This window comes from Nansenia antarctica, assembly GCF_963989245.1.
Source record: "Nansenia antarctica genome assembly, chromosome: 2".
NCBI lineage: Eukaryota > Metazoa > Chordata > Actinopteri > Argentiniformes > Microstomatidae > Nansenia > Nansenia antarctica.
The window spans coordinates 47,363,649-47,435,347 of record NC_137675.1 but is presented as its reverse complement, the minus strand read 5'-3'; the positions used below and the strand labels follow the sequence as shown (position 1 = coordinate 47,435,347).

At 46.6% G+C, this 71,699-nt stretch overlaps 1 protein-coding gene across 1 annotated transcript; it reads left to right on the top strand.

Moving 5' to 3' along the window:
• Nucleotides 1-38,262: 38,262 nt before the first annotated feature.
• LOC308150205 (thyroid peroxidase-like) lies at nt 38,263-62,073 on the top strand (the record flags this gene model as incomplete). Its single annotated transcript, XM_080523060.1, has 8 exons — nt 38,263-38,403; nt 39,577-39,783; nt 41,890-42,408; nt 44,123-44,381; nt 50,010-50,247; nt 52,557-52,765; nt 61,365-61,480; nt 61,591-62,073. The coding sequence occupies 8 exons, from the start codon at nt 38,263-38,265 to the stop codon at nt 62,071-62,073; spliced, it is 2,172 nt and encodes a 723-aa protein (XP_080379186.1).
• Nucleotides 62,074-71,699: the final 9,626 nt, after the last annotated feature.

Sequence of the window (71,699 nt, the reverse complement as noted above, 5' to 3'; positions counted from 1 at the left end):
TTTTGTTGTATTGTTCTTCCCATGATGGATGTATGTTTATCTTGTAGATAGTAATAGTTATTTGTCTGTATTATCTTGTAGATAGTACTAGTTTTTTTGTCTGTCTTACATGTAACGATGAATTGAGAATCAAGGACCCCAATTGAAATAAGCCAGTGGCTTTCTTGGGTTTTTATCCTGTTAGGTGACCTTGTATGTAATATGTACTTTCATGTACCTACTTCTGCAAATTCTTCTAATAAAGTTTTCAATCAATCAATCAAGTCAAGCTTCTCGCATATGAATGCAATAAAGACCAACACACGTGCCTCCCTCACAAGTGCGCACCTCCACCAGTGTCTGCGTATAATATTGCCCTCACTCCATATGAGCCTAACTTTGCAGTGCTTGCCAAGTCAAAGAAATGCCATTTCAGTCACTGATTAGAGCACTGGTTGATTTTTCTTCCTTTTGAGGGTTTGTTAAAGCAGACGTGAAATGCACTGATGATAGTAGGCTAGAGTAGAGCACCGATATCCAAGTGGGCCTAATGTAGGCTATTTTTTTTTTTTTTTTTTTTAAAGGGAGACATTTTATAAAATTAAAAAATGACTGGCACAACTTACTGATAATGCCATGACATGAGCACTTGATGTTTTTGTCTTTTATTTTGATTCGTTTTTTTTATGTTTTGAATTGAGTTGTAGCAGATGTCAAATGCACTGATTAGTAGAGAACAGGAAAAAAGTAATGCAATCTGGTTTGTTTTGTTTTATTGAGAATGAAGACTGTGTAGCCTACTTCTGAGTGATATACAGTAGTATGAATAAACACTTTTGATGCACAAACTGGATGGTGAGACTGGATAGTATCCTCTGTGTTGTTGTGTGCAGTGACTGGTGTACAGAATGCTCCGGTGACTCTGTCTGCAGCCTCTACCCCATTGACTGGTCAGCGAACCAAGTCTGCACCGGTGCAAACTGGCACCTTGACTGCAGTTGGAAAAGAGACTGGTACTAGTGTGTAAAGCCCAGTATGGTGGGGGTCTGTAGTGTGTACAGCCCAGTATGGTGGTGGTCTGTAGTGTGTACAGTCCAGTATGGTGGGGGTCTGTAGTGTGTACAGCCCAGTATGGTGGGGGTCTGTAGTGTGTAAAGCCCAGTATGGTGGGGGTCTGTAGTGTGTAAAGCCCAGTATGGTGGGGGTCTGTAGTGTGTAAAGCCCAGTATGGTGGGGGTCTGTAGTGTGTACAGCCCAGTATGGTGGAGGTCTGTAGTGTGTACAGCCCAGTATGGTGGGTCTGTAGTGTGTAAAGCCCAGTATGGTGGGTCTGTAGTGTGTAAAGCCCAGTATGGTGGGGGTCTGTAGTGTGTAAAGCCCAGTATGGTGAATCAAGAGGACAGAGGAAGAGTGGAGATGAAAGACAGTGAGATGGATGAGACCGTGGTCCCCGACACGCCGGATGCCAAGAGTCCCCCCGGGCCCAGCCCAGCCGGGGAGAGCGGGGTCCTGGACACCGACTCAGACTCTGACGTTGAGATAACTGGGTCCTTCATGAGGAAGAGCCTTGTGGTGGAGCTGGCTACAAAGCCTCTGCAGCCCACCTCCACTGGCCACACCTTCACGTTCCAGCCCCGCCCCTCTGCTTCGACTGCTAAGTTGGCATACCGCAGCCTCTTCCGTTCGAATGCCTCATTGATGGCCTCCTCCCATGGGACCGTCAGTTCTACGATGAAGACACGCCGGCAGGACTTGGACCAGAGGACTAGGTCTGGGCGCAGAAGAGAAGAGAGGAGAGAGAGAGAGCGTCCAGGGGGAGATTAAGTGATCGTGCTGTCAGACGAGGACGTGGAGGAGGGAGAGAAGGAGGGAGAGGAGAAGGAGAGAGAGAAGGAGGGAGAGGAGGAGGGGGCAGAGGGGGGGCCAGGAGTGTCAGCTGGTCTACGGGGCCCTGGGGGGCCTCTGTTGAAGGAGACCAGAGCCGCCAGCCAGCTGCCCACAAGCCTCCCTGGTGGAGCCGCCTGTAAGAGGAGCCTGGAGGAGGAGGAGGACGACAGCACCCAGGAGAGGAGGGCCAGCAAGAAGCCTGCCCTCCACCAAGACTCTGTGAACCTGAGGGACTTGCTGCTCGAGCATGATTGGCACTTTGAGGACACCTCAGAAGCTCTGCGCATCTCAGGACAGGACCAGCAGAGCTCCAACCCAGCTGGTGGGTGTGACGATCCACACTGGTACCACCAGTGGGCGCCATACATCTGTTGTCCTGTTGACCTTCTCTTTTGGTTCCAGATGGGCACAGGTGGGGGTGATCATCCTGATTGTCCCAGGAACTTTAAGAGGGGGTCAAATTGATGGACTCGCTCTCTTCCTGGTCGACCAGCAGCCTTTTTGGTTGTTGTTACTATTTGTTGTTACTATTTACTTTAACATTATTTCCATTTAACATATTATTCTTTAATAAATCTCCTATTATTGTTCTCCATGTGTCGTCTCCCTTTTTGTCACCTTGTCCTGAGCCAGGCAAGCGTAACAAATTGGGGGCTCGTCCGGGAGTGAATTTGGTGAGAGCAATATTCTCTCCCTTTTCATAGTTGATATTCGGGATTGGATTGTTGGATTTGTCCAACTCTATATTGGGAGACCCGCATGGTTATTGTTTATAGTTATTGGGTTTTGGTTGGATTGGATGTAATGTATTGTTTAGTATATTTGGTACGTTGGTTTGGGTGCTGGTGACGAGGGGGAGCTGGCCGTCCGACTGTGCTGACAAGGACGTAACTCTTGATATTGGCTGTGATCTTCGGCTGGAGTTTGGTGAGTGCTGTGTTCTATGCAAAGCAGAGAAGGATAGGTAGGGCGGGTGGTTTAGATACCATCAGAGCTATACGTGAACCCCCGTGCTAGGAGTAGAAGCGCTTAACGCTTGTTTATTGTTTTCGTTTGTTATTTTTGTTGTGTTGAACGCGGGGGCGCCACCAGGCATTTGCTTGGTGGAAGAGTTGCATGTGAACGCACTGAAGACTAGCTGAGTGGTTAGTCAGTCATTACTGAGTTAGATGCGGGGCAGCTCTTACGAAGTATGTTAGTTACTTTTCTGTTTTGTATGTGTGCACAGTTACTCGCTTTAAATGGGCTGAAGATTATGGCTGATATGGGAGTAGTTTATAGGAGGAGTTTGTAATAGGAGGGGAGATTCCCGTTTGTTAGGGTTGGTTAATATTGGTTATTTGATTATATTGAGTTATGGATATTTTTTAGGAGTTTGTGGCAGCTCCGTCGGTCGATGGATTGTTACAGTTAACGAAGGAACAACTGTGGAAGGTTGTGGAACATTATGAGGTTAAGCTTGAGGTGGTGAAAGGCCGAGCAAAGAAACAGGACGTAGTGGAGGCTTTACAGACTACGTTAATTAATAGGGGCATACTAAAGGGTAAATTGTCTGTCCCTAAAATATCCGTTGGGGTTGCATCTGGGTCCACTGAGTTAACATTTGATCAACAGAGGAATTGTTAGCATTACAGATGGAATCACAGACGCGAGAGCGTGAATTTCAGATGCAAGAGCGTGAATTTCAGACGCGAGAGCAGACGCGAGAGCGTGAGTTTCAGGCACAAGAGCGTGCGAGGGACAGGGAATTGGAGTTGGATAAATTGGCTCATGAACGGGAGCGCCTTAGGTTGATTACTGAGGGAAAGTTATCTGACGGTGGAGGTGGCGATTCGAGTAATTCTAAGAGGGATAATATGTCTGTCATGGTTAGACTGTTGCCAAAGTTTAATGAAAAAGATCCTGATGTATTCTTTTCACTGTTTGAGAGTGTTGCCGACGATAGGGACTGGTCTACTTCAGACCGCACCGCATTACTACAGAGTGTGCTTATTGGCCGAGCTCAGGAAGCTTATATTGCTCTTAATGGTAGAGAGAGGAAAGATTATGATACAGTTAAGGCCGCTATCCTTAGGGCATATGAACTTGTTCCTGAAGCTTACAGACAGCGGTTTAGACAATGGAAGAAACATGACAAACAAACTCATGTTGAGGTTGTAAGAGAACTAACCAGCCATTTCAATCGTTGGTGCGTGGCGGTAGAGGTGAATACTCTGGAGGATCTGTCAAATTTGATTATTTTGGAACAGTTTAAAACCATTGTCCCTGATCGCATTGCCACTTATGTAAATGAACACAAGGTGAAAACAGCAGATCAAGCCGCGGTGTTGGCAGATGAATTTGTACTGACTAATAAGAGTCAGTTTGGTGAACATCGTTTTCGTAGCGAGGGGAGCCGTAGACAAAATCCGACCGTGACTAACCTATTGGTAAATCGTGCTAAATTCCCAAACGGAGGTCCTGGCTATTCTGTCCCTTTTTCAAGGTCTGAGCATGGCGGTCAGAGTAGAGTAGATTCTAACTCGACATGCAATTATTGCCTTGGGAAGGGTCACTGGAAACAGGAGTGTCCTGTCCTAAAAGGAAAAAAAACCTACAGTGGGAAGGGGGGCTCTGTTAGACCGTCGGTTCTTGCAGCGCATGCTGGTGGGGTAGGAGGAAGAGTGTCTGGGGTTGCCGAGGGGTCTCCCTTTAAACCAGGGGTGATGGCATCCTCAGTATCCAGCCCACCTGCGGCTACTGAGTTGGCGGGGGCACTACAGGGCTCTGCCTCCATACAGATTAGCGAGGAGGATCCTGATTTTGGTCCGTTTATTACTACAGGTTTCGTTTCTCTGGTGGGTAGCCCACAGAAAGTGCCTGTCCAGATACTTCGTGAGTATGGTGGGGGTCTGTAGTGTGTAAAGCCCAGTATGGTGGGGGTCTGTAGTGTGTAAAGCCCAGTATGGTGGGGGTCTGTAGTGTGTACAGCCCAGTATGGTGGGGGTCTGTAGTGTGTACAGCCCAGTATGGTGGGGGTCTGTAGTGTGTAAAGCCCAGTATGGTGGGGGTCTGTAGTGTGTAAAGCCCAGTATGGTGGGTCTGTAGTGTGTACAGCCCAGTATGGTGGGGGTCTGTAGTGTGTACAGCCCAGTATGGTGGGGGTCTGTAGTGTGTACAGCCCAGTATGGTGGGGGTCTGTAGTGTGTAAAGCCCAGTATGGTGGGGGTCTGTAGTGTGTACAGCCCAGTATGGTGGGGGTCTGTAGTGTGTACAGCCCAGTATGGTGGGGGTCTGTAGTGTGTAAAGCCCAGTATGGTGGGGGTCTGTAGTGTGTACAGCCCAGTATGGTGGGTCTGTAGTGTGTAAAGCCCAGTATGGTGGGGGTCTGTAGTCTGTAAAGCCCAGTATGGTGGGGGTCTGTAGTGTGTACAGCCCAGTATGGTGGGTCTGTAGTGTGTAAAGCCCAGTATGGTGGGGGTCTGTAGTGTGTACAGCCCAGTATGGTGGGGGTCTGTAGTGTGTAAAGCCCAGTATGGTGGGGGTCTGTAGTGTGTAAAGCCCAGTATGGTGGGTCTGTAGTGTGTAAAGCCCAGTATGGTGGGGGTCTGTAGTGTGTAAAGCCCAGTATGGTGGGGGTCTGTAGTGTGTAAAGCCCAGTATGGTGGGGGTCTGTAGTGTGTACAGCCCGGTATGGTGGGGGTCTGTAGTGTGTAAAGCCCAGTATGGTGGGGGTCTGTAGTGTGTAAAGCCCAGTATGGTGGGGGTCTGTAGTCTGTAAAGCCCAGTATGGTGGGTCTGTAGTGTGTAAAGCCCAGTATGGTGGGGGTCTGTAGTGTGTAAAGCCCAGTATGGTGGGTCTGTAGTCTGTAAAGCCCAGTATGGTGGGGGTCTGTAGTCTATAAAGCCCAGTATGGTGGGTCTGTAGTGTGTAAAGCCCAGTATGGTGTAAAGCCCAGAGAGCGTCCAGGGGGAGATGAAGTGATCGTGCTGTCAGACGAGGACGTGGAGGAGGGAGAGAAGGAGGGAGAGGAGAAGGAGAGAGAGAAGGAGGGAGAGGAGGAGGGGGCAGAGGGGGGGCCAGGAGTGTCAGCTGGTCTACGGGGCCCTGGGGGGCCTCTGTTGAAGGAGACCAGAGCCGCCAGCCAGCCGCCCACAAGCCTCCCTGGTGGAGCCGCCTGTAAGAGGAGCCTGGAGGAGGAGGACGACAGCACCCAGGAGAGGAGGGCCAGCAAGAAGCCTGCCCTCCACCAAGACTCTGTGAACCTGAGGGACTTGCTGCTCCAGCATGATTGGCACTTTGAGGACACCTCAGAAGCTCTGCGCATCTCAGGACAGGACCAGCAGAGCTCCAACCCAGCTGGTGGGTGTGACGATCCACACTGGTACCACCAGTGGGCGCCATACATCTGTTGTCCTGTTGACCTTCTCTTTTGGTTCCAGATGGGCACAGGTGGGGGTGATCATCCTGATTGTCCCAGGAACTTTAAGAGGGGGTCAAATTGATGGACTCGCTCTCTTCCTGGTCGACCAGCAGCCTTTTTGGTTGTTGTTACTATTTGTTGTTACTATTTACTTTAACATTATTTCCATTTAACATATTATTCTTTAATAAATCTCCTATTATTGTTCTCCATGTGTCGTCTCCCTTTTTGTCACCTTGTCCTGAGCCAGGCAAGCGTAACAAATTGGGGGCTCGTCCGGGAGTGAATTTGGTGAGAGCAATATTCTCTCCCTTTTCATAGTTGATATTCGGGATTGGATTGTTGGATTTGTCCAACTCTATATTGGGAGACCCGCATGGTTATTGTTTATAGTTATTGGGTTTTGGTTGGATTGGATGTAATGTATTGTTTAGTATATTTGGTACGTTGGTTTGGGTGCTGGTGACGAGGGGGAGCTGGCCGTCCGACTGTGCTGACAAGGACGTAACTCTTGATATTGGCTGTGATCTTCGGCTGGAGTTTGGTGAGTGCTGTGTTCTATGCAAAGCAGAGAAGGATAGGTAGGGCGGGTGGTTTAGATACCATCAGAGCTATACGTGAACCCCCGTGCTAGGAGTAGAAGCGCTTAACGCTTGTTTATTGTTTTCGTTTGTTATTTTTGTTGTGTTGAACGCGGGGGCGCCACCAGGCATTTGCTTGGTGGAAGAGTTGCATGTGAACGCACTGAAGACTAGCTGAGTGGTTAGTCAGTCATTACTGAGTTAGATGCGGGGCAGCTCTTACGAAGTATGTTAGTTACTTTTCTGTTTTGTATGTGTGCACAGTTACTCGCTTTAAATGGGCTGAAGATTATGGCTGATATGGGAGTAGTTTATAGGAGGAGTTTGTAATAGGAGGGGAGATTCCCGTTTGTTAGGGTTGGTTAATATTGGTTATTTGATTATATTGAGTTATGGATATTTTTTAGGAGTTTGTGGCAGCTCCGTCGGTCGATGGATTGTTACAGTTAACGAAGGAACAACTGTGGAAGGTTGTGGAACATTATGAGGTTAAGCTTGAGGTGGTGAAAGGCCGAGCAAAGAAACAGGACGTAGTGGAGGCTTTACAGACTACGTTAATTAATAGGGGCATACTAAAGGGTAAATTGTCTGTCCCTAAAATATCCGTTGGGGTTGCATCTGGGTCCACTGAGTTAACATTTGATCAACAGAGGAATTGTTAGCATTACAGATGGAATCACAGACGCGAGAGCGTGAATTTCAGATGCAAGAGCGTGAATTTCAGACGCGAGAGCAGACACGAGAGCGTGAGTTTCAGGCACAAGAGCGTGCGAGGGACAGGGAATTGGAGTTGGATAAATTGGCTCATGAACGGGAGCGCCTTAGGTTGATTACTGAGGGAAAGTTATCTGACGGTGGAGGTGGCGATTCGAGTAATTCTAAGAGGGATAATATGTCTGTCATGGTTAGACTGTTGCCAAAGTTTAATGAAAAAGATCCTGATGTATTCTTTTCACTGTTTGAGAGTGTTGCCGACGATAGGGACTGGTCTACTTCAGACCGCACCGCATTACTACAGAGTGTGCTTATTGGCCGAGCTCAGGAAGCTTATATTGCTCTTAATGGTAGAGAGAGGAAAGATTATGATACAGTTAAGGCCGCTATCCTTAGGGCATATGAACTTGTTCCTGAAGCTTACAGACAGCGGTTTAGACAATGGAAGAAACATGACAAACAAACTCATGTTGAGGTTGTAAGAGAACTAACCAGCCATTTCAATCGTTGGTGCGTGGCGGTAGAGGTGAATACTCTGGAGGATCTGTCAAATTTGATTATTTTGGAACAGTTTAAAACCATTGTCCCTGATCGCATTGCCACTTATGTAAATGAACACAAGGTGAAAACAGCAGATCAAGCCGCGGTGTTGGCAGATGAATTTGTACTGACTAATAAGAGTCAGTTTGGTGAACATCGTTTTCGTAGCGAGGGGAGCCGTAGACAAAATCCGACCGTGACTAACCTATTGGTAAATCGTGCTAAATTCCCAAACGGAGGTCCTGGCTATTCTGTCCCTTTTTCAAGGTCGGAGCATGGCGGTCAGAGTAGAGTAGATTCTAACTCGACATGCAATTATTGCCTTGGGAAGGGTCACTGGAAACAGGAGTGTCCTGTCCTAAAAGGAAAAAAAACCTACAGTGGGAAGGGGGGCTCTGTTAGACCGTCGGTTCTTGCAGCGCATGCTGGTGGGGTAGGAGGAAGAGTGTCTGGGGTTGCCGAGGGGTCTCCCTTTAAACCAGGGGTGATGGCATCCTCAGTATCCAGCCCACCTGCGGCTACTGAGTTGGCGGGGGCACTACAGGGCTCTGCCTCCATACAGATTAGCGAGGAGGATCCTGATTTTGGTCCGTTTATTACTACAGGTTTCGTTTCTCTGGTGGGTAGCCCACAGAAAGTGCCTGTCCAGATACTTCGTGATACGGGGGCTTCAGAATCTTTTATATTGGAATCGGTTTTAACATTCTCTCAGGAGTCAAGTGTGGGGACCAGTGTTTTGATTAGAGGGATGGGGATGCAGACTTTGTCTGTCCCCTTGCATGAAATTGAGCTTTACTCTGATCTGGTCCAGGGAGTAGTAACTATTGGTGTTCGACCCTCTCTGCCTGTGGTGGGTGTGGCCGTCATCTTGGGAAATAACCTGGCTGGAGGAAGAGTGTGGAGTGATGTGCCCCCACCTCTGGTAGTTAGTTCTGGGTTTACACGACCAACAGGACCCGACCTTCGTGTGAAGGAGTTTCCTGAGGTTTTTACTGCCTGCGCCATGACTCGTGCTATGAGTTGCATGGACCCTAAAATTGATGATGGTAAAGAGTCTGATAAGTTCACTCCTGACAATTCTGTTTTTCAGTTACCAGATCTGCCGCCGTCTTTGTCTCGGAGTGAGTTGATTTTAGCCCAACAGGAGGATCCTGAGCTGAAGCTGCTGCTCAGTGGGATTCAGCCTAAGGATGAGCTGGAGAGCTCTGCAAGTGGTTATTTTCTCTTGGAGGATGTGTTGGTTCGTAAATGGCTTCCTCATAATGATTGTTCTGTGAGTGACCCGTTTTTCAAGTTGTGGTACCTACTAAGTTTAGGAATGTGGTGTTGGAGACAGCACATGATGACGTGGCTGGGCATATGGGGGTTAAGAAGACTTGTGATAGAGTACTACGGTATTTCTTTTGGCCTCGGTTGAAGAGGGATGTTTCTAAGTTTATTAAGACCTGTCATACCTGTCAACTGATGGGAAAACCTAATCAGACTATTAAACCTGTGCCTCTTTATCCTATTCCAGCTGTGAGTGAACCATTTGAGCACATCATCATCGATTGTGTTGGACCACTTCCTCCTTCTAAGTCTGGGTGTATTTATCTATTAACGGTAATGTGTCAAACCACTCGCTATCCGTCTGCGTACCCTCTTCGTACGATTACGACAAGATCAATAGTAAAGGCACTGACTCAGTTCATATCCATTTTTGGTATTCCTCGGGTCATACAGAGTGACCAAGGGACAAACTTTACATCGAAAATGTTTGCTGAAGTTTTGCGTCAGTTACGTGTTAAGCACAACACCGCCAGCGCGTATCATGCTCAGAGTCAGGGGGCCCTAGAGAGGTTTCATCAAACACTGAAGTCATTGTTGCGCTCTTATTGCATGGAGCTTAAGAGGGATTGGGAGGAGGGACTGCCTTGGCTCATGTTGGCAGCACGGGAGGTGGTGCAGGAGAGTACAGGGTTTAGTCCAAGTGATTTGGTGTTTGGGCACAAGGTGAGGGGCCCGCTGGCAGTGCTACAAGATGGTCTTAAGACCGCTGTTCCACCTACCAACCTGATAGATTATGTGCATGGTTTTCACCTGAGGTTACATCTGGCGGGAAAAATGGCGAGTGAGTATTTGACTGTGGCACAAAGTAAAATGAAAAGACTGTTTGAGCGCCGTACTGAACCACGAGTGTTCTGTCCTGGGGACCAAGTGTTGGCGTTATTGCCTATACCTGGTTCACCATTCCAGGCGAAATTTACTGGTCCCTACTCTGTTGTAAGACAGGTGTCCGAACAGAATTATTTGATCGATACTCCTAACCGTAGAAAGTCTACACAACTTTGTCACATAAATGTATTAAAATGTTATTATTCTCGTTCACCTAGGGCCGGAGAAGATGCGGTCTTGGAGGTGAAGCCGGTTGTGTTGACCACAGTGAATGGGGTGTCTCCATCTCCATCCACTCCTGTGGTGGCAGCAGGGTGGGAGGAGGATGTGAGTGGGCCTGGAGACGGTGTTTTGCGTCCTCGGCTCAAAAATTCTGAGACGTTGGCTGAATTATCAGTTCTGTTTGGTCATTTGACTGAGGAAAACAGTAGAGAGTTAGAGGGGTTGCTTGTTGCTTTTCCCTCATTGTTTTCAGATACCCCTTCTTGTACCCACTTAGTGCAGCACGACATAGACGTTGGAGAGGCGAAGCCGATTCGTCAACGGTTCTATCGAGTCCCTCTGGAGAAACGCCGCCGCATGGATACTGAGGTTCAGTATTTAATAAATAACGGGCTGGCTGTTCCTTCAAACTCCAGTTGGGCATCACCGTGTTTGTTGGTAGGAAAGCCAGACACGACAGATAGGTTCTGTACAGACTACCGAAAGGTTAATAATGTGACTAAACCTGACTCATTTCCTTTGCCCAGGATGGAGGACTGTGTGGATGAGGTGGGGTCTGCCAAATTTGTTAGCAAATTTGATTTGCTTAAGGGGTATTGGCAGGTCCCACTGACCCCTCGCGCCCGAGAAATATCTGCCTTCATTACACCGTCTGGGTTGTATTCGTACAACGTCATGAGTTTTGGTCTCCGTAATGCGCCGGCGACTTTTCAACGGCTGTGGCTGTGCGGTTTACCTTGATGACGTTGTGGTGTATAGCAACACGTGGGAGCAACATATAGAACGTATCCACTCACTGTTTGTACGACTCAGGGCTGCTAACCTTACTATCAACTTGGCAAAATGTGAGTTTGCAAGAGCTACTGTCACATATTTGGGTAAGGTAGTAGGGCAAGGGCAGGTCCGGCCAGTGAGGGCTAATGTCCGTGCTATTGATCAGTTTCCACCCCCCACCTCGAAGACGGAGCTTAGACGTTTTTTAGGGATGGTGGGTTATTACCGCAACTTCTGTTTAAATTTCTCAACTGTGGTCGTCCCTTTGACGAACTTATTAAGGTTGAAGGCCAAGTTTGAATGGTCTCCAGGTTGCCAGAAGGCTTTTGAACAGGTAAAAATGCTGTTAAGTACAGCTCCTGTCCTGGCAGCACCTCAATTGGATCACCCGTTCCAGTTGCAAGTGGATGCTAGTCATGTTGGGGCTGGAGGGGTTCTTTTGCAGACTGACGATCAGGGGGTAGATCGACCGGTCAGTTTCTTTTCTAGAAAGTTTAATTCGCACCAACTGAATTATTCTACGATAGAGAAAGAGGCATTGGCACTGGTTTGGGCTCTGCAGCATTTTGATGTTTATGTGGGAGGGGGGTCCCATCCAGTGGTCGTTTATTCAGATCATAACCCCCTGACCTTTTTGCATTCTTTGCAGAGTGCGAGCCAGCGCCTTGTGAGGTGGACGTTGTTTCTACAGCCATATAACATCACTATTAGGCACATACGAGGCGTGGATAATGTTATCTCCGATGCGTTGTCACGTGCTCCGGAGGGTCTGGGTGAATCCATGCTGCCGGTCTGAGTGTCTTGTCTTTAATCTCTCTTTCTCTTGCTCCTCCCTCCTTAAATAGAGCTTTTCCCGGTACCAGGAATTGCTGGAGGGTGGGTAGGTTGTAGGGGAGGTTGGGATTTGACGTTTAGGCTGTGTGGCAGAGATCACCGTTTTTTTTTGCCATAAACTATTGTTATTATTTGTGTTTTTGATAGAGTTATGCTGTTAATCCGGGAAACAAATTTGCAGAGACCTTTTTAGTAGGCCTCTGTTTTAAGGGGGGGGATGTGACGATCCACACTGGTACCACCAGTGGGCGCCATACATCTGTTGTCCTGTTGACCTTCTCTTTTGGTTCCAGATGGGCACAGGTGGGGGTGATCATCCTGATTGTCCCAGGAACTTTAAGAGGGGGTCAAATTGATGGACTCGCTCTCTTCCTGGTCAACCAGCAGCCTTTTTGGTTGTTGTTACTATTTGTTGTTACTATTTACTTTAACATTATTTCCATTTAACATATTATTCTTTAATAAATCTCCTATTATTGTTCTCCATGTGTCGTCTCCCTTTTTGTCACCTTGTCCTGAGCCAGGCAAGCGTAACAGTGGGGGTCTGTAGTGTGTACAGCCCAGTGATGCAGGAAATCTAAAGAGGCATCAGAGAACACAGCCCAGTATGGTGGGGGTCTGTAGTGTGTAAAGCCCAGTATGGTGGGGGTCTGTAGTGTGTAAAGTCCAGTATGGTGGGTCTGTAGTGTGTAAAGCCCAGTATGGTGGGGGTCTGTAGTGTGTACAGCCCAGTATGGTGGGTCTGTAGTGTGTAAAGCCCAGTATGGTGGGGGTCTGTAGTGTGTAAAGCCCAGTATGGTGGGGGTCTGTAGTGTGTAAAGCCCAGTATGGTGGGGGTCTGTAGTGTGTACAGCCCAGTATGGTGGGGGTCTGTAGTGTGTACAGCCCAGTATGGTGGGGGTCTGTAGTGTGTAAAGCCCAGTATGGTGGGGGTCTGTAGTGTGTAAAGCCCAGTATGGTGGGTCTGTAGTGTGTACAGCCCAGTATGGTGGGGGTCTGTAGTGTGTACAGCCCAGTATGGTGGGGGTCTGTAGTGTGTACAGCCCAGTATGGTGGGGGTCTGTAGTGTGTAAAGCCCAGTATGGTGGGGGTCTGTAGTGTGTACAGCCCAGTATGGTGGGGGTCTGTAGTGTGTACAGCCCAGTATGGTGGGGGTCTGTAGTGTGTAAAGCCCAGTATGGTGGGGGTCTGTAGTGTGTACAGCCCAGTATGGTGGGTCTGTAGTGTGTAAAGCCCAGTATGGTGGGGGTCTGTAGTCTGTAAAGCCCAGTATGGTGGGGGTCTGTAGTGTGTACAGCCCAGTATGGTGGGTCTGTAGTGTGTAAAGCCCAGTATGGTGGGGGTCTGTAGTGTGTAAAGCCCAGTATGGTGGGGGTCTGTAGTGTGTAAAGCCCAGTATGGTGGGGGTCTGTAGTGTGTAAAGCCCAGTATGGTGGGGGTCTGTAGTGTGTACAGCCCAGTATGGTGGGGGTCTGTAGTGTGTAAAGCCCAGTATGGTGGGGGTCTGTAGTGTGTAAAGCCCAGTATGGTGGAGGTCTGTAGTGTACAGCCCAGTATGGTGGGGGTCTGTAGTGTGTACAGCCCAGTATGGTGGGTCTGTAGTGTGTAAAGCCCAGTATGGTGGGGGTCTGTAGTGTGTACAGCCCAGTATGGTGGGGGTCTGTAGTGTGTAAAGCCCAGTATGGTGGGGGTCTGTAGTGTGTACAGCCCAGTATGGTGGGGGTCTGTAGTGTGTACAGCCCAGTATGGTGGGTCTGTAGCGTGTACAGCCCAGTATGGTGGGTCTGTAGTGTGTAAAGCCCAGTATGGTGGAGGTCTGTAGTGTGTACAGCCCAGTATGGTGGGGGTCTGTAGTGTGTAAAGCCCAGTATGGTGGGGCAGTAGTGTGTAAAGCCCAGTATGGTGGGGGTCTGTAGTGTGTAAAGCCCAGTATGGTGGGGGTCTGTAGTGTGTACAGCCCAGTATGGTGGGGGTCTGTAGTGTGTAAAGCCCAGTATGGTGGGGGTCTGTAGTGTGTAAAGCCCAGTATGGTGGGGGTCTGTAGTCTGTAAAGCCCAGTATGGTGGGGGTCTGTAGTGTGTACAGCCCAGTATGGTGGGGGTCTGTAGTGTGTAAAGCCCAGTATGGTGGGTCTGTAGTCTGTAAAGCCCAGTATGGTGGGGGTCTGTAGTCTGTAAAGCCCAGTATGGTGGGTCTGTAGTGTGTAAAGCCCAGTATGGTTGGGGTCTGTAGTGTGTAAAGCCCAGTATGGTGGGGGTCTGTAGTGTGTAAAGCCCAGTATGGTGGGGGTCTGTAGTCTGTAAAGCTCAGTATGGTGGGTCTGTAGTGTGTACAGCCCAGTATGGTGGGGGTCTGTAGTGTGTACAGCCCAGTATGGTGGGTCTGTAGTGTGTAAAGCCCAGTATGGTGGGGGTCTGTAGTGTGTACAGCCCAGTATGGTGTGGGTCTGTAGTGTGTAAAGCCCAGTATGGTGGGTCTGTAGTGTGTAAAGCCCAGTATGGTGGGTCTGTAGTGTGTACAGCCCAGTATGGTGGGTCTGTAGTGTGTAAAGCCCAGTATGGTGGGGGTCTGTAGTGTGTAAAGCCCAGTATGGTGGGGGTCTGTAGTGTGTAAAGCCCAGTATGGTGGGGGTCTGTAGTGTGTACAGCCCAGTATGGTGGGGGTCTGTAGTGTGTACAGCCCAGTATGGTGGGGGTCTGTAGTGTGTACAGCCCAGTATGGTGGGGGTCTGTAGTGTGTACAGCCCAGTATGGTGGGGGTCTGTAGTGTGTAAAGCCCAGTATGGTGGGGGTCTGTAGTGTGTAAAGCCCAGTATGGTGGGTCTGTAGTGTGTACAGCCCAGTATGGTGGAGGTCTGTAGTGTGTAAAGCCCAGTATGGTGGGGGTCTGTAATGTGTAAAGCCCAGTATGGTGGGTCTGTAGTGTGTACAGCCCAGTATGGTGGGGGTCTGTAGTGTGTAAAGCCCAGTATGGTGGGGGTCTGTAGTGTGTAAAGCCCAGTATGGTGGGTCTGTAGTGTGTAAAGCCCAGTATGGTGGGGGTCAGTAGTGTGTAAAGCCCAGTATGGTGGGGGTCTGTAGTGTGTAAAGCCCAGTATGGTGGGTCTGTAGTGTGTACAGCCCAGTATGGTGGAGGTCTGTAGTGTGTAAAGCCCAGTATGGTGGGGGTCTGTAGTGTGTAAAGCCCAGTATGGTGGGTCTGTAGTGTGTACAGCCCAGTATGGTGGGGGTCTGTAGTGTGTAAAGCCCAGTATGGTGGGGGTCTGTAGTGTGTACAGCCCAGTATGGTGGGGGTCTGTAGTGTGTACAGCCCAGTATGGTGGGGGTCTGTAGTGTGTAAAGCCCAGTATGGTGGGGGTCTGTAGTGTGTACAGCCCAGTATGGTGGGTCTGTAGTGTGTAAAGCCCAGTATGGTGGGGGTCTGTAGTCTGTAAAGCCCAGTATGGTGGGGGTCTGTAGTGTGTACAGCCCAGTATGGTGGGTCTGTAGTGTGTAAAGCCCAGTATGGTGGGGGTCTGTAGTGTGTAAAGCCCAGTATGGTGGGGGTCTGTAGTGTGTAAAGCCCAGTATGGTGGGGGTCTGTAGTGTGTAAAGCCCAGTATGGTGGGGGTCTGTAGTGTGTACAGCCCAGTATGGTGGGGGTCTGTAGTGTGTAAAGCCCAGTATGGTGGGGGTCTGTAGTGTGTAAAGCCCAGTATGGTGGAGGTCTGTAGTGTACAGCCCAGTATGGTGGGGGTCTGTAGTGTGTACAGCCCAGTATGGTGGGTCTGTAGTGTGTAAAGCCCAGTATGGTGGGGGTCTGTAGTGTGTACAGCCCAGTTTGGTGGGGGTCTGTAGTGTGTAAAGCCCAGTATGGTGGGGGTCTGTAGTCTGTAAAGCCCAGTATGGTGGGGGTCTGTAGTGTGTACAGCCCAGTATGGTGGGGGTCTGTAGTGAGTAAAGCCCAGTATGGTGGGTCTGTAGTCTGTAAAGCCCAGTATGGTGGGGGTCTGTAGTCTGTAAAGCCCAGTATGGTGGGTCTGTAGTGTGTAAAGCCCAGTATGGTTGGGGTCTGTAGTGTGTAAAGCCCAGTATGGTGGGGGTCTGTAGTGTGTAAAGCCCAGTATGGTGGGGGTCTGTAGTCTGTAAAGCTCAGTATGGTGGGTCTGTAGTGTGTACAGCCCAGTATGGTGGGGGTCTGTAGTGTGTACAGCCCAGTATGGTGGGTCTGTAGTGTGTAAAGCCCAGTATGGTGGGGGTCTGTAGTGTGTACAGCCCAGTATGGTGTGGGTCTGTAGTGTGTAAAGCCCAGTATGGTGGGTCTGTAGTGTGTAAAGCCCAGTATGGTGGGTCTGTAGTGTGTAAAGCCCAGTATGGTGGGTCTGTAGTGTGTAAAGCCCAGTATGGTGGGTCTGTAGTGTGTACAGCCCAGTATGGTGGGTCTGTAGTGTGTAAAGCCCAGTATGGTGGGGGTCTGTAGTGTGTAAAGCCCAGTATGGTGGGGGTCTGTAGTGTGTAAAGCCCAGTATGGTGGGGGTCTGTAGTGTGTACAGCCCAGTATGGTGGGGGTCTGTAGTGTGTACAGCCCAGTATGGTGGGGGTCTGTAGTGTGTACAGCCCAGTATGGTGGGGGTCTGTAGTGTGTACAGCCCAGTATGGTGGGGGTCTGTAGTGTGTAAAGCCCAGTATGGTGGGGGTCTGTAGTGTGTAAAGCCCAGTATGGTGGGTCTGTAGTGTGTACAGCCCAGTATGGTGGAGGTCTGTAGTGTGTAAAGCCCAGTATGGTGGGGGTCTGTAGTGTGTAAAGCCCAGTATGGTGGGTCTGTAGTGTGTACAGCCCAGTATGGTGGGGGTCTGTAGTGTGTAAAGCCCAGTATGGTGGGGGTCTGTAGTGTGTAAAGCCCAGTATGGTGGGTCTGTAGTGTGTAAAGCCCAGTATGGTGGGGGTCAGTAGTGTGTAAAGCCCAGTATGGTGGGGGTCTGTAGTGTGTAAAGCCCAGTATGGTGGGTCTGTAGTGTGTACAGCCCAGTATGGTGGGGGTCTGTAGTGTGTAAAGCCCAGTATGGTGGGGGTCTGTAGTGTGTAAAGCCCAGTATGGTGGTGGTCTGTAGTGTGTAAAGCCCAGTATGGTGGGGGTCTGTAGTGTGTAAAGCCCAGTATGGTGGGTCTGTAGTGTGTACAGCCCAGTATGGTGGGGGTCTGTAGTGTGTAAAGCCCAGTATGGTGGGGGTCTGTAGTGTGTAAAGCCCAGTATGGTGGGTCTGTAGTGTGTAAAGCCCAGTATGGTGGGGGTCAGTAGTGTGTAAAGCCCAGTATGGTGGGGGTCTGTAGTGTGTAAAGCCCAGTATGGTGGGTCTGTAGTGTGTACAGCCCAGTATGGTGGAGGTCTGTAGTGTGTAAAGCCCAGTATGGTGGGGGTCTGTAGTGTGTAAAGCCCAGTATGGTGGGTCTGTAGTGTGTACAGCCCAGTATGGTGGGGGTCTGTAGTGTGTAAAGCCCAGTATGGTGGGGGTCTGTAGTGTGTAAAGCCCAGTATGGTGGGGGTCTGTAGTGTGTAAAGCCCAGTATGGTGGGTCTGTAGTGTGTACAGCCCAGTATGGTGGGGGTCTGTAGTGTGTACAGCCCAGTATGGTGGGGGTCTGTAGTGTGTAAAGCCCAGTATGGTGGGGCAGTAGTGTGTAAAGCCCAGTATGGTGGGGGTCTGTAGTGTGTAAAGCCCAGTATGGTGGGGGTCTGTAGTCTGTAAAGCCCAGTATGGTGGGGGTCTGTAGTGTGTACAGCCCAGTATGGTGGGGGTCTGTAGTGTGTAAAGCCCAGTATGGTGGGTCTGTAGTCTGTAAAGCCCAGTATGGTGGGGGTCTGTAGTCTGTAAAGCCCAGTATGGTGGGTCTGTAGTGTGTAAAGCCCAGTATGGTTGGGGTCTGTAGTGTGTAAAGCCCAGTATGGTGGGGGTCTGTAGTGTGTAAAGCCCAGTATGGTGGGGGTCTGTAGTCTGTAAAGCTCAGTATGGTGGGTCTGTAGTGTGTACAGCCCAGTATGGTGGGGGTCTGTAGTGTGTACAGCCCAGTATGGTGGGTCTGTAGTGTGTAAAGCCCAGTATGGTGGGGGTCTGTAGTGTGTACAGCCCAGTATGGTGTGGGTCTGTAGTGTGTAAAGCCCAGTATGGTGGGTCTGTAGTGTGTAAAGCCCAGTATGGTGGGTCTGTAGTGTGTACAGCCCAGTATGGTGGGTCTGTAGTGTGTAAAGCCCAGTATGGTGGGGGTCTGTAGTGTGTAAAGCCCAGTATGGTGGGGGTCTGTAGTGTGTAAAGCCCAGTATGGTGGGGGTCTGTAGTGTGTACAGCCCAGTATGGTGGGGGTCTGTAGTGTGTACAGCCCAGTATGGTGGGGGTCTGTAGTGTGTACAGCCCAGTATGGTGGGGGTCTGTAGTGTGTACAGCCCAGTATGGTGGGGGTCTGTAGTGTGTAAAGCCCAGTATGGTGGGGGTCTGTAGTGTGTAAAGCCCAGTATGGTGGGTCTGTAGTGTGTACAGCCCAGTATGGTGGAGGTCTGTAGTGTGTAAAGCCCAGTATGGTGGGGGTCTGTAGTGTGTAAAGCCCAGTATGGTGGGTCTGTAGTGTGTACAGCCCAGTATGGTGGGGGTCTGTAGTGTGTAAAGCCCAGTATGGTGGGGGTCTGTAGTGTGTAAAGCCCAGTATGGTGGGTCTGTAGTGTGTAAAGCCCAGTATGGTGGGGGTCAGTAGTGTGTAAAGCCCAGTATGGTGGGGGTCTGTAGTGTGTAAAGCCCAGTATGGTGGTCTGTAGTGTGTACAGTCCAGTGTGGTGGGTCTGTAGTGTGTACAGCCCAGTATGGTGGGGGTCTGTAGTGTGTACAGCCCAGTATGGTGGGGGTCTGTAGTGTGTAAAGCCCAGTATGGTGGGGGTCTGTAGTCTGTAAAGCCCAGTATGGTGGGGGTCTGTAGTGTGTAAAGCCCAGTATGGTGGGGGTCTGTAGTGTGTACAGCCCAGTATGGTGGGGGTCTGTAGTGTGTAAAGCCCAGTATGGTGGGGGTCTGTAGTGTGTACAGTCCAGTATGGTGGGTCTGTAGTGTGTAAAGCCCAGTATGGTGGGGGTCTGTAGTCTGTAAAGCCCAGTATGGTGGGGGTCTGTAGTGTGTAAAGCCCAGTATGGTGGGGGTCTGTAGTGTGTAAAGCCCAGTATGGTGGGGGTCTGTAGTGTGTACAGCCCAGTATGGTGGGGGTCTGTAGTGTGTAAAGCCCAGTATGGTGGGGGTCTGTAGTGTGTAAAGCCCAGTATGGTGGAGGTCTGTAGTGTACAGCCCAGTATGGTGGGGGTCTGTAGTGTGTACAGCCCAGTATGGTGGGTCTGTAGTGTGTAAAGCCCAGTATGGTGGGGGTCTGTAGTGTGTACAGCCCAGTATGGTGGGTCTGTAGTGTGTAAAGCCCAGTATGGTGGGGGTCTGTAGTGTGTACAGCCCAGTATGGTGTGGGTCTGTAGTGTGTAAAGCCCAGTATGGTGGGGGTCTGTAGTGTGTACAGCCCAGTATGGTGGGGGTCTGTAGTGTGTACAGCCCAGTATGGTGGGTCTGTAGTGTGTAAAGCCCAGTATGGTGGAGGTCTGTAGTGTGTAAAGCCCAGTATGGTGGAGGTCTGTAGTGTGTACAGCCCAGTATGGTGGGGGTCTGTAGTGTGTAAAGCCCAGTATGGTGGGGGTCTGTAGTGTGTACAGCCCAGTATGGTGGGGGTCTGTAGTGTGTACAGCCCAGTATGGTGGGGGTCTGTAGTGTGTACAGCCCAGTATGGTGGGGGTCTGTAGTGTGTAAAGCCCAGTATGGTGGGGGTCTGTAGTGTGTAAAGCCCAGTATGGTGGGTCTGTAGTGTGTACAGCCCAGTATGGTGGAGGTCTGTAGTGTGTAAAGCCCAGTATGGTGGGGGTCTGTAGTGTGTAAAGCCCAGTATGGTGGGTCTGTAGTGTGTACAGCCCAGTATGGTGGGGGTCTGTAGTGTGTAAAGCCCAGTATGGTGGGGGTCTGTAGTGTGTAAAGCCCAGTATGGTGGGTCTGTAGTGTGTAAAGCCCAGTATGGTGGGGGTCAGTAGTGTGTAAAGCCCAGTATGGTGGGGGTCTGTAGTGTGTAAAGCCCAGTATGGTGGGTCTGTAGTGTGTACAGCCCAGTATGGTGGAGGTCTGTAGTGTGTAAAGCCCAGTATGGTGGGGGTCTGTAGTGTGTAAAGCCCAGTATGGTGGGGGTCTGTAGTGTGTAAAGCCCAGTATGGTGGGGGTCTGTAGTGTGTAAAGCCCAGTATGGTGGGTCTGTAGTGTGTACAGCCCAGTATGGTGGGGGTCTGTAGTGTGTACAGCCCAGTATGGTGGGGGTCTGTAGTGTGTAAAGCCCAGTATGGTGGGTCTGTAGTGTGTACAGCCCAGTATGGTGGGGGTCTGTAGTGTGTAAAGCCCAGTATGGTGGGGGTCTGTAGTGTGTAAAGCCCAGTATGGTGGAGGTCTGTAGTGTACAGCCCAGTATGGTGGGGGTCTGTAGTGTGTACAGCCCAGTATGGTGGGTCTGTAGTGTGTAAAGCCCAGTATGGTGGGGGTCTGTAGTGTGTACAGCCCAGTATGGTGGGTCTGTAGTGTGTAAAGCCCAGTATGGTGGGGGTCTGTAGTGTGTACAGCCCAGTATGGTGTGGGTCTGTAGTGTGTAAAGCCCAGTATGGTGGGGGTCTGTAGTGTGTACAGCCCAGTATGGTGGGGGTCTGTAGTGTGTACAGCCCAGTATGGTGGGTCTGTAGTGTGTAAAGCCCAGTATGGTGGAGGTCTGTAGTGTGTAAAGCCCAGTATGGTGGAGGTCTGTAGTGTGTACAGCCCAGTATGGTGGGGGTCTGTAGTGTGTAAAGCCCAGTATGGTGGGGGTCTGTAGTGTGTACAGCCCAGTATGGTGGGGGTCTGTAGTGTGTAAAGCCCAGTATGGTGGGTCTGTAGTGTGTAAAGCCCAGTATGGTGGGGGTCTGTAGTGTGTAAAGCCCAGTATGGTGGGGGTCTGTAGTGTGTAAAGCCCAGTATGGTGGGGGTCTGTAGTGTGTACAGCCCAGTATGGTGGGGGTCTGTAGTGTGTACAGCCCAGTATGGTGGGGGTCTGTAGTGTGTACAGCCCAGTATGGTGGGGGTCTGTAGTGTGTACAGCCCAGTATGGTGGGTCTGTAGTGTGTAAAGCCCAGTATGGTGGGGGTCTGTAGTGTGTACAGCCCAGTATGGTGTGGGTCTGTAGTGTGTAAAGCCCAGTATGGTGGGGGTCTGTAGTGTGTACAGCCCAGTATGGTGGGGGTCTGTAGTGTGTACAGCCCAGTATGGTGGGTCTGTAGTGTGTAAAGCCCAGTATGGTGGAGGTCTGTAGTGTGTAAAGCCCAGTATGGTGGAGGTCTGTAGTGTGTACAGCCCAGTATGGTGGGGGTCTGTAGTGTGTAAAGCCCAGTATGGTGGGGGTCTGTAGTGTGTACAGCCCAGTATGGTGGGGGTCTGTAGTGTGTAAAGCCCAGTATGGTGGGTCTGTAGTGTGTAAAGCCCAGTATGGTGGGGGTCTGTAGTGTGTAAAGCCCAGTATGGTGGGGGTCTGTAGTGTGTAAAGCCCAGTATGGTGGGGGTCTGTAGTGTGTACAGCCCAGTATGGTGGGGGTCTGTAGTGTGTACAGCCCAGTATGGTGGGGGTCTGTAGTGTGTACAGCCCAGTATGGTGGGTGTCTGTAGTGTGTACAGCCCAGTATGGTGGGGGTCTGTAGTGTGTAAAGCCCAGTATGGTGGGGGTCTGTAGTGTGTAAAGCCCAGTATGGTGGGTCTGTAGTGTGTACAGCCCAGTATGGTGGAGGTCTGTAGTGTGTAAAGCCCAGTATGGTGGGGGTCTGTAGTGTGTAAAGCCCAGTATGGTGGGTCTGTAGTGTGTACAGCCCAGTATGGTGGGGGTCTGTAGTGTGTAAAGCCCAGTATGGTGGGGGTCTGTAGTGTGTAAAGCCCAGTATGGTGGGTCTGTAGTGTGTAAAGCCCAGTATGGTGGGGGTCAGTAGTGTGTAAAGCCCAGTATGGTGGGGGTCTGTAGTGTGTAAAGCCCAGTATGGTGGGTCTGTAGTGTGTACAGCCCAGTATGGTGGAGGTCTGTAGTGTGTAAAGCCCAGTATGGTGGGGGTCTGTAGTGTGTAAAGCCCAGTATGGTGGGTCTGTAGTGTGTACAGCCCAGTATGGTGGGGGTCTGTAGTGTGTAAAGCCCAGTATGGTGGGGGTCTGTAGTGTGTAAAGCCCAGTATGGTGGGGGTCTGTAGTGTGTAAAGCCCAGTATGGTGGGGGTCTGTAGTGTGTACAGCCCAGTATGGTGGGTCTGTAGTGTGTACAGCCCAGTATGGTGGGGGTCTGTAGTGTGTAAAGCCCAGTATGGTGGGGTCTGTAGTGTGTAAAGCCCAGTATGGTGGGGGTCTGTAGTGTGTACAGCCCAGTATGGTGGGGGTCTGTAGTGTGTAAAGCCCAGTATGGTGGGGGTCTGTAGTGTGTAAAGCCCAGTATGGTGGGTCTGTAGTGTGTAAAGCCCAGTATGGTGGGGGTCAGTAGTGTGTAAAGCCCAGTATGGTGGGGGTCTGTAGTGTGTAAAGCCCAGTATGGTGGTCTGTAGTGTGTACAGTCCAGTGTGGTGGGTCTGTAGTGTGTACAGCCCAGTATGGTGGGGGTCTGTAGTGTGTACAGCCCAGTATGGTGGGGGTCTGTAGTGTGTAAAGCCCAGTATGGTGGGGGTCTGTAGTCTGTAAAGCCCAGTATGGTGGGGGTCTGTAGTGTGTAAAGCCCAGTATGGTGGGGGTCTGTAGTGTGTACAGCCCAGTATGGTGGGGGTCTGTAGTGTGTAAAGCCCAGTATGGTGGGGGTCTGTAGTGTGTACAGTCCAGTATGGTGGGTCTGTAGTGTGTAAAGCCCAGTATGGTGGGGGTCTGTAGTCTGTAAAGCCCAGTATGGTGGGGGTCTGTAGTGTGTAAAGCCCAGTATGGTGGGGGTCTGTAGTGTGTAAAGCCCAGTATGGTGGGGGTCTGTAGTGTGTACAGCCCAGTATGGTGGGGGTCTGTAGTGTGTAAAGCCCAGTATGGTGGGGGTCTGTAGTGTGTAAAGCCCAGTATGGTGGAGGTCTGTAGTGTACAGCCCAGTATGGTGGGGGTCTGTAGTGTGTACAGCCCAGTATGGTGGGTCTGTAGTGTGTAAAGCCCAGTATGGTGGGGGTCTGTAGTGTGTACAGCCCAGTATGGTGGGTCTGTAGTGTGTAAAGCCCAGTATGGTGGGGGTCTGTAGTGTGTACAGCCCAGTATGGTGTGGGTCTGTAGTGTGTAAAGCCCAGTATGGTGGGGGTCTGTAGTGTGTACAGCCCAGTATGGTGGGGGTCTGTAGTGTGTACAGCCCAGTATGGTGGGTCTGTAGTGTGTAAAGCCCAGTATGGTGGAGGTCTGTAGTGTGTAAAGCCCAGTATGGTGGAGGTCTGTAGTGTGTACAGCCCAGTATGGTGGGGGTCTGTAGTGTGTAAAGCCCAGTATGGTGGGGGTCTGTAGTGTGTACAGCCCAGTATGGTGGGGGTCTGTAGTGTGTAAAGCCCAGTATGGTGGGTCTGTAGTGTGTAAAGCCCAGTATGGTGGGGGTCTGTAGTGTGTAAAGCCCAGTATGGTGGGGGTCTGTAGTGTGTAAAGCCCAGTATGGTGGGGGTCTGTAGTGTGTACAGCCCAGTATGGTGGGGGTCTGTAGTGTGTACAGCCCAGTATGGTGGGGGTCTGTAGTGTGTACAGCCCAGTATGGTGGGGGTCTGTAGTGTGTACAGCCCAGTATGGTGGGTCTGTAGTGTGTAAAGCCCAGTATGGTGGGGGTCTGTAGTGTGTACAGCCCAGTATGGTGTGGGTCTGTAGTGTGTAAAGCCCAGTATGGTGGGGGTCTGTAGTGTGTACAGCCCAGTATGGTGGGGGTCTGTAGTGTGTACAGCCCAGTATGGTGGGTCTGTAGTGTGTAAAGCCCAGTATGGTGGAGGTCTGTAGTGTGTAAAGCCCAGTATGGTGGAGGTCTGTAGTGTGTACAGCCCAGTATGGTGGGGGTCTGTAGTGTGTAAAGCCCAGTATGGTGGGGGTCTGTAGTGTGTACAGCCCAGTATGGTGGGGGTCTGTAGTGTGTAAAGCCCAGTATGGTGGGTCTGTAGTGTGTAAAGCCCAGTATGGTGGGGGTCTGTAGTGTGTAAAGCCCAGTATGGTGGGGGTCTGTAGTGTGTAAAGCCCAGTATGGTGGGGGTCTGTAGTGTGTACAGCCCAGTATGGTGGGGGTCTGTAGTGTGTACAGCCCAGTATGGTGGGGGTCTGTAGTGTGTACAGCCCAGTATGGTGGGGGTCTGTAGTGTGTACAGCCCAGTATGGTGGGGGTCTGTAGTGTGTAAAGCCCAGTATGGTGGGGGTCTGTAGTGTGTAAAGCCCAGTATGGTGGGTCTGTAGTGTGTACAGCCCAGTATGGTGGAGGTCTGTAGTGTGTAAAGCCCAGTATGGTGGGGGTCTGTAGTGTGTAAAGCCCAGTATGGTGGGTCTGTAGTGTGTACAGCCCAGTATGGTGGGGGTCTGTAGTGTGTAAAGCCCAGTATGGTGGGGGTCTGTAGTGTGTAAAGCCCAGTATGGTGGGTCTGTAGTGTGTAAAGCCCAGTATGGTGGGGGTCAGTAGTGTGTAAAGCCCAGTATGGTGGGGGTCTGTAGTGTGTAAAGCCCAGTATGGTGGGTCTGTAGTGTGTACAGCCCAGTATGGTGGAGGTCTGTAGTGTGTAAAGCCCAGTATGGTGGGGGTCTGTAGTGTGTAAAGCCCAGTATGGTGGGTCTGTAGTGTGTACAGCCCAGTATGGTGGGGGTCTGTAGTGTGTAAAGCCCAGTATGGTGGGGGTCTGTAGTGTGTAAAGCCCAGTATGGTGGGGGTCTGTAGTGTGTAAAGCCCAGTATGGTGGGGGTCTGTAGTGTGTACAGCCCAGTATGGTGGGTCTGTAGTGTGTACAGCCCAGTATGGTGGGGGTCTGTAGTGTGTAAAGCCCAGTATGGTGGGGTCTGTAGTGTGTAAAGCCCAGTATGGTGGGGGTCTGTAGTGTGTACAGCCCAGTATGGTGGGTCTGTAGTCTGTAAAGCCCAGTATGGTGGGGGTCTGTAGTCTGTAAAGCCCAGTATGGTGGGTCTGTAGTGTGTAAAGCCCAGTATGGTGGTCTGTAGTGTGTACAGTCCAGTGTGGTGGGTCTGTAGTGTGTACAGCCCAGTATGGTGGGGGTCTGTAGTGTGTACAGCCCAGTATGGTGGGGGTCTGTAGTGTGTAAAGCCCAGTATGGTGGGGGTCTGTAGTCTGTAAAGCCCAGTATGGTGGGGGTCTGTAGTGTGTAAAGCCCAGTATGGTGGGGGTCTGTAGTGTGTACAGCCCAGTATGGTGGGGGTCTGTAGTGTGTAAAGCCCAGTATGGTGGGGGTCTGTAGTGTGTACAGTCCAGTATGGTGGGTCTGTAGTGTGTAAAGCCCAGTATGGTGGGGGTCTGTAGTCTGTAAAGCCCAGTATGGTGGGGGTCTGTAGTGTGTAAAGCCCAGTATGGTGGGGGTCTGTAGTGTGTAAAGCCCAGTATGGTGGGGGTCTGTAGTGTGTACAGCCCAGTATGGTGGGGGTCTGTAGTGTGTAAAGCCCAGTATGGTGGGGGTCTGTAGTGTGTAAAGCCCAGTATGGTGGAGGTCTGTAGTGTACAGCCCAGTATGGTGGGGGTCTGTAGTGTGTACAGCCCAGTATGGTGGGTCTGTAGTGTGTAAAGCCCAGTATGGTGGGGGTCTGTAGTGTGTACAGCCCAGTATGGTGGGTCTGTAGTGTGTAAAGCCCAGTATGGTGGGGGTCTGTAGTGTGTACAGCCCAGTATGGTGTGGGTCTGTAGTGTGTAAAGCCCAGTATGGTGGGGGTCTGTAGTGTGTACAGCCCAGTATGGTGGGGGTCTGTAGTGTGTACAGCCCAGTATGGTGGGTCTGTAGTGTGTAAAGCCCAGTATGGTGGAGGTCTGTAGTGTGTAAAGCCCAGTATGGTGGAGGTCTGTAGTGTGTACAGCCCAGTATGGTGGGGGTCTGTAGTGTGTAAAGCCCAGTATGGTGGGGGTCTGTAGTGTGTACAGCCCAGTATGGTGGGGGTCTGTAGTGTGTAAAGCCCAGTATGGTGGGTCTGTAGTGTGTAAAGCCCAGTATGGTGGGGGTCTGTAGTGTGTAAAGCCCAGTATGGTGGGGGTCTGTAGTGTGTAAAGCCCAGTATGGTGGGGGTCTGTAGTGTGTACAGCCCAGTATGGTGGGGGTCTGTAGTGTGTACAGCCCAGTATGGTGGGGGTCTGTAGTGTGTACAGCCCAGTATGGTGGGGGTCTGTAGTGTGTACAGCCCAGTATGGTGGGGGTCTGTAGTGTGTAAAGCCCAGTATGGTGGGGGTCTGTAGTGTGTAAAGCCCAGTATGGTGGGTCTGTAGTGTGTACAGCCCAGTATGGTGGAGGTCTGTAGTGTGTAAAGCCCAGTATGGTGGGGGTCTGTAGTGTGTAAAGCCCAGTATGGTGGGTCTGTAGTGTGTACAGCCCAGTATGGTGGGGGTCTGTAGTGTGTAAAGCCCAGTATGGTGGGGGTCTGTAGTGTGTAAAGCCCAGTATGGTGGGTCTGTAGTGTGTAAAGCCCAGTATGGTGGGGGTCAGTAGTGTGTAAAGCCCAGTATGGTGGGGGTCTGTAGTGTGTAAAGCCCAGTATGGTGGGTCTGTAGTGTGTACAGCCCAGTATGGTGGAGGTCTGTAGTGTGTAAAGCCCAGTATGGTGGGGGTCTGTAGTGTGTAAAGCCCAGTATGGTGGGTCTGTAGTGTGTACAGCCCAGTATGGTGGGGGTCTGTAGTGTGTACAGCCCAGTATGGTGGAGGTCTGTAGTGTGTAAAGCCCAGTATGGTGGGGGTCTGTAGTGTGTAAAGCCCAGTATGGTGGGGGTCTGTAGTGTGTAAAGCCCAGTATGGTGGGGGTCTGTAGTGTGTACAGCCCAGTATGGTGGGTCTGTAGTGTGTACAGCCCAGTATGGTGGGGGTCTGTAGTGTGTAAAGCCCAGTATGGTGGGGTCTGTAGTGTGTAAAGCCCAGTATGGTGGGGGTCTGTAGTGTGTACAGCCCAGTATGGTGGGTCTGTAGTCTGTAAAGCCCAGTATGGTGGGGGTCTGTAGTCTGTAAAGCCCAGTATGGTGGGTCTGTAGTGTGTAAAGCCCAGTATGGTGGTCTGTAGTGTGTACAGTCCAGTGTGGTGGGTCTGTAGTGTGTACAGCCCAGTATGGTGGGGGTCTGTAGTGTGTACAGCCCAGTATGGTGGGGGTCTGTAGTGTGTAAAGCCCAGTATGGTGGGGGTCTGTAGTCTGTAAAGCCCAGTATGGTGGGGGTCTGTAGTGTGTAAAGCCCAGTATGGTGGGGGTCTGTAGTGTGTACAGCCCAGTATGGTGGGGGTCTGTAGTGTGTAAAGCCCAGTATGGTGGGGGTCTGTAGTGTGTACAGTCCAGTATGGTGGGTCTGTAGTGTGTAAAGCCCAGTATGGTGGGGGTCTGTAGTCTGTAAAGCCCAGTATGGTGGGGGTCTGTAGTGTGTAAAGCCCAGTATGGTGGGGGTCTGTAGTGTGTAAAGCCCAGTATGGTGGGGGTCTGTAGTGTGTACAGCCCAGTATGGTGGGGGTCTGTAGTGTGTAAAGCCCAGTATGGTGGGGGTCTGTAGTGTGTAAAGCCCAGTATGGTGGAGGTCTGTAGTGTACAGCCCAGTATGGTGGGGGTCTGTAGTGTGTACAGCCCAGTATGGTGGGTCTGTAGTGTGTAAAGCCCAGTATGGTGGGGGTCTGTAGTGTGTACAGCCCAGTATGGTGGGTCTGTAGTGTGTAAAGCCCAGTATGGTGGGGGTCTGTAGTGTGTACAGCCCAGTATGGTGTGGGTCTGTAGTGTGTAAAGCCCAGTATGGTGGGGGTCTGTAGTGTGTACAGCCCAGTATGGTGGGGGTCTGTAGTGTGTACAGCCCAGTATGGTGGGTCTGTAGTGTGTAAAGCCCAGTATGGTGGAGGTCTGTAGTGTGTAAAGCCCAGTATGGTGGAGGTCTGTAGTGTGTACAGCCCAGTATGGTGGGGGTCTGTAGTGTGTAAAGCCCAGTATGGTGGGGGTCTGTAGTGTGTACAGCCCAGTATGGTGGGGGTCTGTAGTGTGTAAAGCCCAGTATGGTGGGTCTGTAGTGTGTAAAGCCCAGTATGGTGGGGGTCTGTAGTGTGTAAAGCCCAGTATGGTGGGGGTCTGTAGTGTGTAAAGCCCAGTATGGTGGGGGTCTGTAGTGTGTAAAGCCCAGTATGGTGGGGGTCTGTAGTGTGTAAAGCCCAGTATGGTGGGGGTCTGTAGTGTGTAAAGCCCAGTATGGTGGGGGTCTGTAGTGTGTAAAGCCCAGTATGGTGGGGGTCTGTAGTGTGTACAGCCCAGTATGGTGGGGGTCTGTAGTGTGTACAGCCCAGTATGGTGGGGGTCTGTAGTGTGTAAAGCCCAGTATGGTGGGGGTCTGTAGTGTGTACAGCCCAGTATGGTGGGGGTCTGTAGTGTGTAAAGCCCAGTATGGTGGGGGTCTGTAGTGTGTAAAGCCCAGTATGGTGGGGGTCTGTAGTGTGTAAAGCCCAGTATGGTGGGGGTCTGTAGTGTGTACAGCCCAGTATGGTGGGGGTCTGTAGTGTGTACAGCCCAGTATGGTGGGGGTCTGTAGTGTGTAAAGCCCAGTATGGTGGGGGTCTGTAGTGTGTACAGCCCAGTATGGTGGGGGTCTGTAGTGTGTAAAGCCCAGTATGGTGGGGGTCTGTAGTGTGTAAAGCCCAGTATGGTGGGGGTCTGTAGTGTGTAAAGCCCAGTATGGTGGGGGTCTGTAGTGTGTAAAGCCCAGTATGGTGGGGGTCTGTAGTGTGTACAGCCCAGTATGGTGGGGGTCTGTAGTGTGTACAGCCCAGTATGGTGGGGGTCTGTAGTGTGTACAGCCCAGTATGGTGGGGGTCTGTAGTGTGTAAAGCCCAGTATGGTGGGGGTCTGTAGTGTGTAAAGCCCAGTATGGTGGGGGTCTGTAGTGTGTAAAGCCCAGTATGGTGGGGGTCTGTAGTGTGTAAAGCCCAGTATGGTGGGGGTCTGTAGTGTGTACAGCCCAGTATGGTGGGGGTCTGTAGTGTGTAAAGCCCAGTATGGTGGGGGTCTGTAGTGTGTACAGCCCAGTATGGTGGGGGTCTGTAGTGTGTAAAGCCCAGTATGGTGGGGGTCTGTAGTGTGTACAGCCCAGTATGGTGGGGGTCTGTAGTGTGTACAGCCCAGTATGGTGGGTCTGTAGCGTGTACAGCCCAGTATGGTGGGTCTGTAGTGTGTAAAGCCCAGTATGGTGGAGGTCTGTAGTGTGTACAGCCCAGTATGGTGGGGGTCTGTAGTGTGTAAAGCCCAGTATGGTGGGTCAGTAGTGTGTAAAGCCCAGTATGGTGGGTCTGTAGTGTGTACAGCCCAGTATGGTGGGGGTCTGTAGTGTGTAAAGCCCAGTATGGTGGGGGTCTGTAGTGTAAAGCCCAGTATGGTGGGGGTCTGTAGTGTGTACAGCCCAGTATGGTGGGGGTCTGTAGTGTGTACAGCCCAGTATGGTGGGGGTCTGTAGTGTGTACAGCCCAGTATGGTGGGTCTGTAGTGTGTAAAGCCCTGTATGGTGGGGGTCTGTAGTCTGTAAAGCTCAGTATGGTGGGTCTGTAGTGTGTACAGCCCAGTATGGTGGGGGTCTGTAGTGTGTACAGCCCAGTATGGTGGGTCTGTAGTGTGTAAAGCCCAGTATGGTGGGGGTCTGTAGTGTGTAAAGCCCAGTATGGTGGGGGTCTGTAGTGTGTAAAGCCCAGTATGGTGGGGGTCTGTAGTGTGTAAAGCCCAGTATGGTGGGGGTCTGTAGTGTGTAAAGTCCAGTATGGTGGGGGTCTGTAGTGTGTACAGCCCAGTATGGTGGGGGTCTGTAGTGTGTAAAGCCCAGTATGGTGGGTCTGTAGTGTGTAAAGCCCAGTATGGTGGGGGTCTGTAGTGTGTAAAGCCCAGTATGGTGGGGGTCTGTAGTGTGTAAAGCCCAGTATGGTGGGGGTCTGTAGTGTGTAAAGTCCAGTATGGTGGGGGTCTGTAGTGTGTACAGCCCAGTATGGTGGGGGTCTGTAGTGTGTACAGGGGATTACGGTTGACAGGAGGGCGGGGGTTAAAAGGAGGAAGTGGGGCGCCAGTTTTTGAAGTCTGAGGTTCCGAGAAACGCACCTTTCGATCCCCATACGGAGCAGTGTCTTGCTTATGTTCTAGCAGAGATTGGAGAAAGGACACAACGACCATCATGGCAGCGTCTAAGCTGTACATAAAGGGAACATTGGGTTTGTGGGTTCCTACTGCGCCTTTCCCAGACCGTGAACAAGAACGTTACTCAGATGCGCTTTGTGAATGACCAGGCGGTTAACACTAGAACAGCCGTGAGGTGTTAAACAGCACCAGTGAGTACAAAAAAAATTCTACCTTTGCACTCGATCACATTTCAGGACCCTCCTTTCATGACTTTTCCTAGATATGTGCGTTCTACCACCCAGCATTTTTTTCTATTTTCAAAATCGAGTTAGTATAAAGCGTTTTAGCAGTATTTCTGTGTGTGTCTGTGTATTTGTGGCTGCTATCTTTTTCTCCAAGCCTGCAATTCTCTTTTATATCAGCAGAGGTAGCAAGGGGGCACACACTGTGCTCAAATTCAGGCTTCAGTGCTGAATGAGACACAGTGCATAAGACTGATTTGTGTTTATATATAGGCTACAATAACAATCAAAATAAGATATGTATATGTGCAGACAGTTATGAAAATGATAAACTGTACAGTATGTTTCCCAATCAATGTTCGTTCAGACAATACAACCAAAGGCGTAAAAATACTGATGTTCTCATAATGTAATTATAGATATAGCTAAATTAGACTGTAGACTGCTATGGAGGTATATTGAAACCAATATATAGATTATATATATAGATTACATATACAACCTGATTGGATTAAATAAGATTCTGTTGTGATTGTGTTGACATTGTTGTGATTGCAAAATAAATCTTGGTTATGTAATGTGTAAAGAACATGACACGAATGCCTATTATGATGATATGCAAAAGGGACAATCTGTGTCTATGAATCTTGAACAATCACCGGTTGAATATGCTAATATAGGAACAGTGCCTAAAACCCCACTTCAAATGGTTGTTATTCAAAGGCAGCATCCAAAGCCTACTAACACATTGCACAGTAAAAGAGAACATGATCAAATGCCAACAATGAATAATCAGTCAACAATGGATAATCTTATCAATCAAGACACCATGTCCAATGTAGAGCAAAAACATGACATCGCTGATATCCTTCTTACTCAGCAGAAACGTGCTTTACTTCCTGTGAGGGAAATGAATACATTTGATGGAGACCCAATGAATTTCCTACCCTTTATGCGTGCTTTTGAACATTGTAGGACAAGACAAGTAGCAATCCAGACAGGCTTTATTTCCTGGAACAGTACACCACTGGACAGTCACGAGACTTGGTGCGTAGCTGCATGCATATGCAACCAGACAGAGGCTATGCTGAAGCTAAGAAGCTACTTGAAAAGAACTTTGGAAATGTAATCAAGATAACCAGTGCCTACATGGAAAAAGCCTTGAACTGGCCAAGCATAAAGGCTGAAGATGGAAAGTCACTACAGGCCTATGCACTGTATTTGAGAGGATGCAACAATGCCATGCAAGACTTGGTTTAGTAGGCAATTGTTTATCACAGATGAATCCTGACAATTGATGGTTGATGCATGGGGGAGGGTCATCTTATTCTCAATGATCTCTTTCTGATCGTTTCCGATCACCACACAAAGGATGCCTCCAACAAGCCCTTCAAACCATCCCCCACCAGAATCAACGATATAACGAACGGATATTTCTGAGTGGGGCAGTCCCAGATATAGTGAAGACAGACAGGAAAGTAAGGAGAAGAAGGGAGAGAGTATATTGACAATTGATAATAAGATATTGATAATGTATTTCGCTGTCGACCAAAATCATTTGAAATTACGTGCTTGTGCATTGAATGACACTATGTACAGCGCTGTCAATTTTCAAATAATGCAATAGGCTATATATATGAATGTTCAGTTGTGATATGAAGTAGCCAACAATTCTCATGTTGACCATGATAATAATAGGCTACAACAAGGTTGTACATAGATATACGCAGATTCATATTTGGATAGTTGATTTTGGCACCATTAGCCAATTGCAGAGAGTATACATTATTTTGTTTGTTTACTGCACATTATAAATGAAATGATGTGTATTAATTATTTTGTTTGTTTGAATCCTCACTGTGTTCATGTTATAATGTTTAGTGAACGAACAATTGTTGGGTGTTTGCCACAAATCGGAATTCTCTTGCCGTGAAATGTGTACTCAATAAGACATATGCGCTCTGCGCTGCGGGCTACATTTGATTATGTAATCATCAACGATTGATTAGTAGGCCATTGTTTATCAAAGATGAATCCTGACAATTGAATGCCATTTGAGATTGAGACTCGGTAGCCTAATAGTGATAATGAGTTCAATCTGTAAACAGTTATCATCTCAATAGGACGGCCAATGTAATGCATTGTTTTTTTGATTTTGCATTCCTTGTTTCGTGGTAAAGTAATCTCTTTCTGATCGTCCCGTTCACAAAAACCTAAGGTGCATAAGTCACGTAATATGGTGAAATAAATGTTCGTTCAGACAATACAACATATATTGAAAAATATGATGATGAATACATGTGGGATGGAGGTACGGGGATGATATGTGGCATGTCCGCTCGACAACTCGTTTCTAAGTTACAAAACTTCTGAGTTACAATCACTTGATGTTGATGGGGGGAGGGTTGATAGCTCTCGATCGTTTCCGATCAATGAACAAAGACATCGGGTTTCCCCCGCTCCACCACGTCCCAACGGTGTGTTTCTGTAACCATTTTCTCCTCCTTCAAGTCGCTCTTCTCAGGAGACCACTATTTATAAATAATAATCCACAGATAGGCACAGTCACAGTGCTACATGAAAATATCTAGCCACACACCACATATCATAGCTCCGCCCTATATGTATTTATCATCATATTTCTCAATATAAAACGGAGGTACAATATATGGCAGATATATGTATGGTATATTATGGCAGTTTCTGGCGCCTGTCCCGTTCTGTTGTTCAAAGAATATAATATAAAACGCATCACATGTTTGTCATTGTGTGAAAATACAGATACCTGGTCCACACAGCTTCAGATTCCAAGGAAATTACTTGGAACTATGTGTGAAAGGGACAACATTGCAATATATATTACAGTTATTTTTTAATAATGCTAATCAACTTTCATTCGTTAGTAATGAAAACTCCCGCAGTCTCGATCAATCTCCTAGATCAATCTCCTCTCCACTTACGTTACATACATGCATACGTTATTATATATATATATATATATATATAACATGCATAACAACTAAGACATGCGCTCTGCGCTGCGGGCAGTGGGGAGAGGGTTGATGGTCCCCCGCGGTGTGTTTCTGTTGCGTGTTCACGCTTCTTGCGTGACATCGCCATCCAGCGATTTTTGTGGGTCAGTACACACACTCCCATTGTGATTAGTGGTCGTGTGATTCCACACCTCGTCGCGCTTTAGTAGGTAAAAAAACGTCGGCGCCTCCAGTGTTAACTGTCATGCGATGTTGTCTATCCAGCTACTTCAATGGCAGTACGCAAAGCCTCGCGCAAGGGATTGATTTGGCATTGTTCAAGCATGATTGTCTTGGAATGAATGAACAGCGTTTTAAGTCTCAGTCCTGCACTTGAAATACTGGTTGACATGCAGTAGGCTATGATTGAGACCCACCCGGTCCCTCAGGTCTGCCTCCTCCATCAACCTGACCGTCCCCCCAGCCCGTCTGTCCACCATGGGGTTTAGAGCCTTCAGCCGCTCCGCCCCTCGCCTCTGGAACTCCCTCCCCCCCGACATCAGGAACATTGTTTCAATTTCCTCATTCAAAACCCACCTGTTTACGCAGGCGTATCCCTATTGATTTACTGTTCCTGTGCTGCTCTGCTGCTAGCTATGTTTTATACTGTATATTTCTATGTATTTTGTATTTAGAATTTTGTAACTGTTTTTTTAAATGTGTTGTTGTACGGCGACCTTGAGTGCCATGAAAGGCGCCTTATAAAATAAATGTATTATTATTATTATTACATTTTTCGGCAACAGGTGGAGGGCACCTCAATGCGTTGGAGCGATAGATGGCAGCCACATCCCCATAATAGCACCTGAAGCGTTCCCACGTGACTATTATAACAGAAAGGGATGGCATTCAATCATACTTCAGGGTGTTGTTGATGGCAAGGGTCTGTTCTGGGATGTTTGTGTTGGTTTTCCTGGGAGTGTCCATGATTCACGGGTTCTGAGGCAGTCTCATTTGTGGGAAATTGTGACTGATGGACAATTTTTTAATCAGCACACCGCAAACATCTCAGGACGTGACATAGGACACTACCTAATTGGAGACCCTGCGTACCCTCTGCAACCATGGCTGATGAAGCCTTTTTCTGATACAGGCCGACTGACCCAGGAGCAACACATTTATAATGGCAGGCTAAACAGTGCTAGGGCAGTTGTGGAGACATCCTTTGGAAGGCTGAAAGGTAGATGGAGGTGTCTCCTAAAGAGGAATGACTGTCAATTGGACCTCACCAAAAAAATGGTGATGGCCTGTTGTGTACTGCACAACATTTGTGAGGAGCATGGGGACCGCTACATGCCAGACCCTCCAGTGATGGAGAATGTGCAGCCACCTGTTCGTATGTTCCAGGAACGTCAACAGGAAGGAGCTGGTGTGAGAGCTGCACTGCTTGAATATTTCAACTCAGACTGATGGACAGATGCAGTATTTTATTTGTGATATGATTTGTTAAAGAACGTGCAGCCACCTGTTCGTGTGTTCAGCCACCTGTTCGTGTGTTCCAGGAACATCAACAGGATGGAGCTGCACTGCTTGAATATGTAAACTCTGACTGATGGACAGATTACAGTTTCAAGTTTATTTGTGACATTATTTGTTAAGACATGTAAAGCATTTTTTTGAATTGCCCCTGTTGTATGAAATGTGCTATACAAATAATATCCTTTTTCAGTATTTCTTGCAATATGCAAAGCACTTTGAATTGCCCCTGTTGTATGAAATGTGCTATACAAATAAACTTTCCTTGCCATTAATGCAGGTAAGACAAGGCAGCGGTGCCGTTAGTGAGTCAACTGTCTACAGTGGGCTTGTTCCAAGAGTCTGATCATCTGGGGGAAGAAGCTGTTTGTTAGTCTTGTTCTGTACATTTGTTATTCTATATTTCTCCCCCCCCCCCAACAAAATCAGACAGCAATGGTTTTCAACCCAAAAAATAAAGAAACACAACTATAACAGAAAGTGTACGTGTGTCTATTGTTGTGCCTCCTAATCCGACACGCCCCCGTGAGCCTCGTTCTGGCGCCCCCTCCCGGCCGGATTGAGTGGGCCGGATCTCTGGCTCTGTTTGCAGCAGGTGTGGGCTATTACGTTTCAGCCCAGCTGTCCCAATCACCACCTGGACAGCCGCCTACTTAACCCTGCTACAGACGGAGATCCAACGCTTGGACATAACTTTCTGTATGGACCCCCTCTGACTACTCTCATCTGGATTTCCCTCCCTGGCTCGACCTCTGGACTACTCTCTCATGGATCACTCTCCCTGGCCCGAAAAGGATCTCGGACTTTGCTCACTAGGGTAGTATCGCAGCACATAATACAACACCCCTGACCTCATACACACATAGTATAATTACACACCCCATAACTATCGCCTGCATCACACCTTATGTTTATTTTTCCACTAGTTAGTGTAGGGCCTATTTCTTTGTTTATATCATCCATAATAAATCATTATATATTCTCCTGGCCTCTGTCTCTGTTTCTCTGGGGTTCCACCACATTTGGCTTTTCCAGTTTCAAGGTGTGCATAACATCTATAAAGTTCTTCCCATATTTAAACATGTATCAAATATAAAGTAATATGTACAAGAAATGAATGAATGGTCTTTATTGTCATTAATACAGTACAGGTACCATACAACGAAATTTAGGAGTGGGGGCTCCAAGAAGGCACAACAGCGGCTCTACTTCGAGAGTCCTCAGGAACTACCACCTCAGACAGGAGCTGCTTGTGACCTTCTACCGCAGCACAGTGGAGAGCATCCTCACCTACTGCATTTGCGTGTGGTTCTTCAGCTGCACAGCCGCAGAGAGGAAAGCGCTACAGAGAGTCGTGAGATCGGCCCAGAAGATCATCGGCGCCCCCCTCCCCTCTCTGGAAGAGCTGTACAACACACGCTGCCTCAGGAAGGCCTCCAAGATCTCCAGGGACCCATCCCACCCTGGGAACGAACACTTTGTTCGGCTGCGTTCAGGCAGGCGGTTCAGGACCATGTTCGCACGGACAAACAGACTGAAGCTCAGCTTCTACCCTAGGGCCATTCAGGCCCTGAACACAGCAAAGACCTAGGTTCTAGGCTCTGGGCAATCTAGACAATTTGATGGCAGCTACTAGATTGTAAACATAAGTGCAATATTGTAATACAACTGTGAACATTCTAAACCTGCTAACTGCGACACTTTAATGAATGTGCAACAAATATTATGTGCAATATAAACCCATGTGTACATAAGGTTCAGATATAGGAAAAAGTTAGGATATTTATATCATAGCATAGTGTACAGCACAGTGTTTTATTGTATAGTATAGTAGATAGTGTACATAGCCTTATTTATGTCAATCAGCTCTTTTCTCTTGTTTTACCCTTGGCTCGCTTGTTTTTAGTCTTTTTTCCAAGCACCAGGGGAGCCCCCCCTCCTAAATGTCGTTGTATGGTACCTGTACTGTATTAATGACAATAAAGACCATTCATTCATTCAAAACAAGCTGTGTTGGTTATCTAGCGAGTGTGTCATTGATTCTCAACAACGCTGGAATGTATTTACACTTTCCAGAATATAAGTCTGAACATTTGATCGGCTGATGACTTGTTCCCGGTTCCACCAGCTGCTGTCACATGGAGTTGGCAAAGCTGAATGTATATATATATATATATATATATATATATATATATATATATATATATATACTATGCTATATGTCACTATGGACAACAGTATGTGGACACAATCCCCTGGAGGCATGGGTCTCTGGCACACCACTACAATGTTAACTTTCACCCAATCAGCAGGGTTACTTTAAAGCACCATAACTGGATCAAGCTTGCAAAAAAACTGCGTTGGTTGGCAAACCAATTAGAGATTAAAGATGGCATACAGTACACACCTGTGTTGTGTTATTGATTGATTGATTGATTGTACTTTATTGTCCCCGAGGGGAAATTTGTCTTGGGCATGGTACTTTCATGCTTCAAGTGCAACAGTGACGATACATACAACATACAGTAGACAAAGTAAACAACAGGACAGCAACAAACATTGAGTGACATTGGCAGCAGTTTCCACCTGGACATGGCATCATTTGGTATAAATATATATTGCACATAACCCTTCAAGTGGTGTTTTCGAATATTGCACATGGCCCTTCAAGTGGTGTCTAAGATAAAGTGCAGGTGCTGGTGATCATGTCCTAAATCATCGTTTCTGCTTGAGAGAATTGATTAGTTTAATGGAGAATGGGACAAATGATAGTTTTAAGAGCTTATAGTTACATCTTGGCATGCGAAGCCTTCTACCTAGGGGGAGAACTTCGTATTCTGTGGAGAGCGGATGTTGGGGGTCTGCGATTATCTTGTTAGCCTTGTCCAGGACAGCTTTTTCATATAGTTTATTTAGGATCACAGTCTCTTTCACCTACAATTTTCATAGCTGTTTTGTGAATGCTGACTAGTCTGTTTTTTTGTTGTACAGTTAAGTTGCCAAACCACACAATTATTCCATATCTGATTACACTTTCAACAATGGACTGATAGAAAATTCTCATGATCCCAATATATCCCAGTTATGGGATATCTTGTAAATACTAAGACATGTTTTTCAGACAGAACCCTCTCTGGGGAGCAGCCAACAGCGCCTTGGCCAGATGGCTTCCAACAGAGTATGAGGATGGAGAAAGGCAGCCCAGGGGCTGGAACCGCGGGCAGCTCTATAACGGGTTCCAACTTCCTCTGGTAATCTCTAAAGTTCACTTTTCAAAAAATGCCGGTCGAGAGAGCACGCTGGCGTTGCTTGTTCGCCGCTTCTCCGCCTGAAATCTAGATATACTGCAAGTATACAGAGTAGATTGTCCTACAAAGAAACTTAGATTTCTTAGTAATCTAAAAATTAATTAGACCCCTAATTTCGCTGTACAGCTCAGCACGTCACTGACGTGTAACAAACAAATAATAATACGCCCTTTCGGGACTCGCTCACTGACACAGTGTCTCTCTCCATCTGGCAGCTTGTCTCTGCCTCGTTCACTGCCAGGGGGAACAAACACACCAAGGTTAAATAGACCAGTTGGATAACGAGGCTGATTACTGACACCTGTCCGCAATCAGCCCTGTCATCCACCCTCCACCACAGTCTGGCTCCACCTGCAGGCCAGAACGTGCCATGCTCCCCACATGTGCATCAACTGATTTTGTTAAGACGAGACCATTCATTAATTATACAATGGGTCATGATTATGAAGACACATTCACAGCTTACAGTCAACAAGACCATTTTTCAAAAAGGCTGGTGATCTAGAGATCCATCATAAGAGTACTTGTCTGGTCCTATGATTTCCCTGGAAATGACAGCAAATGAAACTACAGTTTATGACATTTTACTTCAGTGTTATGTCCTCTGTGAAAATGGGGAGAGCAACATATCTCCAATTCTGAGTCGATGCTCCTTGTTCTCACTGTATTAATAGGTACTGATTTAATGTATTAACTGTATTAAGGTACGGGAAGTCAGCAAGAACATGATGCAGAGCACCAGGAAAGGAACTGTGGAAGACTGTGCCTATTAGTCATCTAAAAATTAATTAGACCCCTAATTTCTCTGTACAGCTCAGCACGTCACTGACGTGTAACAAACAAATACTAATACGCCCTTTCGGGACTCGCTCACTGACACACAGTGTCTCTCTCCATCTGGCAGCTTGTCTCTGCCTCGTTCACTGCCAGGGGGAACAAACACACCAAGGTTAAATAGACCAGTTGGATAACGAGGCTGATTACTGACACCTGTCCGCAATCAGCCCTGTCATCCAAATAATAATATATCCAATAATAGGTACTGTATTAATAGGTACTGATTTAATGTATTAACTGTATTAATAGGTACTGATTTAATGTATTAACTGTATTAAGGTACGGGAAGTCAGCAAGAACATGATGCAGAGCACCAGGAAAGGAACTGTGGAAGACTGTGCCTATTCTCAGATGCTGGTGGACTGGGGCCAGTACATAGACCATGACATATCCTTCACTCCTCAGAGCACAAGCAAAGCTGCTTTCTTGGGAGGACTGGACTGTTTGAGCACATGTGAAAACATAAACCCCTGCTTCCCTATTGAGGTAACTCCTCACCCCTCATCATATGATCCCCCTAACCAATCACAGTTGTCTTATGATCCCCCTAACCAATCACAGTTGTCTTATGATCCCCCTAACCAATCACAGTTGTCTTTCTCTTCCTGTTTTGGGGATTTCTTTCTTTAACATTCCATATTCTACCATATGTAACACGTTCATTTCAACATTGTTGAGAATCACAACACAAACTCACTAGTCAAGCCAAAATACTGCAGTGCAGTGGCTTCAGAGTAATCCCCACTGCTACCTAGTTAACTATAACACTACCACTACTTTACATAGTTAGCAGGCTCACAAAACAAGCTGTGTTATGACTAGTGATGTGTCATTGATTTTCAACAACGTGGAAATGAAAGAAAAGTCCGAACATTAAATCGAATGCCGACATGCGGACCAAAACACAAACGTGTAACATATTCATACAGTATAATATATACATATATTTTGTGAAATAATCCACATCTCTTGCTATTTAAGAAGTACAATGGGAAAAGACATCATCTTATGTCAACATTTTACATTAGGTCAATAACTGGAATCATTTCCAACGCCAAAGGTATTTTTCTAATTCTAAATATTTAATAATGTAGTGCTTCTATAATACATTCAACATGAATTAATTCATTCTCATTTGGACACGTTTTGAAGCTCAAGCTACAGTATCTAATTCGGTTGTTAAGTCGTGACGTGTTTCCGGGTCCAACGTTGGCTGAGGCGCTCTCTTCGAAATGCAGTAATAATAATAATTCATTATATTTGTATAGCGCTTTTCCGAGGCTCAAAGACGCTGACAATATGGGGAAAACGGGAAAGTGCTGTGTCCCTTGTTGTATGAATAGATCCGAGTCTAAAAAACGATTGAACTGAAATTCTACCGCTTTAGTACACTGGTACTCTGGTGCGGGGAATTTTTTATTTGGACCCGGAAATTGCTAAATTTCTGTTGACGTCAGACTTAACAACCGAATTGCATTTCATTATTCTGATGCAGGGAGTGTTTTAATTTGGTCTGTATGACACCTGGTCACTACTGGCTTAGAGGAGATTCATATCCCACAGATAATTGCGACACGTTCTAGTCCTCTTGGTCCTCATATCGGCAACCAAACAAATGTTCAGACTTTTCTTTTTAAACCAGGGCTCTCAAGTCTCACGCATTGGGCGTGAGACACACGCATTTCAACCCGTTCACACGCTCACACGCCCGTGTGTCTCACGCCCAATGCGTGAGACTTGAGAGCCCTGATAAACACACAAACTACGTTTCAACGTTGTTGAGAATCACAACACAAACTCACTACTCAAGCCAAACATACATACAACAATACATTACATTGTTAGCAGGCTCACAGAACAAGCTGTGTTAGTTGACTAGCGATGTGTCATTGATTTTCAACAATGCGGAAATGTGTTCACTATTTTTATAACAAAAGTCTGAACATTACATCGGATCCCGATGCCGTGTGCATTGTCTCATTCACATCACAACATGCTGATAGAACATCAACATGCTAAAAACACATAACTACACATAACTAGATGATCACACAGTCCTTGCTTTTGAACACGTCCTAAAATGTAAGTTTGTTTTACAAGCCATGTATCACTCAACCAGTATATCAAGTGGGCTCTTCAACACTTCAACGTTTGTAATATGCAAAAACAATGGAAAACACATTTTTTTTAAAAAGAAAAAAGGAAGAAGCTTTTTGTTCATTGTGTGGGCGGCTGTGTTTCAGGAGGTAGAGTCGCCGTCTAATGATCACAAGGTTGGCAGATCAGCGGTTCTAGCCCCGGCTCGCCACATGTCGAAGTGTCCTTGGGCAAGACACTGAACCCCAAATTTGCTCCCAGTGAGCGGGCCGGCGCCTTGCATGGTAGCCTGCCGCCATTGGTGTGTGAATGTGTGTGTGAATGGGGGAATGAGAGGCCGTTGTAAAGCGCTTTGGAGCAGCTTTGGAGCAGCAAAAAAGGCGCTATATAAGTGCAGTCCATTTACCATTTAATTTGCGCGAGAGTTGCCGACATGCGGCCCCTTTCAACAGACCGTGTCACATACAGTCTGTAATTATCTTCTCTCTGCTGCAGACTCTCCCTCAGGACGCGTTGTCCAGGAACAAAAGCTGTCTGACGTTTTTCCGCTCCTCGCCTGCCTGCTTCTCTGGCCACGTCCCGCCCGCTGTGGCCGACACCAGACACACGCTACAGCGGCAACAAATGAACTCAATCACCTCTTTCCTGGACGCCTCCACTGTGTACGGCCACACCCTGTTTTTACAGAGTGCCCTCCGGAACCTGTCAAGCCCCCGGGGTCAACTGGCCGTCAATCCTGGACTCACAGACCCACACGGCAGAGCGTACCTGCCTTCCGTCTCCACCAGCCCGTCTGCATGTTTTCAGAACCCAGCCGACCCCAGAGGGCCGAGGGTGGAGTGCTTCCTGGCTGGAGACAGCAGGGTGAACGAGATCCTGCCCCTGGCAGCACTGCACACGCTGTGGGTGAGGGAATACAACCGGATAGCAGAGGCTCTGGAGGACCTCAACGCCCACTGGAGCTCAGAGACCATCTATCAAGAGACCCGCAAGATCATTGGAGCGCTGCACCAGGCAAGTCTGTTGGAATTAAAATCAGAATAATCAGTTATTTTGGTTGACTGCTCCAAGAAAGAGGAGAGATGTTTTCTATCGCACAAATGGACGTTTATTGAAGATTGATTGATTGATTGATTGAAAACTTTATTAGAAGATTTGCAGCAGTAGGTACATGAAAGTACATATTACATACAAGGTCAACTAACAGGATAAAAACCCAAGAAAGCCACTGGCTTATTTCAATTGGGGTCCTTGATTCTCAATTCATCGTTACATGTAAGACAGACAAAAAAGCTAGTACTATCTACAAGATAATACAGACAAATAACTATTACTATCTACAAGATAAACACACATCCATCATGGGAAGAACAATACAACAAAACATAAGGTATGTACAGCGGGTAGGACAGGTGGGGACATACACCACAGGTGGGGGCGGGGGACAAAACACAAAGTATGTACAGTGATCACACGTGTAGTACAGAGTTGCACCTTAACCTGAGGTGGTCTCAGAAAAAGGTGTTCTTCTTCAGATTACATTACATTATATACTTTCACAAGACACATAGTTCTTCCCCTTTTGGCCACTATGATGTAAGAGCTGAATGGCCTATTAGAATGTTTTAAAACTATGAATGGAGTGTTGTCTTGTGTTAAGCCCAATGCACACAGCGTGCGATTTTATCCCACGACAACATTCGATTCTCAATTCTTTGAATGATTTCAATTGGTGTGAATGGAGAATCGAATGTTGTGGTGCGATAATATCGCATCGCACGCCGTGTGCATTGTCTCATTCAAAACAATGGAATCGAATTCGGCGGTGCGCCAAAATCGGGGCCGTGTGCATTGGCTTTTAGACGTGAGAGTTTTTTATCGGTTCTTACAACACCTGGATTCATGGTCATCAGACAGTTCCCAGACAGTAGCTTACAATGGGTCGTATGTGTTCTTAGGATACAATACTAATGATGTGCATATTAAAACAGGAAAACTGATAAGATATGTAACATCATGACTTAAGCAGCTGGTGCTGGAGAATGGACAATAGGACCTTTGAAAAATATATCCTAACAAGTCCCACTGTCTATTATGGAAACTAGGGCTGTCCAATGATACAAGAAAGTAATAATAATAATAATAACATGTATTTGTATAGCGCTTTTCCTGCAAACGTTGCAGCTCAAAGTGCTCATGCTAAGTAATTAAAATAAGTGTATTGTTTGATGTCAATCACAAATTAATTTTGGTTTAGTTCATATTTGGTTTTATATCATTTAGCCCTTATTAAAGATGTTTTCACTGTAACGCTACACTGGGCTGTACATTTCTTGTGAAGAAAGTGAAGAAAACACAAAATAGCCACGTGTTGTTTTAGCATCTTTTCAGCCAATAACAATTCAGCCAGTTGTGTACCTCTATAATACCTCTATAATACAGGTAAATGACATGAATAAATAAAAACTATACACTGGTAAAGTGATTGCATCACAATCAAAGAATATCAAAAATATGTGGAGACAAACATATCAAGCTGGTATAATAAAGCTCCTTTACCCTATTCCACCTAAACTGCTGGAAATGAACACTCCTCATATGTCAGAATTATAGATTGCAAGTTGTTTTGTTGTATGTTTTTCTTTTTGTGGAAGATACACTATCTAAAGGTCTATTCTTTTCTGTTGTTGTTGTTGTTGTTGTTGTTGTTGTTGTTTTTCTCTCCCAGATTATCACCATAAGGGATTATGTTCCAAAAATCATTGGAAGAGAGGCTTTTGATCTCAACGTCGGTCCCTATGGGGGCTATGATCCAATCACAGACCCGTCAGCCTCCAACGTGTTTGCTACCGCAGCGTTCCGCTTCGGCCATGCCACCATACCCACGCTGCTCAGGAGGCTCAACGAGAGCTTCCAGGAACACCATCTCTTCTCCTCTCTGAGCCTGCACAACACTTTCTTCAGTCCTTGGAGATTAGTCAAAGAAGGTCAGTGTTCTCTCATGATGTCTCCTCTTTGAGCGAGTGCACTGTGGCATATTAAATACAGATTACCCAGCTGGGTAACACTTTATAATAATGTCAATTGATATGAAAGAATGAATGAATGAATGAATGGTCTTTATTGTCATTGCTATAGTACAGGTACCAAACAACGACATTTAGGAGGGGTGGCTCCCCCGGTGCTAGGAAAGAAAAAATAAAACAAAAACAAAAAACACAAGAAGGGAAGGAGCTGGTTAAAGGCTATGTACACTATCCACTATACTATACTGTACAGATAGACGACTAGGGTTGTCATATTGCACATAGTGTTATTGCACATTCATTTGAAGTGTCGCAGTTTGCAGGCTAGAAATGTACATATTTGTGCCTCAGCACTACACCTGATTTTTTTCAGTCCAGCAGCTGCCATCAATCCGTCCAGACTGTCCAGGGCCCAGAACCTAGGTCTTTGCTGTGTTCAGGGCCTGGATGGCCCTGGGGTAGAAGCTGTTCTTCAGTCTGTTTTTCCTTGCGGCCATGGTCCTGTACCGCCTTTTCGAGGGCAGCCGGGTAAAGTGTTCGTACACAGGGTGGGTTGGGTCTCTGGAGATCTTGGAGGCCTTCCTGAGACAGCGTGTGTTGTACAGCTCTTCCAGAGAGGGGAGGGGGGCGCCGGTGATCTTCTGGGCTGTTCTCACGACTCTCTGTAGCGCATTTCTCTCCGCGGTTGTGCAGCTGGAGAACCAGTTGCAGATGCCGTAGGTGAGGATGCTCTCCACTGCGCCGCGGTAGAAGGTCACCAGTATCTCCTGCTTGCTGTGTTCCTTCCTGAGGACTCTCAGGATGTAGAGCCGCTGTTGTGCCTTCTTGATGGTGGCTGTTGTGTTGTCCTTCCAGGACAGGTCATCCTGTATGTGCACCCCCAGGAATCGGAGGGTTGAGACTCTCTCCACGCTCTCTCCGTCGATGAGCAGGGGCTGGATCTCAGACTTTTTCCTCCTGAAGTCCACGATGATTTCCTGGGTCTTTGACTTGTTCAGCAGCAGGTTGTTAACCTTGCACAGCTTGCTCAGTTGCTCTACCTCATCCCTGTACGCCGCCTCGTCCCCCCCCGAGATGCAGCCCACCACGGTGGTGTCGTCTGCAAACTTTACGATGGAGTTGCTGGGGTGGACGGGGGTGAAGTCGTAGGTGTAGAGGTTGTAGAGGATGGGGCTTAGCACGCAGCCCTGGGGGGACCCAGTGCTGAGTCTGAGGGCTGTGGAGGTGTGGGGGCCCACCCGCACCCTCTGGGGGCGGTCGGTCAGGAAGTCCTTGATCCATGCACATATAGAGTGTGATAGTCCCAGGTCTAGTAGTTTGGTCACTAGCCTGTCTGGAAGGATGGTGTTGAAGGCGGAGCTGAAGTCCACAAAGAGCAGTCTCGCGTAGCTGTTTCCCCTCTCCAGGTGGGATAGAGTGGCGTGGAGAGTCGTCACTACAAATCTACATTGTGTAGATTGTCTATGGCAGTGGTCTTCAACCGGGGGTCCGCGACCCCTAGGGGGTCCGCAGAGGTACTGCAGGGGGTCCGCCAAATTTTTTCAGAATAATTAACAATTTTCACCAAAATAATTTGTGACAATTAAAAAATATAACAAAAGTTATATTGAGTAAACTACAAGCATTAATAGGCAATAATAAGCTACTTTTGACAAAAAACTATTTACAATAAAAATGTACTATTTACCATTTGCATTATGGGTAATGACCCGAGGCACTGTTGAAGCTGAGTGTTGATTAAACTGGTTGAGCTAAACCTGCGCAAGTTGTCCGAGTCCAATAATGATATTATAACTTCACATTATTAGTTACTACTATTAATTAGTGAAGCAGGATGGATAAATTTGTAACAGTAACGAGACCTCGAGCTCGAGATCCAACGGCTAGGCCTACTCCTTCCACCTCGGCCCCAGCAGCGCCTGCCCCAGGGGCAGATAAACGCAAAAGAGAAAAGTCCCGAAAATATTCAGAAGTGTACCTAAAGTTTGGATTTACTTTCATAGAAACCGAAGGAGTGGAATTGCCGGTGTGTGTTGTTTGTGCGGCGACGCTCTCAAACGATAGCATGAAGCCATCAAAGCTGCAACGACACTTTGAGACGAATCATGGCCACTTACAAGATAAAGCACTGGACTACTTTCAGGCTCGTCTGCACTCTCTCCAAGGCCAACAGACAATGATAAGAAAATCTGCGAAAGTCGGTGAGCTTGCTTTGAAAGCCTCATATCAAGTTGCTCTTCGCGTTGCCCAGTGTAAAAAGCCATACACAATTGCAGAAGATTTGATATTGCCTGCGGCACTGATATGTGCAAGACCATGTTTGGGAATGATGGATATGGATATGCAGAAAAGTTGAAGACTATCCCATTGTCAGACACAACAATTGCTCGGCGAATTGGTGAAATGGCATCGGATGTGAGGGTGCAGTTAATTGAGAAATTACAAACGGCGGAGGCATTTGCACTCCAATTGGATGAATCAGTGGACATCTCCAAAGACGCACAGCTCTTGGCATTTGTGCGCTTTGTTGACCAAGACGAAATGTGTGAAGAGTTCTTGTTTTGTAAGAAGCTTCCTGAACGCACAACAAGTGCTGAAATTTTCAAAGTGATTGATGACTTTTTCGGTGAAAATGACGTAAGTTGGGCAAAGTGTGTCGCGGTGTGTACCGACGGTGCGCGCGCTATGACTGGGCAAAAGAGTGGACTGATGGCGCTTGTCAGAAAAGTCGCCCCCAAAGTGATGTGGACTCACTGCATGCTGCACAGAGAATCCCTCGCCGCTAAAGAAATGAGTGCTGAGTTTGCCGATGTTATGGACACTGTTGTAAAGGCTGTAAATGTTATTAAGAAGAGTGCCCTACAAACTCGCCTCTTCGCTTCTTTATGCGCCGCTACAGGAGAGGAACACACAGCGCTCCTTTACCATTCAGAAGTCAGATGGCTTTCCCGTGGATCCGTATTGGCACGAGTATTTGAATTACGCACAGCTATCCACGAATTTCTAATTGGCCAAAACCGCGCGGAGCTGGCTGCGCATTTCATCGACAATGCCTGGGTCTTTAAACTGGCATATCTGGCGGACGTTTTCGCAGAGTTGAACCGGCTGAACAGTTCTATGCAGGGCCGCAATACACACGCCATTCAGCTGTATGATAAGATGGAAGGCTTCCTGAAAAAAACGAAAAGATGGAGAGAGCGCGTCAGGGGAGATAACATCTCCATGTTTCCATCAGTGGAGGAGTTGACGGATTCCGCTGTGATCTCGCCTGACGTGAAACGCGCAATTGGTAATCACTTGGAGGCACTTGAATGGCAATTCGAAAAATATTTTTCTGAGACTGAGTCCTGGAGAAAGGACAAGACCTGGATACAGTTTCCTTTCAAAGAGAATGCACCCGACGGCTCAAATCTGACAGCCGCTGAGGAAGATCAGCTGATCGACCTGTCCACAGATAGTACACACAAGCATGTGTACGAGTCAAAGCCACTGATCCAGTTCTGGATCCATTGCCAAAAATTCTTCCCACAACTGACAGCAAAGGCCATGGTGAGCCTCTTGCCTTTTGCAACCACATATCTTTGCGAAAGTGGATTCTCCTCCCTCACCCACCTGAAGAGCAAATACCGTTCAAGACTGCAGCCTGAGGATGACATGATGCTCTGCCTGACAACCTCCATCTCCCCCAGAATAGACAAGCTGTGTACCACCCACCAGTGCCAGTCATCGCACTGAGGTAAGCATACCTGACTTCCTGAAGCTAAATGTTTAATTGTTGAATAATAATAATAATAATAGAAAATATAAGCCTCATCAACAATAATATTAATAATAATAACCAATAATAATTATGCATGAACGTTTTATCAATCATAAACACATATAGGTTAATAACCCAGTAATTAGCCTGTTACTTATTAATTTTCCCTTGTGACCTGACCCCCTGCCTGTCTGCCGACTACTCCTCCTGTCTGACCCCCTGCCTGTCTGCCGACTACTCCACCTGCCTGCCGACCATTCTTCCTGCTTGATTCCCCACCTGTCTGCCGACCCTTCCTCCTGCCTGACCTCCCGCCTGCCTGACGACCCACCTGCCTATTCCCATCAGCCTTGTTACTAGAAATAAACCTTTATTATTTAACTCTTACCTGTTCACCTGTGTCTGCGTTTGGGTCCTACCTCTGGTCGTGACAAAATAGGTTAATAAGGTGAATAAAGTTATTATAGGCCTTAAAATGTTTTTTTATTTTTTATTTATTACATGTGGGGGTCCCTGTTCTGGTTGTCTCTCGTCCAAGGGGTCCTTGGGCTGAAAAGGTTGAAGACCCCTGGTCTATGGCATTGTGTAGATCAGGGGTTGGCAAGTAAGTTTGGCCTTGGGCCCAATTTTTTCTGAGCCACTAGATGGCTGTTTAAAATTGTGACATGTTCTATGGCATTGTGTAGATTGTCTATGGCATTGTGTAGATTGTCTATGGCATTGTGTAGATTGTCTATGGCATTGTGTAGATTGTCTATGGCATTGTGTAGATTGTCCATGGCATTGTGTAGATTGCATCATTAAAGCGGACTCACGCTTAATCATTTCCCTCACTTCTCTGTGCTTTGAGTGAAAGCATGATTAATTCATGAGCTACTAGAATTAACTTGATTTTGCCAACCTGTCTGACAAGGCAAACCATTCTCTTCACAAACATCCTTAACTGCTCTTGTCACCACCTTGTGGCGGCTTTTGGCATCACTTCACAGCTTGAGTCACCCTCCATGACAAAGAATTCAGAAATGTGTTACATACTTCTGTGTCTTCACAAAGAACAACATTTCCTCAGGGACCCTGAACTTCCACCATGATGGATTTTCCACCAGTTTGAATTGTGTGCTTATTCGGTTGTTAAGTCTGACGTCAAACGTGACGTTTAGCAATTTCCGGGTCCAAACCAGAAATTCCCTGCACCAGAGTACCAGTGTACTAAAGCACCAGAGTACCAGTGTACTAAAGCACCAGAGTACCAGTGTACTAAAGCACCAGAGTACCAGTGTACTAAAGCACCAGAGTACCAGTGTACTAAAGCACCAGAGTACCAGTGTACTAAAGCACCAGAGTACCAGTGTACTAAAGCACCAGAGTACCAGTGTACTAAAGCACCAGAGTACCAGTGTAATAAAGCACCAGAGTACCAGTGTACTACAGCGGTAGAATGACAGTTCAATCGTTTTTTAGACTGGGATCTATTCATACAACAAGGGACACATCACTTTCCCATTTTTCCCATATTTGTCAGCGTCTTTGAGCCTCGGAAAAGCGTTATATAAATATAATGAATTATTATTACTACTGAGGCATTTCAAAGAGAGCGCCTCAGCCAACTTTGGACCCGGAAACACGTCACGACTTAACAACCGAATAGCTTGAAAGAATCATGTAGTCCTAACCACCTCCAAGAACCTCTGGAAAAGTAAAATGCGAAATCTTTAAATGATGTCGACATTTAAAACCTGTTTTACCTAACCTAACCCTGTTTAAAACATGTTTTGTTTTGTTGTTATGAAAGGGTCAGCATAATGAAGTCACATTCTCATGTTTTCCAGGATATAATGATTGGAGGACGTTCTGTGGACTCAACAGGATCGATACACAAGAGGATTTCAGAAAGGTTGTCAGGGACGCAAGTGTTGTTGTCAAACTACTGGACCTGTACCGTCACCCTGACAACATTGACCTGCGGCTGGGAGGCCTGGTGGAGGAACCGCTGGACGGCTCCAGGACTGGACCTCTCTTCTCATGCTTAATTGGAAAGCAGATGAGGATGCTTCGGGATGGGGACAGGTCTTTTTTTTAATGCATTTGCATGTTAAAACACAGTATATGTTAGCCCTAGTTATGGAGAATGGTAGCCTACTTGCTAATAATAATAATATAAAAGATATATGATGCTTACATTCACACCACAATACAGTAGGTCAGAGATTAGAGGATGATCGACGGTGTGACAATGTCGCGATACGTTACGTTATTAAAGCCAACTCGTGCTTATGTCAGACTGCGCTAAAACATTTCCCCATTTCTCTGCGCTGTGAGACAATGCTTGATGACGGTGTGAGAGTAGATAGGAGTTGGTCTCATTGCTTAAATTAAATAATCATTAACCATATTTAAAACACTTCCACTCTTCATCTCTGCAATTCAAGAGCTGCTACAGTAAACTAGATGTTTCTATCTATATGATAAGGGAAGCTAATAAGGCAAACCGTTCTCTTTTTAAACATACTTCACAGCTCTTGTCACCATTTTTTACATTTTTGGCATTTAGCAGACGCCTTATTCCAAAGCGACTTACAATCAATACATTTGACTAAGCAAGTGAATCATCAATCCACCAGTCGTAGCAGGAAGAGTAATCCAACTCAGGCCCGGGGCCATTGATAGAAGGAAAAACCTTTTAAACCTCTAAACCTAGTTTCTTTTTGGGTTTTTTATATAGACACTGGAGAAACAGAGAAACGGTACAAGGTAGCAATATAAGTTTTTAGGGACACGGTAGAGGGGAAAAGCGGGTGTCTTCAGGGACACAGTAGAGGGGAAAGCGGGTGTCTTCAGGGACACAGTAGAGGGGGAAAGCGGGTGTCTTCAGGGACACAGTAGAGGGGGAAAGCGGGTGTCTTCAGGGACACAGTAGAGGGGAAAAGCGGGTGTCTTCAGGGACACAGTAGAGGGGAAAGCGGGTGTCTTCAGGGACACAGTAGAGGGGGAAAGCGGGTGTCTTCAGGGACACAGTAGAGGGGGAAAGCGGGTGTCTTCAGGGACACAGTAGAGGGGGAAAGCGGGTGTCTTCAGGGACACAGTAGAGGGGAAAGCGGGTGTCTTCAGGGACACAGTAGAGGGGGAAAGCGGGTGTCTTCAGGGACACAGTAGAGGGGGAAAGCGGGTGTCTTCAGGGACACAGTAGAGGGGGAAAGCGGGTGTCTTCAGGGACACAGTAGAGGGGAAAGCGGGTGTCTTCAGGGACACAGTAGAGGGGAAAGCGGGTGTCTTCAGGGACACAGTAGAGGGGAAAAGCGGGTGTCTTCAGGGACACAGTAGAGGGGAAAAGCGGGTGTCTTCAGGGACACGGTAGAGGGGAAAGCGGGTGTCTTCAGGGACACAGTAGAGGGGAAAGCGGGTGTCTTCAGGAGACGCAGCTTGTGGTGCACTTCACACCTTGAGTTTAGATCAGAGGATGGGCGGCTGTGTCTCAGGAGGTAGAGCTGGCGTCTTATGATCGCAAGGTTGGCAGATCGGTGGTTCAAGCCCCAGCTGGCCACATGTCGAAGTGTCCTTGGGCAAGATACTTAACCCCAAAATTGCTCCCAATGAGCGGGCCGGCGCCTTGCATGGTAGCTTGTCGCCATTGGTGTGTGAATGTGTTTGTGAATGGGTGAATGAGAGGCCATTGTAAAGCGCTTTGGAATAAGGCGTTATATAAGTCAGTCCATTTACCATTTACCATTTGTGTTTGCTGTAGCAGCGGGTATACCCCACTGTAGCAGCGGCATTGAGGTATACCCCACTGCGATGTCCATGTGCTCGTATTAATCACAGGCACACTGTAGACTTCTTTTAATCAAAGTTAGGATGTTGTTGGATGTTGTTGGATTGCTGAAGTCCTCTTCTGTCTCCAAGATGGGGTTTTATATTCCAAAAATACCCCCCCAAAATGTTACTTTTGCTTTCATCATGACATCTCGTCATTACTGTACCTCATACCTGCCACCTACAATACAAGCACAACACAGGTGGATCGAAACACAAATAACGCAACTTGAATAATGGAGGCAAAATCTCTTTCCTTCATTTGGGGAAAATTAAACCCCATCACAGAGACCAAAACGCACCTAAACAATACAGCAACATTTTCTTTGACATAATCCAAAATCAAAAACTGCAAAACAGCTTTATACTATCTTATCCTGAAGTGATTTTGAAAATGTAAGGATACTGGGTGGTAGAACGCACATATCTAGGAAAGGTCATGAAAGGAGGGTCCTGAAATTTGATAGAGTGCAAAGATAGAATTTTGTTTTTACTCACAGGGGTAAACATTGTCATTCTTCAGATAATATTGGATATTGTAATTGATGACGTTTGTGTTGTTGCAGGTTCTGGTGGGAGAGTGAGGGTGTGTTCACGCTGCAGCAGAGGGCCGAGCTGCGAAGGCACTGCCTGTCTCGTGTTGTCTGTGACAACAGTGAAGTCAAAGAGGTTCCCCTTGACCCCTTCAGTCTGGAGAAATACCCAGACGGGTTTATTTTGTGTGACGACATCCCATCCATGAGCCTGGACGCCTGGGGAGAGGACCCAAGCACAGGTGTGATAAGTCTGATTTCTCATTTATAATGTTGTGAAGTTAATATAAGGTTCTATCTCCATTTTTGTCAAAATTTAGTTTTTTTACATAATCTGATCCATTAGGTGTTTATTAATGCCTGTGTGGTGTTATTTTTAAAATGTTGACATTTTTGAGTTAGTAATGAATAAAATACAAAGGTTCCATCTCACAAAACATAATGGAATGTAAAAACGCTCAATATCTCTGAACTACCCTAAACGGAGATAGAACCTGATAATTCTAAGCTCACGATGTGTATTAAATCAAAATGCTTGGTGCTAATCTTAGTGTCAGCACCCATCCCACCCATATGTGCTTGTTGTGCATCTAATTCCAAAACCATGGGCATTAATGTGGAGTTGGTCCCACCTTTGCTGCTATAACAGCTTCCACTCTTCTGGGAAGACTTTCTACTAGATTTTAGAATATGGATGGGGGGATTTGCTCCCATTCAGCCACAAGAGCATTAATGAGGTCGGGCACTGATGTTGGGCGAGAACCTGACCTTTCTCTCCAGGGTCTCGACTGTTGTCATAGGCACTGCATAAACCACTGGAAGATCCAGGCCTTGAACCTCCCCGGCAGGCCTTGTTTTGTCCACCTTGGTGAGCCAGGCATCAAGCTCTTAGCTGTTAGTTTTCTGGATGGAGAGAGCATCTTTGAGGCTGCAGTCAAAGATCTTGATTGGCTGCTCTGTAACGGACAGCTGTTGGCCGGAACCGGAGGTTTCCAGCTCATCCTTGCCCAGGTGATGAGCTTCTCTAGGCCTTTGAGTATCCACCTGCTGCCCGGGACAGATGTAGTAGTGACAGTCAGGTCGTCCATGAATGCTCTTATTGGGGGCTGTCGCACTCCAGTCTTGGTCAAAGGGCCCCTGCATTCCACCTCTGCTGACTTAATAATAATAATAATAATAATAATAATAATAATAACTTGGATTTGTATAGCACCTTTCATAAAACCCAAGGACGCTTTACAATTTTGAAGAAATGGTCAGACAGACAAAACAGAAAACAAACAAAGCAAAACAGAAACAGTGACTAGGGGCTAAAGGCCTTGGAGAACAGATGGGTTTTAAGGGCTGATTTGAGGGAGTCCAGGGTGGGGGCGTTGCGGATCACTATGGGGAGAGAGTTCCAGAGAGTAGGTGTAGCCACGCTGAAGGCTCTGTCCCCAAAGGTCCATAGGTTGGTGCGGGGGGTGGACAGCAGGCCCATGTCAGCAGACCGCAGGTTCCAGGAAGGGGTATGCTGGGGGAGGAGAAGGGGTATGCTGGGGGAGGAGAAGGGGTATGCTGGGGGAGGAAGTCAGTTAGGTACTGGGGGGCGCAGGCCGGCAGGTTCATGGCAAGGGCGAAGCGGATGACTGAGATGGTGCAGCCTGTTATGATGCCTTTCTCAGCCTGTTATGATGCCTTTCTCAAGCCTGTTATGATGCCTTTCTCAGCCTGTTATGATGCCTTTCTCAAGCCTGTTATGATGCCTTTCTCAAGCCGAAGCCAGTCTGATGGGCCGGACCCAGCAGTGACTCTTAGCCTGAATTTACCATAATAGTCCAGAATTAGGTCCTTGATCTTGCTGGGAACATGATGTCGTTGTAGGGCAAGCTCAACCAGTTTGTGCGGCATGGATCCATATGCATTTGCAAGGTCCAGCCATAATACAAGCGGGTCTCCTTCGCCTTCCCGTGCCTCCCTGATGAGCTGTGTGACGACGCCGCTGTGTTCTAGGCAGCCAGGCACTCCAGGGACCCCACCCTTCTGAGCAGAGGTGTCAATATAGCTGTTCTTCAGGAGGAACTCTGTTAGTCGTCGTGACAAGATGCTGAAAAATATCTTGGCTGATGTTCTTACGAGTTCTCTTCCTTGGGGATCCAGACACCCTCTGCACACCTCCACTGGTTGGCAACTCTTCCCTCATGTTGCCTCTCTCGACATGGCCAAACCTCTCAGAAGTTGTGATGTTGTGATGGACGTCAGGGCCTCAAGCCGGCGGTCCACCTCTCCCTTGGTCGTGGTTTCAAATATATATTGTATATATATACACTGAACACACTGATTGTTTGTATGTGAAATACCTCAATCTCTTTTGTTTAAATTCCAGACTTGATACGCTGCGGTTCACCAGGAAAGATTCAGAATGGCGATTTTGTATTTTGTTCCACATCTGGCAAATTGGTTGCATCATACTCCTGTTACCATGGTTTTAGTTTAAAGGGTGCTGCTGAAATTGTCTGCACGGAAAGTGGCTGGAGCGGTCTACCCCCTCAATGTAGAGGTATGTGACTCCTTGTGTTATCTAATGTATCTCTTAGGGGTGCACTTAACTTGTAAATTAGCCTACTTCCTACACAGAAAAACTGCTAAATAACTTTATACTATCTTATCCTGATGTGATTTTGAAAATGTAAGGACACTGGGTGGTAGAACGCACATATCTAGGAAAAGTCATGAAAGGAGGGTCCTGAAATTTGATCGAGTGCAAAGATAGAACATTTGTCTTTACTCACAAGTAACAGACAACAAGTGTACAACAACATCAGCAGGACACAGAAAGACAGGCCCTTGGGGATATCCAAAAGCCTGTCTATACAGGACAGTCTTTAGCTGTTTTTTTAAAAGCCTCGACCGAGCCAGCTGATCTAAGATCCAAGGGCAGAGCATTGCAGCATTCCAAAGCCTGGGAGCCACGGTTTGGAATGCTCTATCACCCTGGGTCTTCAGTCTGGCACGGGGGACAACCAACAAACCCTGGTCAGAGGACCTGAGAGACCTACTGGGGCTGTAAGGACTCAGTAGGTCACAGATGTAAGATGAATGGGAGAGGGAGTGTGTGAATGAGATAGGTAATGAATTATAATTTGTACCTTTTTCATGTTTCTTTTCCCCAGAAAACTAAGGCAGGAGATCCTCCGTTAACAAAATCCAGGATTGTAACCAGTTATGTCTCCCCGATCTCATCCTACTGGCCTGTTAGTATCCATTTGTTATCAGTCACACATAAAAGCATGTTTGAATGTGTTTGTTTACAAGTAAAACAATTAAATGTCCATAATGTGTCCATTAAATAAAATCAAGAAAACTGCTTTAAATGGTGTGGTATTGGCCTGCCTGAGCTTACAGCTTAATTCAACCAGGAGTGCCCATACCTGTTTCATACCTGTTTCATACCTGTTTCAGCTTCACTTATCCCAGTTCGGAAGGTATCTGCGTTCTGTCCAGTGCACACACTGCAAGAATGCCCTGTCAGATTTAAGGCCAAACTTTCTAGATCTAAGCAAGCTTGCACTTAAAACAAGCACATTTGGCTGCCAGTGCAGTAAGCAAATGTCACTTGATAAGATGTCTTAAAACAAGTCAGGCTGTCCGACTATCACTCATCTTGAAATAAGACCAACAAGACTAATTTCAAGCAATCTATCACTATGATTATAGCCCATAAAATCTTGAAATAAGACCAGAAAGTCTAAGTTCAAGCAATCTATCACCATGATTATAGCACATAAAATCTTGAAATAAGATCAGATTTAATGCAAAAAAAAGACTTTAATCACTCAAAACTTGGGTACTTTTTAACATCAAAATGCTTAAATGGGATTAATAAAATTCTTGTTTTTAGGGAGCTACATTAGACCACATGTTCTTAAAATAAGGAAACATGACAATTCTGAGGATTTCTTTTTTTATTATTATTAAACACTTCTGTTCTGGTATGAGGGTGAGTACATGAACTGCTGAAACCAATCATCTCAGATCTTTTTTTTTGCAGAAATAAACCAGAAAAAACTAAAAGAAATTAGTTGTTTACTCCCCTACTGCACACCACAACAGACTTAACACATTATGAACATTTGATACAACCAATCACTAGCGGACTTTAAGATCACCATCTGCAAGTTTAGACAACCCTCTTACTTCTTAGTGAAGTCTTGCCATTCAACCAGTGCTTTCTTGTACGAGTGAGTAAGGTCACACTCATGAATGCTGTCCTTCAGTACCTCGGTCTGGATGATGGACAACAATGTGGAAACACATTTGGGGTAGGTGAGGTGGAAGGTGTAATAACACCCCATCAGGATGAGAAGAGCCTCTTGGATCATGTCCTTAGGTAAGGTCATCAGCGGCATTGTGCCAACAGCCAGGAGGAGGTTAGTAGACTCTACCAGCAGGACTGGACTGGTGATGGGCCGTCTCTGGAGAAACACAGCGGGGTCTGCAGATGGCTGAGAGCAACAAAGAGACAAAAAGTAGAACAAAATTAAAACTCAAGCATTTTTTAATATATTTGTTTTACTTTATTTGTTCAGGTAATTTTCACTGAAAGGAAGCCTCTCTTTTGATCACATTCACAGTTACACACAATCACTGTACAACACACAAGCTGCCCAGTACAACCACAGTCTGATGTAATGGCCACTGAGCAGCTCCACTGGAGTTAATTTGAGTTTAACTGATGCTGATTTAAACTCACCTCAAGAACATGGAGCAGTGCCTCACTTGCTGATCCAAGCTTTTTGGGTGGGGCAGTTGGGTATGGAAACATCGAAGGAAGTGCCTTCCACAACGCAATGGCTTGTTCAGCTGAAAAACAATATGGATACATCACATGCATTGTCCTTGTTTTTGTTTGAATTTGACTGACATTAAGTGTTGTGTATTTGAAAAATAAGCACCAAAAAAAAGAAGCTTTTTTGCAGTGCCCAAAATCATGGAAAAACTATGCGAACGACAGTGTACTGTATGTGTAGTGTGTATATTCCTGAAAATACATGAATCTTAATGTCACCTTGGTAAATTGTAAGATCCTGTCCCATCAAAATAATGGAAAAAAAGAAGCTAATACAATCACATCTCATGCAGCCATTACATGGTCACACCCAACTTAGAAAACATCAGTGTTTTGCATTATGCTTACATTTATCCAGACCCATTGGTGGCTTCAATGACTTGTTCCATACTCCAAAGAACAGCGCATTCTGGCCAAAGGTTTCCCATCTGGCTTTGATCTGGTCTGGGAAGTTCTTGTTGTTTGCCTCTATAAGTCGGCCCATTTCTTCCATTACCTGAGTGTAAAAATCAATAGGATAAACAGCAAACCATTTCAGACTCCCACTTCATTTTAGCGAGCGATGGCATCTAGGGGTGGGGGAGAAATCGTGTGTAATTATATATATTGTGTATGTGTTTTATATCTGGACCATGAGATGGAATGGTCTCATGGTCCAGATATGAGACTAACTCATTTAAAACACTTAAACAAGTTCTGTCCACTTTTTTAATATGAAAGTTATGAATATAACTTTCATATTAAAGTTTGAATTGAATTGAATAATACAAAACAATTGTAATTACAACAAATTATCGAGGGAATTATGTAAGTCACTCACATGCTTGGGGTCTTTGAAGCAGGGATATGCTTCTAGGACCGTCTGGGTCCTCTCCTGTTCTTTGGGTGAACATGCATGTATAAAGTCTCTCCTCGCAAGATCCAAGAGATGAGCCACATCATGTTTGTTCGGTCTAGGTTTCTTCCACAACTCCTGAAGGGCTTGGTGGTGTCTGGCTTGCATTTCCCTGGAGTCATGGCCTGGCACTGAATCAACAACAAAAGTATTTAAACTTTTACTACCAACTTCCTTCTGAGAATTCACACCAAAGCAGCGAATAGATATGTGCATAGAGGTCACAGAGACTAGAGACAGGTGTTAGTCTCGAGCCCTGATAGAATTTATGGAGTTTTTACAAGGAAGTATGAAAGGGGTGAAAATGTTCAAAAATGAGCTGAATCAGATGAAATGTCTGATTTTATTCAGACATTAATTTAACCCTAGCGCCAAAAATGAATAAATATCAAAAATCTGTACCAAATCACACAGTGCCAGACGTGTCCCCCTGCTTAAGCCAGTACATGTCCAGGCCCGTCTGAAGTTTGCTAGAGAGCATTTGGATGATCCAGAAGAGGATTGGGAGAATGTCATATGGTCAGATGAAACGAAAATAGAAGTTTTTGGTAAAAACTCAACTCGTCGTGTTTGGAGGAGAAAGAATGCTGAGTTGCATCCAAAGAACACCATACCTACTGTGAAGCATGGGGGTGGAAACATCATGCTTTGGGGCTGTTTTTCTGCAAAAGGGACCAGGACAACTGATCCATGTAAAGGAAAGAATGAATGGGGCCATGTATCGTGAGATTTTGAGTGAAAACCTCCTTCCATCAGCAAGGGCATTGAAGATGAAATGTGGCTGGGTCTTTCAGCATGACAATGATCCCAAACACACCGCCCAGGCAACAAAGGAGTGGCTTCGTAAGAAGCATTTCAAGGTCCTGGAGTGGCCTAGCCAGTCTCCAGATCTCAACCCCATAGAAAATCTTTGGAGGGAGTTGAAAGTCTGTGTTGCCCAGCGACAGCCCCAAAACATCACTGCTCTAAAGGAGATCTGCATGGAGGAATGGGCCAAAATACCAGCAACAGTATGTGAAAACCTTGTGAAGACTTACAGAAAACGTTTGACCTCTGTCATTGCCAACAAAGGGTATATAACAAAGTATATAAAGTAGTGAGATTAACTTTTGTTATTGACCAAATACTTATTTTCTACCATAATTAGCAAATAAGTTCTTTAAAAACCAGACAATGTGATTTTCTGGATTTTTTTTCTCATTTTGTCTCTCATAGTTGAGGTATACCTATGATGAAAATTACAGGCCTCTCTCTTCTTTTTAAGTGGGAGAACATGCACAATTGGTGGCTGACTAAATACGTTTTTGCCCCACTGTAAGAACATAACAGATTAGCAGAGACATCTTCTTAATTTACCTGTGCTGTCATCACTATCCAGGTCAGAGGTCGTGTCCTCTGGGGGGTCAGTGGTCGTGTCCTCTGGGGGGTCAGTGGTCGTGTCCTCTGGGGGGTCAGTGTTCTTTTCTTGACGTTTCTTTGAACGAGGAGTTTGGCTCGGCTAGGGAGTTGATGGTGGGCTCATCAAATTCTGGCTTGACTTGACATTCTGCAGTCTTTTGATCATTTGACGGAGGATTGCATCCTGTGGTGAAAAATGGACATGCGACTCATTAGGAGATATGAAAGAGAGATGAGACGACACTTAAAAGGTACGGTAGATACATTGAGAAAAATAAAGCAAATATGTTTTAATGCAATACTGCATAATACAGTTTTGAGCAAGTAAAACATATCTTTGGTCGGTAAATTATTTCGCAATTAACTGTGCAAAATGGACAGATATCAATTACATACAATATTGGTGTGCTTATGAAAAGTAAATGTCAAGAGATGACAATAACTTCTACCTACCCATGGTTGTCTAGTGCTATCCTTATCTTGCAGCATTGGATAGTACTCAATCAACCTTTTGGCCATGGCAGACACCTCATCACGAGAGGGATACTTCATGTCTCCCCTGTCCTGCATTTCATTAGCCCTCAGGATCTAAATCATGTTGTCATGGTGTTTCTGACCAAGCGGCACCTGAGCTCTTTGGACATGGTGCACTCGTGTGCTCTGCCGCAACACTCCAGCTCAGAATGGTACTTGCGGACTTGGTTCAGCTCTGAATCTGTGTAAATAACAGTCTGGGCTGCTTATCTTCATGATCTTTTTAGGAGACACACGTTTTGGTGTTGACGTCTGGGGTAGGCTCGTGTGGTCCCCTGTGGCCACTTCAGAAGTTAAGATCTCCTGCACAAAAATAATATGTAATATTAATAACAAAAACTACCTCATAATATTTGTTTATATATTCAATATCCATTTTTTGTGTGTGCTAAATGTAGGCGCTTGTTAGACTGGCTCTAGGACCCGAGGGACATCAGTAGTAGTGGGGCTGGTCAGAACAACTTACCTCTGGATGCACTGCTTCCCAAATTGACTTCCTTCTGAGGAAGTTCTCTAGCCCCGGTAGAAGGTCCCTCAGAGCGCTTTTTCACAAGCGTTGAGTGACAAACTTAAGGACGAACTAGCTACGCGGGATGAACCGGAGAATCTGAAACAATTTATCATCCTAGCTATTCGTATTGACAACCGGCTTAGGGAGCGCCGCAGGGAACGGCCTGACCACCCAGCCGTGGTTACTTCCTCCTCATACTCAGCTCCGGCCCGGTCATCACCCCTGTCCTATGCCGGGGTCTCCCGAGAATGCACGGAGATTGCCGAGCCTGAGCCCATGCAACTCGGTAGAGCTCGCTTAACGTCAGAGGAACGAACTCGCCGAGTCAACTCCAACTCGTGTTTATACTGCGGACGCATAGGACACTTCCTATCCTCATGTCCCCTCCGTCCTCTTAACAGAGTTGGCCCGTCCGTAGGTAACGGGTTACGTTCAAGTCAGACCTATCTTACTTCCCCTCTCTCTCGTCCCCTACTTCAAGCCCATCTTTCGTGGCGTGGCCAATCCCAGCCCTTCTCTGCCCTAATAGACTCCGGGGCGGATGTAAGTTTCATGGATATGGATGTAGCCCGGCAGCTGGGTATTGAATTGGAACCCTTAGAGCTAAGGGTCTGAATGGCACCCCCTTAGCCCAGATTCAGTTTAAGACTCCTCCTGTCACCCTTTCCCTGTCAGGCAACCAACAGGAGGAATTCAGCTTTCACATCATCGCCTGTCCCCTCACACCCTTGGTGCTCGGTTTCCCCTGGCTCAAGATACACAATCCCCACATTGATTGGTCCACGGGCCAAGTTAGTTTGTGGAGTCCTCACTGTCATACCCATTGTCTTCATGCTGCTCGGAGCTCTGCCCCCACCAAGACACCCCCTATGCCTGAGTCCCCTGACCTGACCTGTCCCAGTGCACTACCTCGCCCCGGTGTCTAGCAAACACCATCCTCAGTTTCTACCCCCCCTCCGCCCTTATGTTTGCGCTGTCAACCTCCTTCCAGACGCACTGTCCCGTCAGTCTGCGGTGGACGAGGCCTGCTCTCCTTCAGCCCCTACCGGTTCCCCGTCGCCTCTGGTCCCATGTCTCCAAGACAAGACCGGTTACCACCAGCCCACTGACCCCCCCACCTCCCGTCCCACCTCCACCCAGGATCATCGACAACCACCCAGCCTACACTGTCCGGCGTATCCTGGTCGTGCGCCGTCAGGGCTGCCAGTACCTGGTGGATTGGGAGGGTTACGGCCCGGAGGAGCGTACCTGGATTCCTCGCGGTCAGTTCCTAGATCCTACGCTCATCACCTCCTTCCACAAGGAGCACCCAGACCGCCCTAGAGTTGCGCCAGGTGGCGCTCGTAGAGGGGGGGGTACTGTCACGCCCTCTACCTCTAGGTAGTGGGCAGTGCCTCTCTCTCTTTCCCTCTCTCCCTTTAATTGGCAGGAGTGGTTTCAGGTGTGCGTTTGTCCGGCTGTTCACAATTACCACTTCGTTAGCCCTGCATAAAGACCCGTTCCAGCCTTCACTTCACTGCCAGATCGTAGCTTCAGTTCCACTGTTAGTCACGCTTCCAGCCTTACTAGAATTCTGTTCAGTCAGTCTACTACTCCCCCTGCCTAGACCCCTGCCGGTCTGCCGACTACTCCCCCTGCCTAGACCCCTGCCTGCCTTCCGACTACTCCCCCTGCCTAGACCCCTGCCTGCCTGCCGACTACTTCTCCTGCCTGACCCCCCCCCGCTTGCCTTACGACCATTCTCTGCCTCAGTCCGTAAATAAATTATACTTTATTTTCCCACATCTGTCTCTGGTCTGTGTCTGCACTTGGCTTCCTTATCTGACCGTAACATGAAGGGATTTTTTAAGAAGTTACTCCTCTCTTTCTCCTTCCGCGTTTGCGAATGCGCTCCGCCCTTCGCAGGCTGGCAAGGTTTACCTTCACCTCCTCCCACAGTGGCTTCAGGCCCTCCTTCTCCTCTCTACTTGCCTTCCTCCACTGCTTTCGGAGTTGACGCCACCTCTTCACCAACTGCTCAATCTCTCTCCCTTCTCCCCTTCTGCATTGGGCCTGATCTCCGCTTTTCAGCCATCACTCCAAATCTGCCTCTGCATTCATCATACATGATGTCTCCAATGCAGTTCAGCTTGGTTTCCACCTGGCCACGCAGTGAATGATCCAGGATGAGACTGAGGTCCTTGTCCAGCTTCTGCCAGACTGCAACCTTGTTTGCCTTTGGCCATTTGACCAGCTGCCTCCTTCCAGGTTCTCTCCTCTCTGTTCTCCGGCTTTGCCCCTGGCTGTCGGGGTTGCTTTGTGTTCTGTGTGTGTCTTCAGCGGTGCCCCCCTCAGAGGCATTGGTGTCCACCGAAGGCCCTCCTGTGTCCTCCACCTGCCTTTCCTCAGCAGCGTTGGATCCCTCAGCACTGTGGTTTGCGACCTGGCTTTGGGAAAATATACTATAGCCTCACACACCACCCAGCTAGCAGGGAATGTTCCCACAACATTGGCTAACATTCCCTACAAGTTCTGCTAATGTTTTAAAGAAAACGTTTTCATCTAATGTTCAAAGAGCATTTTAAGGATGTTTACCATTTCAAATAATGTTCCTATAACGTTAAATGTTAACAAAGTAAGAACGTTTTAGGTGCAACATTCTGAGGATGTTTTGTGGACATTGTTTAGGTAACAGATTATAAAATGTTCTTTTATAAAAATGTTCCCACAATGTTACATGATAACAAAGGAAGGACATTTTCAAAGCAACATTCGATAATGTTTTCAGGATGTTATTGATGCCTCAGATCACAAAACGTTTTTTCTAGAATGTTCCTGTAATGTGATATGTAAACAAAGGAAGAACGTTTTACCTGCAACATTCCAAGGATGTTTTGGGGACATTGTTTAGGTCAGGGGTCTTCAACCTTTTCAGCCCAAGGACCCCTTGGACGAGAGACAACCAGAACAGGGACCCCCACATGTAATAAATAAAAAATAAAAAAACATTTTAAGGCCTATAATAACTTTATTCACCTTATTAACCTATTTTGTCACGACCAGAGGTAGGACCCAAACGCAGACACTGGTGAACAGGTAAGAGTTAAATAATAAAGGTTTATTTCTAGTAACAAGGCTGATGGGAATAGGCAGGTGGGTCGTCAGGCAGGCGGGAGGTCAGGCAGGAGGAAGGGTCGGCAGACAGGTGGGGAATCAAGCAGGAAGAATGGTCGGCAGGCAGGTGGAGTAGTCGGCAGACAGGCAGGGGGTCAGACAGGAGGAGTAGTCGGCAGACAGGCAGGGGGTCAGGTCACAAGGGAAAATTAATAAGTAACAGGCTAATTACTGGGTTATTAACCTATATGTGTTTATGATTGATAAAACGTTCATGCATAATTATTATTGGTTATTATTATTATTATTATTGTTGATGAGGCTTATATTTTCTATTATTATTATTATTATTATTCAACAATTAAACATTTAGCTTCAGGAAGTCAGGTATGCTTACCTCAGTGCGATGACTGGCCCTGGTGGGTGGTACACAGCTTGTCTATTCTGGGGGAGATGGAGGTTTTCAGGCAGAGCATCATGTCATCCTCAGGCTGCAGTCTTGAACGGTATTTGCTCTTCAGGTGGGTGAGGGAGGAGAATCCACTTTCGCAAAGATATGTGGTTGCAAAAGGCAAGAGGCTCACCATGGCCTTTGCTGTCAGTTGTGGGAAGAATTTTTGGCAATGGATCCAGAACTGGATCAGTGGCTTTGACTCGTACACATGCTTGTGTGTACTATCTGTGGACAGGTCGATCAGCTGATCTTCCTCAGCGGCTGTCAGATTTGAGCCGTCGGGTGCATTCTCTTTGAAAGGAAACTGTATCCAGGTCTTGTCCTTTCTCCAGGACTCAGTCTCAGAAAAATATTTTTCGAATTGCCATTCAAGTGCCTCCAAGTGATTACCAATTGCGCGTTTCACGTCTGGCGAGATCACAGCGGAATCCGTCAACTCCTCCACTGATGGAAACATGGAGATGTTATCTCCCCTGACGCGCTCTCTCCATCTTTTCGTTTTTTTCAGGAAGCCTTCCATCTTATCATACAGCTGAATGGCGTGTGTATTGCGGCCCTGCATAGAACTGTTCAGCCGGTTCAACTCTGCGAAAACGTCCGCCAGATATGCCAGTTTAAAGACCCAGGCATTGTCGATGAAATGCGCAGCCAGCTCCGCGCGGTTTTGGCCAATTAGAAATTCGTGGATAGCTGTGCGTAATTCAAATACTCGTGCCAATACGGATCCACGGGAAAGCCATCTGACTTCTGAATGGTAAAGGAGCGCTGTGTGTTCCTCTCCTGTAGCGGCGCATAAAGAAGCGAAGAGGCGAGTTTGTAGGGCACTCTTCTTTTTTTTCAACAATATATTTATTGAGTTTTTTGAAAAAGATAAAACAAATCTTGAAAATAAATAATTAGTAATAATGATATATGTACTGTACATACAAGCAGATAACTCACCAGAATTGCCATACACATGTAGGCCTATATATAGTACGTACATTGATGGAGAGGCAATCATATAACTGAGCTCATATATACACATACAAAATAAAAGGGAGAGAAAAAATAAAATAAAGGTAATAATAAAAACATGAAACTGTAAAAAAAATAAAAATAAAAATATAATTATATATATAATAAAGAAAAGGGTACATTGCAACAGATACATTAATTATCTCCAACTCCTACTCTACTCCTGGTCAATTCACACACCTGTTCAAATGGTTTATTGCAGAGTTTACATTTGTTCACGCCCAGGTTCGTCCATCCAGTGTGATAAGTCCTTGTCCTCCAGATATTTTATGAATGGGCCCCAAATACTTTGGAATCTTTCCTGCCTGTCTTTGAGTGTGTATGAAATTTTCTCTAATGGTAGACACCGAGACATCTCCCTAAACCATTGCACAATACTTGGTTTACCTGTGCTTTTCCACGTTAGTGCTATTGATCTTTTGGCCAGTAAAATACACATATCCATAAAGATCTGTTCACTGCATTTCATCCTGTGTCCCTCTGGATAAATGCCAAGAATAAACAGCTTAGGCTCAACAGTAATTTTAATTGACAGAATGTCCTGTATTATTATTCCAAGTTCTTCCCAGAATTCTTGAATTCTTGGACATTCCCATATACAATGAAAGAATGTACCCTTGTCCTCTCTACACCTGTTACATAAGTCTGGAATGTTGGGGTTAAATTTATTGAGTTTTTCTGGTGTTATATATACTCTCATTATCCAATTGTACTGTAGAAGCTTTAAACGAGTGTTAGCGGTCTGGGTTTGAGCTCTTTTGCATGCCTTGTTCCATTTTTCCACTGATATATCCTCTTGAAGGTCACTCCTCCATGCTTTCAATTTGGGTTCTGAAGATTCTAGTGATCTAGCAATCAACAAATCATATACATCCGAAATAATTCCCTTTCCGAAAGGATTTTTAATTAAAACTTTCTCCAATGAGGATAGAGCGGGTATGGCCAGGGAGTGATTTTGATTAGAATAAATAAAGTTCCTGAGCTGTAAGTACTTAAAGAAATGCTTGCGAGGGATAGAATGTTTGTTTACTAGAATTTCAAATGATTCCATATGCTCATCCTTTGAGTCGAATATGTCATTAATTTGTGTTATTCCTTTGTCAGCCCATAATTTAAAGCCCCCGTCTGCCCTACCTGGCACAAAGTAATTATTGCCCCAAATGGGACTATAGCGAGAGAGAACAGGTGTTTCCGACAAGTATTTTTGTACCTCGTACCATACAGAAATCATGCTTCTCAATATAGGGTTCGATGTTTTCCTTTTAAGGTTTTTCGGATTATCAGAGTATATATATGTCGGCAGTTGGAGCCCTATAGAGTTACACTCAATGTCTTTCCATGCTGGTGAAAGTAGTCCTTCTGTCGAGTAGTAAAACCTCATAGTTCTGATTTGAGTTGCCCAGTAATACCACAACATGTTCGGGCATTGTAGGCCACCTCTGTCATAAGGTAAATACAGAAGAGACAGGCGAAGTCTGGGGCGTCTATTTTTCCATATAAAGTTCGTGAATAATGTCCTTAGTCTAGGAAATAAGTTTGGGGGAGGCGGCAAGGGGATGTTTTGAAAGAGATATAATAGCTTTGGGAGAGTGTTCATTTTCAATATATTAATTCTGCCTATCTGGGAAATAGGAAGAGATGACCATCTATCAATTGATTCGCAAATAGAATTTACAACAGGGCTATAATTAGTCTGTACCATTTCTTCTAACCTGTGAGTAATTTGTATTCCTAAATATGTAAAGCTGTCAACTGACTTAAAGTGACCAATATAATTGGGTGGGTTCTCTCTCTCATTCGAATTAAGCAGTAATATGGCAGATTTATGGCTATTAACTTTGTACCCAGAAATATTGCCGAATCTTTTAATGAGGTCCATAAGAGCCGGGATCGATTCTCCCAGATTTTTAAGGAACAGGATTACGTCATCCGCATAGAGAGCTATGCGATGTTCAAGTTGACCTATAGGTATGCCTGATATTGATGTGTGATTTCGTATTGCAATTGCTAAGGGCTCAATTGCCATCGTAAATATGAGAGGGCTCAATGGACACCCCTGTCTGCATCCCCTGTTGATTTTAATTGGCATAGATATATTGTTGTTAGTAATTATTTCTGCATATGGTTCTTTATATAATAATTTCACCCATTTACAAAAGTTTTCTCCCAGCCCAAATCGTTCGAGAAGCTCAAACAGGTATGCCCATTCCACCCTGTCAAATGCTTTCTCAGCATCCAATGACAGAAAAGCTGTATCTGGTAACTCTCTTTGGGAATGTAAGATATTTAAAACCCTTCTTACGTTATGAAATCCCTGACGACCCACAATGAACCCATTTTGGTCTCCCTTTATGATATCTGGTAGAATAATCTCTAATCTTTTTGCTAGAATTTTGCAGAGTACTTTTAAATCTGAGTTGAGGAGGCTGATTGGCCTCATGTTTTCGCATTTATCATTTGATTTTCCAGGTTTAGGAAGGAGAGTAATCAAAGCCCCTCTCAAGGAGGGAGGGAGGATCCCTTCCCGAAATGATTCATTAAACATCTCAAGAAGCGGTTTCCTTAATTTAGATTCAAATTTCTTATACAAATCGATGGGTAGGCCGTCTGGTCCTGCCACCTTCCCAGATTTCATGCTCTTTATTGCCATAGTGATGTCTTCTAAGGATAAGTCGTCACCCAGTTCCATCCTTTCTTCCTCTGATATACTAGGGATATCAATATTATTTAGGAATAGCTTTTGGTCTGGTAATTCTGGAGCTCTTTCGGAACTATATAGTTTTCCATAATATTCTCTAAATGCCTCATTAATTTTAATAGGATCTATAATAGAGTCATCATTATGAGTCTTGAGGTTGGTAATAGCTCTTTCGGTTTGAAGTTGTTTTAAGCGCCATGCCAAGATTTTTCCTGATTTTTCCCCTTGGTCAAATATAGTTTGTTTAAGTTTTAAGAGATTATCTGTAGCTTTTGCAGTTGACATTTCATTATACTGTGTTCTCAACAATAACAATTCCTGGTGAGTTTTTGGATCGGGATTTTGATAATAATTTCTCTCCAAAACTTTGATTTTTGACTCTAACAATGTAAATTTTTGTTTAGCTCTTTTAGATTTAGAACTTGTAAAACTAATAATCTGGCCCCTAATGTAAGCTTTAAAAGCTTCCCATCTGGTGCTTGCAGAAGTCTCATCTGTGTTGATTATGAAAAATACATCAATTTGTACCTCAAGGAAAGAGATTAGATCTGGGTCCCGTAGCCAACTTTGCTGCAATCTCCATTTTGGTGGATCCTTTTTCAAGCCTGGGTCTACATAACACAAATTATTTGGGGCATGATCTGATATCAGAATACTGTCATAATTACATTCCTTGATTCTAGACACCAGGCCTGCAGAAATTAAGAAATAATCAATTCGAGAGTATGTTTTATGTGTACTGGAAAAACACGAATAGAATAATACCTCAGGGTTTCTGTCTCTCCATATATCTCTAAGATTTAATGTCTTGATAAACTGATGTATAATTCCTCTGCTTTTATTATGGGACTTATCAATATGTGTTAACCTATCTTTAGAGGGATCTAGTGTACAGTTGAAATCTCCTGCTATTATATATTGACCTTTGAGGGTTGATAGAGTGAAAAACAAATTACTGAAAAATTCAGGGTCATCATTATTTGGCGCATAAATGTTGACCAGGTTGAGAAGTTCTGTCAGAAGCATGCCTTGAATTATTAGGTATCTACCTGCCGTATCAGCAATTATCTTTGTGACATTAAGAGGAATAGATTTATGTACAAGAGTCATGACCCCTCTTGCTTGAGTGTTAAAGGGCGCTGAGAATACCTTACCCTGCCACCTCCTCCTAATCCCAATGTCTTTGTCTTTTGAAAGATGTGTTTCTTGAAGAAAAATTATTTGGGAATTAATACTTTTTAATCTCCCCATCACCTGCTTTACCTTTTTTATTTTTTGTAGCCCTCTGCAGTTCCAGGATGTGAACTTGATGTCTAATTTACCAGTCATAGATAGCAATACATTTGTAAATTCCTTGTATCATTGTGCAATAATGTAAAGAAGAAAAAAAAAGAGGTCAAAAGAGAAAAACGAAGAAAAACAAACAAACAAACTGGGTCTCTCAACAAACTAACCGAGACCCCCCCAATGCTCCAGAACTGAGCATTCCCCCCACCCACCTGTTCACTCCCATAACGCTGAAAACTACTCCACACCGAGTGAGGAGTACTGAGGCTGAACTGATTAATCTCCTTATAAAGAGTAACCTTCTCCCTCCACTAAATGTGAAATAAAAACCTAATTAACAAAGTTGGTATATTGGTCAACCACCACTAAATGTTAAGTATAGAAGCCCATTGTGAATTGTATATTATAATAACTAAAGAATGTGGATCAGCAGTTGACACCCTGAAAATAACTGAGCCCAAACTGAGTTTGAGCGGCATGTTATGGGGTGTTGCTGTTATAGTACATACACATACATACATACACACACACACACACACACACACACACACACACACACACACACACACACACACACACACACAAACACACACACCCACACCCACATACACAGTGCTTAACATGCCCTATTGTGAAAGTTTCCTGGCCCCCTGGTTGAATTTAGTAACCAAAATAAAAAGTAGAAGAATACATTGGCATATAATGTATTATATAATTGACATTATGTATTATGTATTTTATCATTTAGATTCACCACTTCAATAACGATATGTTGCCAATCTGATCTGAGGTTCGTTCGGGGCTGTTTTCTCTCCATTCTATCTCCGTTGTTCAGGAAACAGTGCTGCTCGAATAGTGCATTGTGGGATTATGAGTTTTAGTGTACTTTTTTTGTTACTTTCTGACCTACCGATCTACTCTAATATCCTCAAGGGAAACACATTGGCATATTAATCGCTTAAATAGACACAATTCAACTTGTTTCATGTAACTTGAAAAAACGAATAACTGTGAAATAACATTGTAAACCCGTATCATGGGTCTAGCGTAGCATTGAATCATTGTTGACGGTGAACTGTGTTCGAGTAGTGCATTTTGGGACATTGAGTCTTAACGTGCTAATTTCTGAGCTACTCTCAACTGAATGACCCCAATATTTTCTCCGAAAACATAATAGTATGTTAAATCACCTAGACACACACAGTTTAACTGGTTTGCAAATAAACATATAAGAAAAAAGAACAATATAAACCAGTGTTAGAGGACTAACATGACGTTGCTCGTTATCAAAGCCAGCAGTAGTGTCTCATATACTCATCCACTACCGTTCTCTTCTTGGATTCGTTTGATGAAACTTTCCACTTCTGTCGGTGTGCCAAAAGTTTGTGTTTTGTCCTTGTGTGTCACCAGCAATCTAGCCGGGATCAACATGCCATGTTTTATCCCCATGCTACGTAATTTCTGTCTGGCCGAGTCGAATTCCTTCTGCTTCTTGTGTTCTCCTGTCGCTAGGTCGGGGTAGAAACGTACTGGTTTGTCCTTGTGTAGGATTTGTTTTTGGGCTCTGGCTGCTCTTAATACAGTCACCTTATCTCTGTCGTTCAGGAATTTCATGATCATCGTTCTCGGAGGCGCGTTGGGCTCCCGTCTCTGACCAATGCGATGAGCTCTCTCCAGTGTGAGTTTGGATCTTAGTGCTGCGAGCCCCAGTGTCTCCGGTATCCAACTCTCGAGAAAGGTGCAGGCGTCGTCTCCCTCCTCTCCTTCCCGCAGGCCAACGAGTCTCAGATTAGACCGCCTGGCTCTTGATTCTAGGTCTGTCACCTTGTCTTCTAGCTCTTGTTTCTTTCCCTCCAGAGAGTGGACCTTAGCCTGGAGGACATTCACCTCATCCTCCATGTTGGAAATACGGACCTCTGCATGTGTAATTCGTTCCGTACATTCTCCCATATCTTTCCTCACTCCATCAATTGCGACCAACATTTCTTCATGTCGGTTTGCAGACTCGGACCTCAATTCTCCGATAGCTTCCAGAATCCTGTCATATTTTCCCCCTTCTTCCTCGGCAGTTTCTGTGATCCCCGCGCTGCTCGAGTTAGCTTTAGCATCGTCCTTGTTTTTAGGAGAGCTGAAGTCCATAATTTTAGATTGTACTTGTGGGTTCTTTCGGGTACTCGGTTTCCCTTGTGTAGACGACATCTTTTACGAGTGGTATGGCTGATTTTCGTTGACTTTAGCTAGGTTTGTAACAGAATTTGTTTGACGATTTTAGTGGAGGTGAGAAAACCAGTCTTCTCAGCACGCCGCCATTACCGGAAGTCTAGGGCACTCTTCTTAATAACATTTACAGCCTTTACAACAGTGTCCATAACATCGGCAAACTCAGCACTCATTTCTTTAGCGGCGAGGGATTCTCTGTGCAGCATGCAGTGAGTCCACATCACTTTGGGGGCGACTTTTC